General features: G+C 40.5%; 1 long non-coding RNA gene across 2 annotated transcripts; it reads left to right on the top strand.

Moving 5' to 3' along the window:
* The first annotated feature begins 18,315 nt into the window (after positions 1-18,315).
* On the top strand, positions 18,316-68,012 carry LOC110482853 (uncharacterized). 2 transcript variants are annotated; one of them, XR_013340317.1, is made up of 3 exons: positions 18,316-18,438; positions 35,658-35,747; positions 67,233-68,012. It is a non-coding gene; the product is annotated as an uncharacterized LOC110482853 (long non-coding RNA). The 2 variants fall into 2 exon arrangements; XR_013340318.1 differs by lacking the exon at positions 18,316-18,438 and adding an exon at positions 39,795-39,898 and having other exon boundaries at positions 35,723-35,747.
* Positions 68,013-72,089: the final 4,077 nt, after the last annotated feature.

Here is a 72,089-nt window from a genome sequence, read left to right as displayed (position 1 = left end):
TTATTTTTCTTTCTTTCTTTTTTCTTTCTTTCCTTCTTTCTTTCTTTCTTTCTTTCTTTCTTTCTTTCTTTCTTTCTTTCTTTCTTTCTTTCTTTCCTTTTCTTTATTTTCTTTCTTTCCTTCCTTCCTTCCTTCCTTCCTTCCTTCCTTCCTTCCTTCCTTCCTTCCTTCCTTCCTTCCTTCCTTCCTTCCTTCCTTCCTTCCTTCCTTCCTTCCTTCCTTCCTTCCTTCCTTCCTTCTTTCCTTCCTTCCTTCCTTCCTTCCTTCCTATGTTTTTTTAAAATTATTTTTTTACAAAAGGAGGATAAGTTTGTGCTTTATCCACCCTTGTAATTTTGTGGTTTTACAGATAATCCACCCCAGTAGTTATTCCCAGGTGCTGAGCTTCCAGATTCTAGCTGGCCAATGATGAACTACAGTCCAGTTTGGTAGTCATTACTAGGCAGTATGCAGGTAAATTTCATTTTTCCTTGCATGAATTTGTACTCCTGTGCCCCATTCTGGCAGCAGAACCAGCTAGGAAGCAGGCAGCTTCATGGGAGCTGTTTGCTGGGGACTGATGGAGAGTCCAGTGGGGGATGCTGTGTCTCTCTATGTGAGTCCCACAATTTCTCCCCAGGATGTGGTCAGTCTCCTCTAAGAACTGTCAGAAAAGGGCAATCTCACAGTGGTTTCACCCTGTAGAGTAGATTTCCTTACGTCAGACTGGTTCTTGGGCAAAGATTTCTCCATCCTCTGTGACATTTTAGTTGGTAGATCTGACTAAGATATTCCTCTCCTGTTTAAATCCCCAAACTGCCAGCAGTGACTGAGGCAAGCACTGGTCCCTCTAAAGCACCAGTTGGTTGTTCTGACTCCATCTATCAAGAGATCAACAACTACTAAGGTATAAAGCACAGCTTTACAAGATGAGCAGTTCTTGGACGTTAGTAGCAAAATTTCATATGTTAATACTAGCCCATATGACAACATATAGTATCTTTTATTTTCAGTATTTTATTTTTCTGTATTAGTTAAGCTTTTCTAGTAGGGTGCTAATTTGATTATTCCCATATTAAAATGGACATATACAGAGATTATTTTAATTTATATTAAATGAAGTTGTAATGCTAACTGCACAGTTTCTGGATGTTGTTAGTTATGCTGTAGAGCAACAACATAGGGAACTTCATAATAACTCACACAACATGTATGCATTAGAAAAGATCTCTTTTATCAATCAAGCTTATATCCCAGCCTCAGGAAACCCCACCTGCCCTGACTCAAAGTCACCTCTTAGTCTCACAGATATTCAGATAGCTTTGGTCTACGTTCAACAGTTGACTGTCTGAGGGAAATAGAATTTCCCTTCTATTTTAATGCACAGTAACAGATGCATTAAAAAACATAACCTAAGAGCTATTTGCCTTACACATGAAAAAAAAAAAAAAAAACACATCCCTGGTATTTCTGAATTATACAAAAATTATTAATTAATAATATTAACAACAGCAACCTTAAAATAGTGAACCATCATTGTACATGATGAATTGGTTAAGCCATCCATGTTTAATGTGTGCTATCAATGTGTGACACATAGTAAGAACAAGACACTGAACATGTCTAAAGACTGCTTCAGGCTGGTGGATGAACACTAAATAAATGTAGGCAGAGGTAAGGCAGAAAAGCAGCAAGGAAGAAAGAGGAGAGAGGCTTGATAGGGCCACAAGGAGTAACAGCAGAGTCTGTGACACTGCAAGTTCACAGCTCTGCAAAAAGGGCTGAAAGAGGAACATTCCCTGGATGCTTTCATTCTTTCAGCCATGTTCACATCCTTTGGCATTTTCTCCCTGGGATCATTTTTGCATTTGATTTGCCTTGACATGAGGACAGCTGTGTGTGCCAAGCCTCAGAGTAACTTTGTGATTACCTCACACTGGAAGTCAGGGAAAAGATTAGCATTATACAACAGTGTAAATAAAGCCAAATACAGCTATTAGTTTCCTGACAATATTAACCCACAAATTGAAACATTCTGGAAAAATTGCTAAGTCATTATAAGAGATAGATCTGACTATCTGGAAACTAATCAGCCTATGAAACAGTGACAGAGGGAAAGACTTTGCTTTGTTTCCTCCTCTGAAATGGGGAAACAGCATGTGGAAATAATGAGTCCAAAAGTGGTGAGAAAGGGAAATAATTTCAGAGCTAAAACCACACAACAGATTTAATATTGACATCTAATGAGGGTGGTAATTTGAAGTATGAAACTTTAAAAAATAAAATTAAATAGCCTTGTTGCAAAACCATAGAAGTGAGTGGCAAGATAAACTTCTGTGGCGCTTTTCATTATCTTGTTTTTTGCCTTTAAACTTGATGTAGACCAAAAAAAATAATGGAAAATGGAGGGTTTGTTGTTTTGCTAAGGAAGTTATCTGATGTTATCTTTTGGAATCCTAAGAAAATCAAAACTGATTTCATTTCACTATTGTTTGTTGCAAGGTTTATGAAACCATATAATGAATCTCTAGACAATAACTAATTATTACTGATTACTAAGAAATAAGTCAACAAAGATATTTTCCTGTTTACATTCTTATCAGACTGTATCAAGACCATCTGCATTTTCAAGTCCTTTATCCCAAGGGATAAATGATTTGTGTTGTTCATTGAGCATACACATGCAAACTTGTAATTTGGATTTGCTGCACGTTACCAAACAAGAGCTACAGAACTTAAACAGGAAAACGAGCATTAATATAAAGAAAGGAAAGCTTAAACATACAATCACAGCAGATAGAAAAGTAAATATTCCAGTGAAAAAATTCTGCAAAACTCTTGTTCTGATTGTACAGCATCAATGTTCATACTCAGAAACTGCTCGAGGTGTATCACTTCTATTTGCTGCTGATCTTTTTGCAGGTGTCCACCCCAAGAGTGAGTGTGTGTGTGTTTGTGCACACATGTGCCTGCGTGCATTCATATGAGACAAGTGCTTTGCCCAATTCTGGCCACAGTGAAGAATTCAGGTCTAGATTTGGGAAGGGAATTAACAGGGATATAAACTGGACTTTGGCAGTTTCAGAATGTGCCCATACCTGAAGACTCAAAACCATCGAATGGCTGCTTTACGTGCCCCCATTGCCATCAGCAAGCAGACTGCTCTCACTTCCACTTCTCTCGGTCTCCAGTCCTGCAGAACATGCTCTTTGCTAGACCTTTTGACACAACTGAAGTTTGTCCTTCTCAGCAGGCTAGGATTCTCAAACTCCAAGCTCAGTTCCTCTCTGCTACTGATTTCATATCCCACGCCTTTGCCTTTGCTCTCATATATTGCTGGAGTGATGGTGGTAGTGACGGGAGTATTTTCTGGTGGAGCTCTGGGGCTTGAGGTTTTTTTTTCCTTTTTCCTGGTTTTCCTGGCTTCAGAAATGGATGACTCAGGAAAAGGCAAGGCATGCTGGAGGACAGATATGTGGGAAGACATGTTTCCTAGCAAATGCAGTCAGAGCTACTGGGAGAAAAACCTTGCCCCAACTTACACCAAGCTGCACCTTCCCTGAGCATGCAGGAATCTCCCTGCTTCCCCTTAACCTTTGGAAATTACCTCCTCATCCTGCAAGTCAGAAGAGTGCCCAGTCATTGCTCTCCAAAAGGTACAGAAAAATAGTTTTCAAGTACTACACTATTCCCCTTGCAAGAGTCAGAAGTGTAAGAGGCCACTGAAGGTTACTAAGTTTTCCTGTAATTTCTTTTTGCTCTGTGTATGGTTTTACTGTGATCTTTTGTTTTATGGCTACATTTTAAATTTTTCAAAGTCCTAGCATAATAGGATCTGCCATCTTTTGGCACTACCCAGTACAAAATAGTAGTCAATAAACCACTCTGACTGGACTGGAGACTGTCTGCACACATGCTTTTATATGACAGTCCTCTGTGCCCATAGGGATGCAATCATGGCTCTCTAGGAGCCAGCAGAAATGACTTGTTTGTATCTGCTGATCTTTGATTTGATGGCAGTGTTTGTCTGTTTAATGAAATCACACTGTCTGTGAAGCTTAGCTATGAAATGACTGTGTCTTTTCACCTTCATAGTGCCCTTAATACAAGAATTATTCTTGAGTTGTGCCTTTCGTGAGCTACATTATGTTAAAAACACAGTTGATTCAAAATGGAGTGAAATACCCTTTTTAGCTGGTGGATCAATATGGCTCAGTTGAGTAAAAATCCTTGGAGGGCTAGTGGGAGATTATGTGTCCTGAAGAAGTAACAGGCTTCCTTGTGGCAGTGAGAGCTAGTGTGCTGATCACTGCAGAGGCTTGATTAATGGAGTGATTAAAGCAGCAGAGTTAGTGCTCTGGCAGCTGGGGCATAGGAAATGGGCATGGAAACTACTGGGAGAGGGAAAATACACAGCTCCAGAATCACAGGGCTGACTTGCCCTAGCAAACACTTTGATGTTGGAGGTGGGGAAGGATGAAACACATCAGGCAAAAAGAAAAAAATACCTCCCGCCCCCTTCCTCCTTCCCCCTTCCCCCTTCCCAGCCTTATGCTTACAAGGGAAAGCCCCTGCCTTTGGCCCACTTAGCAGAAGGCAATAAAGCTTCCTATTATGAGGCTTTCTCTGATGTATCATAACTGGTCTCAGGCTCCAGAAATCTGATCCCTCAGAACAAAACTTACAGTAGATGTTAATAGAGTCTCTAGCCCAGCAATACTATGAACAAGGCCCTGCATGAGCCCAGGAAAACTTAAAATTCGGTCATAAGCTTTATTCTTCATCTTTCCTGGCCTGTTTCTTTTTCCTAGGCTACTCTACTTTTAAACAGAGGTGAGCCAAACTCAGACTACTTGCGCTCAAGTAATCAATTCCCCCAAAGCTACAGGCTGAGAGCCAACTTCTTTTTCTGGGTCCTTTGCAATGGCAACAAATCTATGTGTGGTTGTTTGAATTGGTCCCATTAAAGATAAGGATCATCTGCAGAGCTGGAACCTGCATCTGGAGTCAAAATTTCCAAGGCTCAAAGGGTTTAGATCAGATGTCTGGGAATGGAGTCCTCGTTGTTCACTTTAGACATCTGATCTAAAAACACTTCAAACTTGTGACTCTTTTCAGATTATCTTCAGCTGTGAGAGGCCTGGGGACTCACATTCTTGGCTTACTAGCATGACTTTGTGCCTCACATCACCACAGTTGATTAGAAATACCTTCTTTATTAACTTTCAGCTCCTGCTTCATGCATGAAGCTTAATAGCCGAGAATATCCTTAGAGAAGGTACCAGTATTTAATAGATAAAGACAAGGATGGGGCACGAAAAGGGGAATAAAATCCCCCCTCAGTCCGCTAGAGGGAATCTCCCCTCCGAGTAGCGCTGACAGCCTCGGCCCAGCCCCAGGCGCAGCGTACAGGGCTCCCCTGGGTCACACTGCCTTTCCCTCCTCCTGCTACCCTCAGTGAGCTCCTGCTTCTAATTTAATAACCACAACAAAAACATCAAAATTCTATAATGGCTTTCCTAGAGAAAGATAGGAAAATTAGCACCCAAGAACAAACAGTATGCATCTGAAATAGCTAGACCTTTAAACAATAGATAAATGGCCACTAGACAATGGCATTTAAATATATAACCCGGATTAACAAATTTAAGTCCCCTAATTTTGTATCCTTGGTATATTACTTATGGTATTTTTGGGTTACAAACATTGATATTAAGTGGATAGTTCATGTGCGTTATGTGGGAAGCATTTACATTATATATAATGCATAAAGAAATCTACACAGCCTTCAGCACGCCAGCTGTTTCTATTTATGACACTGAGTTATTCATGAAATCCAGGAAGACATTTTGTAGTAAAATATGCTACCTGCTTGCTTCTAAATGTCTGGAGCTGTCTGTCCGTCTTGCTAAATAATTAAGGGAGCGATGTGAAATTAAGTATCATGTTTCAATTCACCTTTTCCCTTCATCAATTCTTTCTTGTAAGAGGAGCCAGGAACTAGAGAAAAATATGACTCACAGGGCCTGTTTAGGTGTTGCTGTCATAGGTACAAAAGGTAAAGAGAATGATAATATGCCTTTCCTGTCTGTAACAGTGTTCACTGTAGCAAACGTTTCTGCTTGTTACAGTAGAGTAAATGGGGTGTTTAATTTGGGATTGAGTGTAGTCTGGAGTCAAGGTGCAGCAGTTTTATTACAGAATACAATTTTATTGGAGACTGAAGATTTAAATTCCACCATACATACATACAATATATATACATGGAAGTTCTGCTTTGCAGATACAGGCTAGTACACACACACAGAGAGTTCTTGTATGTTAAACACACTCTCCGATTTTTGATTTGAAGGAACCAAGGGATTATGCCATATTTCTGCATTTTCTAGTGCACTGTGAAACCTCATTAGAATGCAGGCTCCTCCAGCCATCAAGGAAAGAAAACACACACAACACATGCATTCAAAAGGAGCAAGTGCTATTTTTCATTTCAGATTTTTGACAGTATCCGCAATGTCTCCAGTTCATGACCCTCAGAAAGAAGCTTTTTGGTTTGGAAAATATTTTCTTTGTTCAGCAATTTTTTCCCAGCAAACACATCATACCCCGCTCCCTTCCCCCAGAAAGGTGCTTGGATCATGTAATCGTTTCTCCTTTATTTAGTTTAAATCTTAAAACAGAAGACTTTCAATAGAACGATTTTCTGGCAAGGCCACCATATGATGTGTATATTTGGAAATCAAATTATTTAGAATTATGACCATGTCATCAAAATAAGCCATTTTGAAATGCACTGCTAGCTCTCCAAACAGATTGTATGGGGAAAATTGGATAACACTTGGCTTGAGCGCTTAGAAGTCAGTAAAACCAAAGCACTGGGGAGCGTTTCATTTCGTTTTCCTCCGCAGAGGAGCCGCTCCGGCCGCGGGAGCCGCCGCCAGGTGGAGCCCGCAGCCCAGGGACATCTGCCCGGCCCTGCTCCCGAGCACCCCGGCTGAACAGCAGCGAGCCCGGGTCCTGCCGCAGACAGCGGATTGAACACCGCAGATCAAAAAACGCACAGCGTTCACCTACCCCGCTACAATAAACCTGGCTTTAAGAGCCTTGTTATTCCTAGATTTAATAGCTTAGTCATTTCTTTTTTCTTTTTACAACCCTTGCAAACCAAAGAGAGAAAAATAATATCGTTGTGCAGACTATAAATACTGTTGCCGTGAATCTATTTTATCCGGGGAGAAAGTACACAACGATTCTCAGCTTGCGAGCGTATTTGTGTCTCATCTGTGGTCACTGGCACTCTGCGGAGCTGCTTTCTCTAACGTGCCACGGCAGCCGCGTACCTTGGGGAAAGGAAATGGTTTCTTCCCAGGCAAAGGAGGATCTTCATCCTGCTATAGGCAATCACACGCAATTTCCATTTCGTTAACATTTCCACAACCCTCTTTTTTGGAGCTCTCTGATAGCTAGCTAGTGGTAGCCAAGGTCACTGCCGGCCTTGGCTGCTGTTTTGCCAGCAACATATTTATGCTGCAGTGTCAAATAAACTGTTGGTATCCAACTTTTTTTTTAGGAAAAAAATTAGGCTGAACACAACTCTTATGAAAGACCGATACTGACAGTCAAGTATTAATGCTTTTATTCGCATGTGCACATAGCTTTAGAATGAGCTTATGCCTAGATCTTGCCAATGACCTCAACCTTGATCTGGAGGGACCATTTATTCACGAGTAAAACATTCATTCTCCTTACAAACTGGTCCTGAGACTGCTGCCTGTGTGACATTTGGTCCTCTATTTTTAAACACAAGGCACAAAATTACTGTGATTTTGTCCTCTTACCTTTTGGGGTTGTATGTCATGCACACAAGCACTGTGGCTACTCCTGAGAAACTTTAAATTAGAGATTAGCATTCAATGGCTTTGTAGATCTCACAGAGGAATTACGAGCAATCCTGAGGCGACCGAGGGCTGTGAAAGCACAGGGAATCTGGCACAAAGGCAAGCACTAGTGACAGAAGATGGCCTTTTTTTAGCCAGGGTGAGGGCATTTTTCGTGACCGCACGACGAGCGTGCACAATAAGTGTAATGCAGGTCCCTGTTCATCAAAATCATAGAACCACCATTTTGCAGCCCACATGCAAGAGCGAGAAAATGGTGGTTCAGAGTGACTAACACACCCACCTCAGCACCGGAGTTCCTCTGCTCGCTCAACAGCCCTGCTCTTTTTTTAATTATTATGAAATGGCAATAGATTTTAGATTAGGAGTGAGACAGGAAATGAGAGGAAAATCCTATCTGCATCTGGAAAACACACAGTATAAAAATTAACCTTGAAGCTCAAAGAAAACAATGTATGTATACATGTGAAAGCAGTCTCCACATGAATTTTCTAATAACTGTAAGATGTATCTTCATTTTAAATCATGTACCTTTAAGAAGATTTAACATAATAGGCACTGTTGTATTGCTGCCGAAGCTAATGAAGTATTTTTAAAAATAAAATCGTATAGCAGAAGTAATTACATTCAACTCTGAGCAGGAATTAGCTCGGCACTGCAAATGATGAACCTTGCTTTATAAGAAGGAGACTTTTTAATATGATGATTTGGCAATTTGGAGGGATGGTTACTTTCATTTTAACAGGCCTCTGCTTAGTGTATGTCTCCCTGGGGATGTAATGAAGGTTAACAACTTACACGTGGGGAGAAGGGATTTTGGTGATTAGGAAAATTGCAGGATCCAGTTTATGTGAGCATGTATGTGACAGGGAGAGAGATTCCTCCTCATTTCAAACACTGCTGCACAAAAGGCATGTAAATGTGAAACTTTTCCATCCATATGTAATATAGATAGTAGTTCACCAGGGGCTGAAATGAATGGCAAATTTTGGCCCCTGGGCTCTTCACTGGTGTCAGATGAGGTCAAAACAGAGAGGGCTAGTCCACTTCCAGCAGTGCATCAGCATGGTCTATCTTACCAAATGTCTTGCTTTCACAAAAAAATGTAGATCATGTGTTGGGCTCAAGTCATGACTGGCAACTCAGAAAAGCAGGATTTAACCTCTTTCTTTTCTGTACTCCAGGAACATTTTTTCACTGAACTTCCTATGTACTTCATGCAAACTGAATTCAGATCTCAGAAGAAATTCCAGCTGAATTTTTCACTGCAATGTTTTATTTTATAAGATTTGTTATTAAATTACTTTAAAATTGATTTGGTATTAAACAGCAAATCAGAACTCTGCTTTCAACCAAAACCATCTGTCCACTTACATTTCTGTGCATTCTTGACCCAGTGTGACAATTACCAGGGGAAAAACATCCCTTTACAATATTGAATGCAGTCCTGCGCCTGGACATTCAACAATATTCATTGGCCTGTATAATTTAAACAAGAGCAGTTTGTTAGCCTAATAAATACAAGATTTGGGCTGAGAAATAAAGGTTCTGTCAATAATCCTTTAGCCAGATAATAGAAAGGAGATTATGTGATTATTCTGTCAAAAAATTAGGTTTCATGCTTTTAATTGGCATCATATCCTGTCATGAGTCTGTAGGGTTTAAATCACAGCCCACCAAGTTAGAGCGAGAAGGAAACCTAATAGTAAATCCTTTCATCCCAGAGCCTGTAGAGTTTTTATGTGAAGTCCTAATTTCTGTTAAAATACTTCCAAAGAAAGACAACAGGAAACAGTAAACATGGCAACACCACAAATATATTTCTGACTATTTCTGTCAGTGTTCAAAGAATAAGTTGTATGGGCTGGAAAGGAAACTGCTGTATCATTAAAACCCAAGCAGACTCAAACAGCCACCCTTTTGTAAAATGGCCCCCCTCCCCACCATCTCTCATAAATCTTGCTTCAAACTCGGCTAAAGTCATGGATTGACTTTGCTTCTTGCAGTAATGGCTTGAAACTGTTGTGCATCACAGCTCTGCGTTCAAAGGGAATCAGGAGTGTTTAGAAACAACTTCTGGTGCAGGATGCAATTATAACTGACAGCCAGATGTCTGCCCTGTCTGGTACAGCAAGCCTAGAAGAGATTGCAAATGGTCCCAAGACCTTTGGATCTAAACAGTGCATCCGAGTGAGTGATACACAGATAAACAACAATACCACAAATCACTGACACCAGCCAAGGGGTTGCTGTTACTGATAAAGATTTTAGATGTCAGGAAGAGGCTGACCCTTCCACCCTCTCCTCTCTTATTTTTAACTGTGCCAAAACCAAAGTATGTTAGTGGAAAAAGACTCAGCCCATGGAGGGTGTTTGTAAATCCACTGCCAGAAGTTCACCTCGTGAGGAAAGTCCCCTAAGCAATTATTTCATTTACAGAGGTTAACTGGACTGTAGTGAAAGATATTTGATATTTTGATTAAATTATATCTGTAGAGCATTTGTAGGAAGTTCTGTAATACAGAGTGACCATCCCAGGTGTATTGCCAATTAAATACATTTTTAAATGGACTAACACTAAAAATGGACCTTCTTCTCTCTCCAGAGTCTGAATTTATTATTATATACAAGAGATTACGATACACAATAATCAATACAATTTATTATTATATACAATATTATATACATTGACATTTTATGTCAATGTATGTTTCTTATAGTACTTGCAGGAATTTTTAGATTGCTCTCTCTCTCCACACAGCATCCTACTTTGTGTATCTTTTGTGAAGCATGTGCACAGACCTACTGACTTAGTAAGTACATGGGGAGTACACAGGGAATGGTGCAAAGCTTCAGCTCTTATCTTCCTATCTTTTGCTAAAATTCACTGTGAGACCAACCAACTCAGAGGCTTTAGAAGTACAAGGCTTTAATTGATTTTTCCATGGGCAGTAGACCAGGTCCTACCTGGTTCTGGTGATATTTTTAAAAGAATTTGCTATTAAACTGACTACAGTCACCATACCATAATGTTAGCCTACAGGGAAATGGCTGAAGAGTGTTTGGATGGTAACAATTTGAAGCAGTGAAGACATGTGAATAATGTGAAGAAAAAATTTAGACACTTTAAAAATAAGTATTATGTTTGATATGTCTTTATGATCACCTTCTTCCTGTGATATTGTAAATATCTTTAAAATATCTGATATCTGATAATAAGTTTATCTGGTTTGAATTATCTCCTGTTTTGTAGCAGGATTTTGTAAAATTTATGAAGGAAAAAAAAAAAAAAAGGAAAAAAAATAAAGAACAGAAGCTGTCCGGGAGACATCTCTTTCTTATATCCCAGTGAGAAAATTCACTGCATCACTTTATCACAGGTCTTCAGTGTGTCACAAAGACAGGTCTGTGCAATATTATTAGAATGAAAGATAAGGGACTCCATAATACAAAGATGTCATCAGTGATGGGAAAATTCCAATTTTGAAAGAGGACACCATTCCAAATATCAATCTTGAAGGATTTAGTATCTTGAAACATTTTTCAGGTTGGTTCAATGTCATTGTGATAAAAAGGATGTCACTTAAATCACAGCAACCTGATGTGCAAAGTTGTCCTGCTGGATGAACTGCTGAAACTTTTACTCACAGAAGGCTCATCTCAACTAGCCTCAAACCTGACCAGACCCCTGCACATTCCTTGAGCCAGACTGACTTCATGGCTTGCATGGTGCAGGATGACCAAAAGCCATCTTTGTAGCTGCCGTTCCTGCCCCGGCGGCGTGTGCCTGCCGCCCATTCCCGGAGCGGGCACTGCTTGTTTGGACACCCCGGCTGGCACGGGCAGGGTGCTGCTCCGGGCTGGCACTGGGGCACCCTCAGGCACTGCTGCAGCACCCACAGGCGTGCCCCAACCCACCTTCAAGCCAAGAGAAAAGGCCCCAGGTTTATGCTACATACCAAGAAACTGCTGCTTTACTAGAAGTGTAAAAGCATTTTGAACAACATCTTTTTTTAAGCGTGAATAAAAGTCCTAGAATTCCCCACGGAAAATAAAGAGCTGCCAAGAGTATGGATGCGAGAGGGAGGACTGTCAGGTCCAAATCTTCTGTGAAAAGCCAGATCACACACAGGGAGGGACCTGGGGCCTAGTGGTGGCCCTGTTTTGGCCAGCATTGAAGTCTGGGGAATAATTAATGAGAACGTAATATATAAAAATATATAATTCAATAAAGCCTCTGGAGTCTTCTTTAAATCAAACTAGCACATGAACAAGCATGAATTTTAAGCATTCCAGTTTTTTCAAGTTTGTCATTTTAATAAGGTTTGAATGGTCACACAATCCAAATCCATTTTGACATGTTGAATTTTATTTTGTTTGCAATAATTTTTAAAGTTAATGATTGCTGTGTAATACTATGTATGGGACTCTTCTTGGAGACAACCTTTATTTACATGAGAAACCTTTGAAGAGCTACTGTCAGCATAACAGTCAGCATAACATTCATTGTTTCAGCACTTCTAAATGGTATTTTAAGATCCTGGTAATTCTCCTTGATAAGGGAGATATAAATATCTCCTCACCTTTGCCTCAGAGTGCATCAGGAAAGAAATGCACACAGATCAAAATAGGGGAAAAAAAGTCTGCAAGTTGTATCAGCCCTCCCTCTTCCCTGGCAGACTTCCCAGCAGTATGGCTGGGACTATGCAAGGAGAGAGGAAGAAGTTCTGAGAGACCAGGGTGGGCTGCAGTCTCCATAATGCTCTCTTAAAGGCAGAATTTGGGTCAAAAAATAATGCTTGAAATGGCCTGGTCCCCAGCCACCAGGGTAAAACAGACCTTCCTCTCCATCCCAGAGTAAAAGGGAGAGGAAGGCCAGTGGACCAGGCTTCCCCATGCACTGGCTGCTGTGCTGTTCAGGCACTGCTCCTGAACACCCGAAATCCCTGGCACCTGCACATGCTGGGCCACCTGTGACACCTCAATTAACCCCTCTGCCATAGCTGCCCCTGGCACCCACTTGCCCATGAGTGTATCCTTCCCTGCCACACCATGTTTTACTCAGGAAGGAGAGGGCAGATTGCTGTTGGAGATTCCATGCTGCCTTACCTGCTGTGCTTAAGGGCTAACCTGGTAACCTGAGGGGAATGAATTTATCTTCCTCGTTTGCCTCTCAGATCTGTAAAACCTTGAAGATATTATTTAAACTCACCAGGATATTTTAGGCAGGTAAAGATGAAAAGCAGAATTCAGGCAGATTATGTGAGAACCAAGCAGCAGGGAGTTCCCTAGGAACCTAAATGCCTTCAAGCCAAATGCTTCAGTTTCTCCCCTGCAAAAAGGTTGTAACAAAAATAGTGTCCTCAGCAAATTGCAGGGTGTTGTCCAGTGAGAGTAACTAGAGCAGCACTTGGGCAGCCAGAGACTTGCTAGTGGCTCTGGGAGCACCCTTGCCATGTTTGTTACTTGTGCCAGTGCTCCTCGTGCAGAAGGCACAAGACAGGCATGTTAAATAGCATGAGTCCCTAATCCCTAGCAGGCCAGCAGGATGACTATAGAAGTTTGGTAGGACTTTCCAGTATATGGTAGGAAGTTCTCCAGCTAGGTTTGCTGTTTATAATTCCTCCAACTAAGAACTGCATCTCGGATTCCTTGTAGATATTCTGAGTTGTGTGTTTTAAGGTAGTCATGTTAGACTCCATTTCTCTAGTGCTATGGTTGCCATTAGTAAAATTGTCTCCATAAGTTACCAAGAAAGAGACAGTAAAAGAAATGTTAACAATTTCTTGAGAACTAGTAATGAGATATAGAAAGACAGAAAGATAGAGATAGAAAGATAGATAGATAGATAGATAGATAGATAGATAGATAGATGAGAGAGAGAGAGAGAGATAGAGAGATATATCTATAGTTACATATATGACTATATAACTATGATATATAGTTGCATGAAGTGAAAATAAAGGAGAAGAAAAATGGGACTAAGCCAAAATAATCTATAGAAAACATTAAATGATTGCATGACTACCACTCAGCTTAAGAACTTCAATGACATTGCACTGTAAATGATAACCATGTTCAAGCAAATCTGAAGCTCTCTTTTGAGAACTGTAACTGCTATTCTTTATCTGGTCTCAGCCACAAAAACCATAGTCTGGAGCTACTGCTTACTCTTCAGGAAGGGTTTCTGAGCTTTCAAAATTACCACACTCATAAGAGGAAACTGAGGGAGACAGTTTGTACTTCAGATGAGAGTTCAGAAAGTAAATCCAAGGATGTGGGTAATATTGAGTTAGATAGGAGTTTCATTGATTGAATAATCTATAGCTGCAGAAAGTAGAGCTATTTTTCTACTGAGTTTCACTTATCTGACTTTCTTCTGAGGCAAGCTTTTATGGGGTACATCTATCAGATTGGACACAGAGGCACAATGCTCATCGGCGTATGTCCATTAAACTATAATGAAACTACAATGTAGGTAGCACTTCAACTGTCTTATTTTTATATGCTTTAAGTTTATATCATTATCTTCAGGTACTTTCATTCTTTAGTACATCTGCAGCATACTAAACTTTGTAGCAGATAACTACATCAAAAAAAAGGGATAGAGTTTTGATAGGAATATGTGTTTTTCTCAATTGATGATCTAGGCTGGAGTCCCAGCCTCAGTCACAAGCCACAAACTCCCCAAACTTCAGGAATTTTATTAAAAATTCATAAGACAGGTTAATTAAACTCTGCTGTTATTTTCTCTCTTCCCTTGAGCTCCCTGGAGTGGGCTCACTGGAAAGATCCCATCACTTAGGCATTAGGCACTCATTTGGGACACGGCAGATGTGGAATCCAGTCTGTGCTCTAATTTACAGAGAAAGGATTGTCTTATGGTCTCCTAAATAGCAGGGGACTATGTTAATATCTAATCTATAATCTTCCTTCTCAAGTAATAGTAACCGAGGCCCAGGGAATGTTTTCATCATTTTGACGGACTCATAATTTTTGTTACATTTCCCCCCAATCTGGGAAATGGCAGCTTTCAACAAGCAAATGATTTGCCAACCAAAAAATAAAAATAACAAACAGCCCTGAAAAAGTACCTATTGCTTGTTTTGCCAGCAGTTTTGCAAAAGGAAAATTAAAGACCTGATTTAAGTCCCTTAATAGATTTCAGTAGGGAGTGTACTTGACTTTCTGGCTTCATCATCAACCCAAAATTTGTTTTCAGAAAATTGAATGGGCTTTAGTTGCACAAATACCACTCTCATGCATATGAGTTCTATGGCTAAAACAAAAAATGGCTTTTACAGAACACCTTCTCTTCTTTAGTTACAGACTTTTTGGCTGAGTTTCATGCTGTTGGCATGTTGCATGTAAATAAGTTGTTCATCTACTGTTGCTCATCCATCAGCCTACAGCATACTGTACTCCAGCTTTGTGCTTAGTAAAAACGAAGCTCACAGGTAACTGCCTATTAATAATTAATTAATCATGGCTGCACTTTCAGTCTCATTGTGAACAATGGCACAAGTTCCACTGGCTTGACTAGGGGTAGGTTTTGGCCTGTTAAAATGATTCATATGAATCTTCTCACGCTCACCAGGCCATCAGCAGATTTGGCAATGCCCTGTGTGCCAAGTGTGCTGCATTTCACTGGTGCATCTGCTTGATGGGCTAGACAATGACTGAGTCGGAAGCAGGGGTTATCTGTAGAAACAGTCACAGATTTCCGTATCCACAGATTCCTCCCTGGACCCACGTTCTCCACATACTATCTTCTGGCCATCCTTAGTGGAGGGGAATGTCTCAACCCACATAACTGCTCTGACAATGCCCATTGGGGTCTGAGGGACCTCTCCAGGGGGTGGCATTGGTGCATCCTGGGGACAGGGCCTTTCTTAGTCACACTGCTTCCTTAAATTATTCCACCAAGGTTGTTCTCTTTCAGCCAGGACTTTCTTGCCGGCCTTGCACAGCTCATGTAGGCACCAGTCCAGGTCCAGTTACTGAATCCTGCCTCTGTTCCTGTTTCCATGATGTTGAGAACTGCTTCCTCAGGCCTTTTCTGATGTTCCAGAAAAAAAAATGAAGCCCCCTAGGAAAGGGTTAAATGCTTCATTGATTAAATAATGTGTGGCATGTTTACATATTTATATTCAAAGCATTTCAAAATTTGCTCTTTCTCTCAAAAGAACAATAGCAACAACTGCTCTTCCAAATGTAAAATTTCCAGTCCATCACTTCTGTTACCACATCATTCCATCCTGCAGATTTCCAGTTTGATTGCTGTTAAAGGTTGAAGAAGTTTAAATTGACCTTGACCTGCAAACATGTGATTTACAGTAGATGATATTGTTCTGGAAAAACAAAACTTCTGTCCTGAAGCTAAACTGCATTTAATGATTAATAGTACTTCTCCTGGGCCAAGTTCTGGCATGTTTACTAACACTGTACATTATTTTAACTCCTCCTGAAGCTCCATTGATTTTGGAGGCACTCTTCCAAAGTGAGGCAGATTCACAATATGAATAAATATACGAATATATGGTTTTCTAATATATTATCCTGATTTTGAAGATAAATTCTTTGATCACTTCTAACCTTGTCTTCAGATTGTTTGTAAAGTCCTTACAAATTATTCAAGCATATTTTAAAAATGCACAGATATTGCCTGTTTTCTTAAAAAGAAATCCCTACTGGCAATATCATGAGATATTGGAATAGAATATGTATGTTTGTCCTGGAAGAAAAAAAGTTATCTTTCTGCTTTCTAAATTATGAAATATGTTCTTGTTGGAGACTTTAATGGAGTAGGGTTAAACTCACAGGGAATTATACAAGTAATTGTAAAACTGTGAAAGAATATCCTTCTAGTGTCCCTGTGAAGCTTGAAAGTTTGGAACAATGTGTGTTAAAGAGACAAAACTGGCATTGCAGTGTTGCTGGTACTATTGGTACCTTTTATCTTTTTTGGCATGTCTTTAGGAAACAGCAGAGAAAGAAAAATATTAAATTGAACACAGCAAATTTAATTATAAAACAAAGCCACCCACCTTGCTGTCAGGGTCAGGAAGTATAATCGCCTCCTTCTGACGCAAGAATGAGTTTAGCAACATATGTTAAATGAACAATTATTTAAAATAGAAGGAAATTGCCTTAAAAACAACTGCAGTATCTCAGACTGTAGCACTGCAGCAGTGCAGAAAAACAGTCCATTGTGGAAGGCACATGCACAAACAAGAGCACTCCTACAACCCTGTGCCGCGACAAAAGCTTTGCTTTTGGCAAAAGCAAAAACCAATAATTTCACAGAATGCTCTTAAATATCTCACTTGTATTTGATCTCAGCAGCTTGTTCTGCTTTTGATTTTTTTAATGTTTGTTTATTTTGGTCTTTCTTTTTTCAGTGTAATTATTTGTTGGCTGCATGACTAAATCCTAACGCCCAAAGCCACTGTTTGCTGCACAATGGCACGATGACATTGGGTGTTTTCCAGTAAATTGTGTTTCGCTGAGTGTCGCAAGCAGCGGAAACACCGAGCAAGCGCATCAGCAATAGATGCACACCTAAGAAGAATAAAAAGAAAAGATCTTTTTTCACCAGAATAAATCCATTTCTCTTGAAAGCACCGGGAGTCACCTGACCGAGCCCGGAGCCTCCAGGATAACACAGCGCCAGCCTGCAATGGGAAAGAAATTAAGCAGGGCTGCCTCCGCCTCGCACACGCCTTTTAGCCTGTCGACGCGTTGCCTGTCCGTATCCCTCACAGCGCATCTGTAGAGCCATTAAATTGGATAATCCCTCTGGCCTTTGATACATTTCTGGACATGATTATTTCATTACTCGCAGTATATCAGTAGGATCATAATAAAAAGGACTTCTGACAACCTGCCAAGAGTTTTGTGGCCTTGTAAACACAAAAGTGCTCTAATAAAATTTTATTAAGTGTTAAAAAGTCATAAAAAGTGAAATAACATAAACTACAAAATTTACTGTCCTCAGCAAATGCTGAAAATATCGTCCATAGTAAAATTAAATTAGCATGTAATAGCGCAGCAGCGTGGAGTGGGCTTGAAAGAGGATCCAGGAGGGGAAAAAAAAAGGCGAGGGGTGGGGGGCGGAAAAGAAAAAAAAGAAAGATCGCACTTGAACTGAGCGCGGGTCACGGGGGTTCGTTTACGGCGATCCCCGCGTGTCCCGCGGGCCGCGGGGACGGGAGCGGCGCGCCGCCAGGCGGCGCTGTGGGAGCGGGAATGCGCCGGGCCCGCGCCGCGACCCCCGCGGGCCGCCGGGAGCGCCCCCCGCCCCAGAAATGAGCCATTTACGGGGATTTTGGCGTCTTCTTGCAAATCAAAAAAAAAAAAAAAATGGTACGAGGGAAACAATACGGGTATATCTGGGCTGGAAGGCTCCTGGCGGGGCAGGCAGCGCTGAGCGGGCTCCCGACGGCTTCGGCCTCGCCGCCGCCCCGGCTCCCCCGCGCCCGGCGCAGGGCGTCCCGTGCCGGGGGCGGGCGAGGCTGCCGAGAGCGCTCGGCCTCTGCGCCCCCGGCAGCGCAGCAGCCAGGTGAGTTCAGCCTTTTCTTCGCATCCGTGCTGCCCAGGGAGAAGGCACGGTCGAGACGGGACCGGGCGAGCATCGCCGCACACAGCCGCGGCGGGGCGGAGGACACAGCGGGACGGGACGGGACGGGACGGGACGGGACGGGACGGGACGGGACGGGACGGGCTAGGCTGCCGCCGCTCGCCGTGCTCTCCCGTGCCGTGCCGGCCGTCCTTGCCCGTGGGAAGGGGCTACGCTTGTGTCCCGGCTGCCTCGGGCCGGCAGCGCCCGGTTGCTGGGGTGCGGGCATTGAGGGAGCAGGCGAATGGCGATGCCAGGCTCTCCGGGCATCGCCTCCCCCTCGGGGTGTCCGTCCCTTGATGCTCCGCCGGGATTTGTTGTGGCTGGCCGGGAAGGAAGCGACCACGCTGCCGTCACATGGAACCGCTTGCCAGAGCCGCCCGAAACTTAATGCGGGAGGGGGGAGAGAGAGGGAGGGGGGAAAGAGGGAGGGAGGGGAGGAATAGTAATAAAACAAGGAATGTGTGGTTAGAAGATAGTTTAAGTTTCGTTTTATTCAGGTGGGGAGGATAGCCGCTTCTCATGTGGCAAGGCTGATGTTCAAGGCCGCTGTACGAAAAATAGCGACTCGCTGCCTAAGCCCGGCTTGTCTTTGAGCCTGAGCTGCTGCTCGCTGAAGTGCAGCCGGAGCAGCCCCGGCGGGGAGCGGGCAGTGAGGGCTCCGTAAGGGAAAACTCAGCATACATGAGCAGGAGCAACGAGCCTCCTTCTCACTAAGGGGGGAAAAAATCCCCACGAAGTTAGTTTTAGCAGAAATTCCAAGAACTCTGCTCATTTCAGTCGCTTTAAATCTCTACACTGTGTCTTAAGGCAGAGTTACAAAGAAAAAAGAGAAACAGTATTGTTATTTATTTTGAGACGTCTGAAATAACGAGAAAGTTGTAGGTTTAGTATAGAGCAGTGCTTGCTATAGCTCGGCTGCCATGAATTAAGGCTAGTTTCTAAAAATAGCTATTTCTGTTTGCACATAATTGGCTCGGTGCATGTGCAAACCATACAGCCTTAAAATGTATATTTATCTCACTGATTCAAAACTTGTAATGTTTTGTATACCCCTTATGTTCCTCACCTCTGATTAAGACAATGAGGGTATTACTTGGTAATTTATTATACTTTTACTGACAAATTACAGAAATAAAATACATTTGGAAAAGGAGCGAAACACTTCATTTTCTTCCATCTCAGATTTTTATATAAATCTTCCATAATTTTACAGTAATGACTGCAGTTACTAATACTCATAGAAAGTTGTACCTTTTAAGCAGAAGAAAACAACCATGTCACACTGTCTACTGCATTTTTTAAAAATCTGAGCTTTACACCATCCATAGGAACACACACGTTTTCAATGAAAGCTAAATAATTGATTTTTTTCTATCTAATTAAATTTTAAGTCTTCTCTCCCCAAATATAATGTAAAGGCTGCAAAAATGCAAACAGAAAGTGTAGCAGCACTGTGATCAAAGCTTTGAACTTAGATGAATTAAAAAGTCAGCAAAGCACTACAGAATTCCACATACATGTGGCTAAGGTGTGTGCACGACTGCATAACTTTGAAGAGTTTTTATGTTAAATGAAGGGGTTTGGAGTTAGCTTGCTTTACCAAAAGACTTTCCAGGATCAATGCTAATATTTGTTGGATTTTAGAAACATTCCTGGGAATTCCCTCTTTAGGCTATGGTGAGCGGATCACTTTTCTTTTTAAATATGGTCTTAAAAACATAATTCTGTCATCTGGCTGATCAGCTGTTTGCTATTTTGTTCTGCTCCCTGCCTGAGCAGGTACTTGTACAGTATCACAACATGAAGAATCCCATTTGCTCCCCAGGGTTTACAGACAGGACTCGGGGTACGTGTTTATGAGTGCAGCATATGGGTTTCTGTGGTAAGAGAAGCATTTTTCCTAAATTTAGCATTCTAATTTGTGATGGGTGATTTTGAGTATGCAGCACTACTTCCATAACGGAATTTTTATATCAGCTTAATGTGACGTAAAATTTAAAAGCTAAAGATACGCCAGGCGACTGTAGGTTATGTTTAAATGGAGATAATAAAGGTTCAATGTGCAAAGGTCTGACGCTGCCTTAGACAGGGCTGGCGCTCCTGTTGCTCACATCCAGCTCCATCCCAGGTCGTTCAGGATCCGCCACTGCCTCGCAATTCCAGCTGTGACAAGCTCTGCCTAGGGAGGCTTGCAGCCTGCCTGTCAGAAGGGCCTCAGAGGGCGAGGGAGGAAAGCCCAGTTGCAGCAGAGTGCAGTACTTGCAGTAGGCAGGATGGAAATTATCTGGGCTCCGCGACTGGGGCTGCACATGTGGCACTTTTCTGGCAGGGTTTCTTTACATGCTTGCAGAATTTAAAGGCATGCACTGTCCAACAGAGGCCTACCTTGCAATACATTAACCAGATCTTTCTAGGTTGATTAATAGCTTCAGTCTTTTGTTGATGGATTTTTATTTTTACTGGGTTTTTTTTTTTTAGCTGCAATACAGCTGGACCCTATGCTGCAGAAAGAGATAATGGATGAAATCTTGGCTCTCCTGAAGTCAGTCACAAAACTCACTGACTTCATTGGAGCCACGTTTTTATCAGCTGCTTCATAATACTTTGTATCAGCCATATGGAGGAGATTTAAAATTGGCTTTAGAAGAAATAGAAATTAGCTCCTCTACAAATTATTTGCATGGGTTATCTGGGGGGCTTTTCTCCAGGTAATATAAATGGCAACACAAAGTAAAAACTGCCAAAAAGACAAATAGGTATATAACATTTTGATTTCCTGTAACTACAGCATAACTCAACTAAAATATTATGTTAAAATCAACAAGGTTGGATTATTCTATGTAAGACCACCAGGTCTGATGTAGATGAAGCAAGGGCATGGGAAGACATTCAAAGGCACAACAGGCTATTTACTGTTCATGACACGTTTTAGAAGATGTGAAACTGTGTGTCAATGACGCTGTAACACGAGAGGCAGTGAGTTAAGCAGGAGAGACAGTATTAATTCACAGCCCTCGCTTTTGTATATTTAGTGTTATTGAATTGTGCTTCCCCTTGATATTTTAAACAGATGCATCATAATGGACTTCTCAAAATCTGATTTAAACCATAACACCAGGAAGCACAATTTTGCTAAAAGGGGAGGGCGGGAAAAAGAAACTGCTGGACTCCCTGCCACTGCCACAGTTGTATTTTCACAGACAGTTTTTTCTGATCCATTAGCCTGCCAGACAAGGATGGCACCTATCCAGTGTAAATATTACATTTTCAACATTTGGATGGCATTTTGAGCAATATTTCTTATCCCCTGAGAGTGTACACTTTATAAATACAATATTATCTGCAATTCAGAGCTAGGTTGTGGTAGGATATGACTTTATAATGCAAAGGATATTTAAAGAACACTGTGTATGGACTCACTTACTGAAGAATAAAACTTCTTCCTCTCAGTTATTTTAATTTACAGTGAAAATTACTTAAGCACAGCATCAAACATGCTTTTTTTTTTTCTGGAATAGGGAGGATCCAGACATGATTTTGGAGGAATAACTCCATGTGTAGACAAGATTGGTTGCTACTGTTCAGCATAATCTACACTGTGCATATCTTGAAGTAGAAAGCCACACTAGCATTTTTGGGAGCTAATGTCCTCATTGGACTAAACTCTTCACTGTGTATATTCCAGTAATATCCCACTAACTGTGCCAGATGCTGACAGAACTCCTCGTTGGAAATAATTATGAAAGTTAATCCATCCATTGCAAGCAGTGAATCTTCTTAGAGCAAGAACTTGTTCTAACATTCCCTCTCTGGTTTAAACCCTCTTTCTTGTCAAAGGGAAAATAGGCCATATTTAGATGGAGCCCCAATACAATTTCTTTGTGTTTGTTTTTCTAAGTAAAAACAACATAGCTGGTTTGGATAGCCTTGTGTAGGGAAGGAGGAACCACACCCAGACACAGCAGTTCTATCACACACTTAGGCTGAACTATTTGCCCTGAAATTTGTGTTTGCAATGAAAAACCTGACCCATCTTTAACTACAGAAGTATTGCTTAGGACTATTTTAATATACACCAGATACAGTCCATTAAACTGGAATAAATATAATCCTGATAATACTAGTTTCACATTTTTCTGCTTGTAGGTACTTTTCCATACTCATTTTCTGCTGTTTTGAAAGAATGTCCTTATTTCCTGACTTGGAAGTACAGAGCAATGCATTTGTCTCCTGTTCAGTTTCCCGCCTTCCCTTCAGTTTGTGGCTCATGACCCTTTGTGTCTTTGGCCTTATATTTACACACTTTCAATGAAATATTATGAGCTGCTGAGTGATTCTTATTTTCCAGTTGCTGCCTGCAGATACCAAACATGGAGGTCTGGTAGTACAGTAGAGGGCAGGTCATGGAGCCAAGTAAAGAGGAAGCCCCACACCCATCTGGCTACAACAGCAAACTGAAAAAGATATTACTGATTTTCATAATGAAAAGCTGGGTATGGAAACTCATGACTTTCACGTAGAAGTGCTTTACCATGGTCCTGAAGGAGAGACACATCAGTGTGACTGGCTGACTCTGGGCTTGTAATCAGAGCTGGGGAATCTCTGCTGGCGTGGCCGTGGCTTTCCAAGAGCCCATGGAATGCCCTGTTGTGCCCCAGCACAGGCAGCCAGGGCACAGTTCTCTCTGGCAGAGAATCAGGTCTTACATTTCAGCCTTTGTTGCTGCAAAAATAACCTTGGAAATAAGAAGCCTGAGTAAACTAAGGAGCTGGCAGGAAGCTTGGGATAATAATTCCGAGAAGTGCGAATCGTGCCCATCAAATGTGATACCTTAGAGGCCTGATAACAATGCATTCAGAGCCAGGCAATATTAACTATTAGTGGCAAGTCCAATGGCAACACAAATAACTGGCTAGCCTGCTCATCCCACTGGGGAAGTTCCTCCACATGCAGAGGAAATGCAAACTTATTAGGGCTTGAGCATTGCCAGGAAAAAGGAATGTCCCAGTTCCGTATCAGGACATCTCATTCTTGTCACTCTGCTCCCTTGGTAGCATTGTGTATTTTGCTGAATCAGCACGAGGGAGGTGAGATGGGGAATAAGCAGAAGGATCTGGCTTATGGCCCATAATCAGTAGTTAGACACAAGGATCTTGATGGATCTCTTCAATTCAAGATATCCTCTGATTCTGTGAAAGCAATACAGGATGGAGTAGAATGCTATGGGAAGGACGGATACATTAAAATTTTGATTATTAGCAAGAACAACAAAATAAGTTATTGAGTGACAGATACCTGCTTTAGCCTTATACTAATATGAGTGATGCAAAGACCAGTAGTCCCATTTTTGTCTGGGGAGTTTTTTTAATACAAACCATACAGCCAGTTACACCAGGGCACCTGAGAGCGTAACACTGAAATGAAACCAAAGTCATGTTGTCATGGGCATTCCTGACAGTAAAGTCTCATCTTCTTGTGTCACTGTTCCTGTAGCAGACAAGCTGAATAACTCCTCCTGAAATGCTTTTGGTCCCTGGGACCAAAGGCTTAGGATGGATCCTGTCACACTGCCTGGAGCACCTCTACCACCCTGAAGTTCTGCCTTGGTCAGGGCTCTTCATAGCACCCAAAAGCACACATCCACCCCTTCCTCGTGGTTTACACATTCAGTCCATTAGCCAGTAAAGCATCTTGGTCAGCTCCAGGCTCCCATGGTTTAGCTGTCAGCAGGGTCAGCAGAATTTTGAAATAAAATTGGAAGGCACATATCTTCTGGTATAGATTGGTATATACTTACTTACACTTCTGGTATATACTTACACCAAAGCTTAAAGTGAGTAAACTGTCATCCATTCCTTGCTCACTGTTGTTTAGAATGTGCTGCATCTGAGAGCCAGAGCCATTGGAGTAAGGAAGAACAGCTGCAGTATCTCTAATGACATCCAGTGCTAGAAAGTTCTTTGAAGTTGCATAGCTGCTGTTTCTTCTCTATGATTTCCAAATGTGGGTTGTGGGGGAAGAATATCAATGGTAAAAGCACCCGTCATTCTAATTATTTGGACAATTGTTGTCTGTGTCACTTATTTTTATGATGATCTGAAGAGGGAAAGCAGAGAATTTTTTTGATGGTTATAAAACATGCATTATTTACATCTGAGATGAAAAAAAAAAAAAAAAAAAAAAACCAACTAAAAACCACCCTATACAGTATTTGTCAAAGGCCAACATACTTAGGCATTTCCAGAAGTGAGTTTTTACTTTATTGTGTATGATTGCTGATGGTGTGCCTGATTACTGGGTAGATGACTGGGCATTTCTAAAATGCCACCACCATTTTCCAGCATTATCCATTCGGTGACAGGGACACTCTCACTTTAAAATCCATCAGAAGTTTGCTGATTTTTCTTTATTCCCATTCCCATCAGATCACTGTTATTGCAATACAAAAGAGGGCCAGAAAGAGTATGGACTGAGCCTTAATGGGCTCGCTCCTCAGACCTTGCCAGTACACCGGGGGCTGCAAGTTGCCATGTCCCTCTTAGGAGGGCCAGTGCAGTCCTTAGTGCTCTGCTTGGCCAGTTTTGCCAGGCAGTGTAAGAAAATGCCAGTTTGGAAGAGTTGTGGGTTTCTCAGCTCTGGGGTGTGACGTGCGTGGGAGGAGGACTGAAGCCCAGGGCCGGGAGACCCCCTTTGGAGCTGGATGCTCTGACTCAATGCACACAGGCTCCTCCTGGAGTAATGCAAACAAGTGCTGACACACCCTACAACTCCTGCAGCCTGTGAACACCTCATGCTGCACTTGCTCTCTGATAATGTGTACCTGGACCTTATAACAATCATAACATTCACTCCAGAACAGTTGTGGTTTATTGGGTATTGTAGATCCTTACTTACTCTGCGGGAAATAGTAAGACTGTATGCCAAAGGCCAGATTCTGCTTTGTTGACTTAAATATACAGGTTCTTCAGGAGACTGCAGCAGGAAAGTTACTTTTCAGCATGAGCAGAGCCAGCAGAAACCCTGGTGCTGCTCTCAGTTCTGCAAGCCCAGTGAACACAGCGTGGCTACACATGGCTGGCCACTGGCTCCATCAAAGGGTGGGGTAGATACAAGCCTTGGCTTGTGTTGTAGCTGAAATAGTAAGATTGACATACTAGTTCAGTGTTTTTATTATTTTACTGTTTCAAGGCACTGAAAGGACTTCAAAGATTTTTTTTTTTTTCCTGGTAATACCCCACATTTTCCATCCTTTGTATGTGCAAGTACCAGTTTATAACAGTTGGTATCAGATAATAAATTGGGAATCAAGGGTATATCTGCAAGAGCCTATAGCAGCATGGTAGTTGAAAAAGAAATATAAATCTCAGCTGTTACTCTGCCAGTGACCCAGAGAAAAGCAAGAATATAGAAAGAAAACTGCTATCATTTAAATGCCCACATAAGAATACTAAAATACAAAGCTGCTTATGAGTATTTTGTAGCAAAATACTGTCCTGATAACAGATTTTGTTTCAATTTTGTGCTTATATGTTATTTTAATGTATCCAGATTATTTTATATACTGTTTATAGACTATATACTGTTTATATACTATATTCTGTTAATCTCTTTTGATTAGGTACCACAAAATTTAAGGTTTCTTAAATATAATTGGCTGGAAAAGGGAGCTGTTAGAACACCTTGACTGACATCTCTAGCATGTTGAAATAAATACACAAGCAAAGTTAATCACTACATGGTTTAAGAGAAGGAATTGCCCTAACTTTTATGTATGACTATGTTACCATGTTTAGATAAATTTTCTGATGTAGGTCATTAAAGAGGGACCAATTCATTTTTGTCTGTCCTAAAAAGGGCTCGGAAAAACATGGTTTCTCATCAAACATCCACTGAAAAGACAACTCACTGTAATACACTGAGATAAAAAATGGTTTCAGAAGGGGAACATGCTTCTTTATCTGGTGGGCCCATTATACTAGTTGTCTTTGACAGCCAATGAAGAGTCATGTAAATTTACATTAATTGATTTTATTGTTAATCTGCTTGAAATTTTTTAAGTCAAAAGGAGGGAAAAAACTGAAAAACATTCAATCAGCCACTTTATGTCATGTTTAGCTGTAAAAAAACCTGCTGCTCTTCCAATCACCAGCAAGCTGCAGAATGCTTTGCAATTTTTACACACAATTTTCTTTCATCTAAAGCCATAGACTGCCTATGTTTTACATTGCCACCTCTAACATTTATATTTTACCACTGTGGGCTGCAGTATTACATTACAATGGTGCTGAGCCCACCTACCTTTTACATCTCTTTTCATGAGGTATTGTCTCCCACAGTGTTGGAGACGGCCTGTAACATAAAAAAACACTTTCTCAGTACAGGAAGATTGCAACACAGGACATTTCAGTGCAAAACTACACCAAAAAGACCTTACAATTGGCACATGTTTCTGTACATTTCATTTGCAAAGATGGAAAAACTGTAGTGCAAAGGAAACCTCTACTAAGAGGAGAGTTTATTAATTTCCTTAACTTATTTTCTGGTGATTGGTATTCGAAATGCTGTGATAACTGACTAAGTTCTACGTGGTTACCACTTTAACCTTACTCCTCTCCACACACTGCTGTCAACAATGCATCCAAATAGTCAGCAGAGTATGTGAATTGTGTTCTGGAACTAAATATTACCTGTTTAGAAAAGATTTCAGATATCCAGTGCTAACCAGTGGGGGGCAAAGTAATTTATTTATCAGAATGTTACACAAACCATTTTTTTTTAAATTCTCCAAATGTAATAAAACAGTTTTTGTCTTTTGATTCAAGACTAAAAGACCAATCAAGACATTTCTAATTGTGCAACATTTTTGAATTCCTAGTACTGAGTTTATGGTGTGTAGCTAGAGTCAAATTTGCTTGTGCTAATTGTCGACAATTGAGGTGATGATTATTTCATCAACAGCAAGCTTGGTTCCTGAGGGTTTGATTTGGAGGGAGCCCAAGTCACTCCTGTCTGCTGATGAAGCTGTTCCACTGTGTTACCCTCCTGTCAAAATGGGTTAACACAGTGTAGCCCATGGCCACCATGCTACAAGAGTAGCATTTCTAAATGAAAGGTCCTGACAAAAGAGGGGGATGCAATCCTGTCACAGAAAGGAGCTTTTCTTCGCTCACTCCCAGTGCGTTACCCAGCTCGCCGAGGACAGACGTTCACTGCATGCACACATCTGGCCCAGCCTCTCTTCATGTACCATCATTCATCAAGTCCTGTCATGTTAGCCTTGCTGCCCACATTCCCCCAGCACGCCACAGAAAACTTTCCTCTCAGCACCTTACATTTCACTGCCTCGTAGGCATCCTTTGTTCACTTTAACAGCAAAATGGTGCCATTCAGGAGCTGGAGCAACATAATTGGTACTTACACAGCACAGTCCTCCAGCCACCAAGAGGTCTGTGAGTGCATGGTCGGGCTAGGATTGCTGCAGTGTCATTCACTGCTCCAAAAAAATGCACACTTAATATTTTCATGATGTATTTTGTCCCTGTGATTTCAAGAATGCTTTGTAGATATTCATTCTCTCTATGTATGTACTAGGTGAAGCTGGGAAGTATTAAGTCTCTGTGGAATATGAGAGATGAAAAACATAAAGTTATACTTGTCTCATTACTGCAATATAGATGCTGTGAACCCTGGTGGTCAAAAGCACTATTTCTGCTCTTTGAACATAATTTCAGATTTTTCCACTTCATAGCTCAGTCCTATCAGCAAAGTAGGCCAGTGTATTGCAACTTTATGACTTTTGAGACCAAACTCATGCAGACAGAGGTGTCCTGCTGCCTGTGAAATGGAAGGCTGCAAGGACAGTGCCTCCCAGCTATGACATCCATGGAAGAAGCATGGATAGGACCATTAGGCACTTCATGCAATTCACAGGTTAAGCCACTCCTCAAAGGGTGATATTTTAACTTTTATTTTTACAGCATTTCATTTGTTGAGTACCTGTCTGAGGCTTATGATCAGTGAGGGCAAGGGGAGAAGCTCCTTACCTGTGTGCTTTAATACACACTCCTGTCAGTTCGTGAGTACGAAGATAAGGGAAATGTGATGTACCCACAGTCTCCTGATCCCTTTTACCCCACTGTAGTTCTTGTGGTTCTGGGAGGGTTTTTCAGTTGTATTTCCACACACATTTATCAGTTTCTTCTTTTCCAACTACCTCTCAAAGCCTAGGTTTTGTCTCTTTGCCTTATCCAGCACCCTTGCCCCTACTCCTTTCTCTGCTGTTTGTCCTAGATGACTACATTAGACTATCATTCACCAAAAGAAAAGTATGTTATTTTTTTTTCTTAATTTTCTCCATCACATTCCATTTGTCTCCTCAGTCATCACAATTCTCTTATCTTGTCAGGCTCAAAATCTTGGCACCATCATTAGATATTTGCTTTCTGTTGCCAGTATCTATTCCACTACTCACTATAATAGATAACCTTCCCCTAGTACATCTATTTTCATCTCTTTCTGTACATCTTCTCGCTGTTCAAACTATGGAGTGACTCAGCTCTAGGCAGCCTTTTCTTGACATGGCTCTGTTTGTATTTGTTTAATGATATTCACCTCAAACAGTCATTTAAAATTTAGGCATGTAGACAGAGCAGTAGGTCTGTCAATGTGTGAATCACTTGGATCAGTTGTTGAGTTGAAAAATTAGCAATTTACTCAAAAATAATAAGCTGTTGAGGTTTACTAATGGAGAGCCAGACAATTGTGCTGTAGACGAACAGAGCATGGGTCTATGTGCAAACACCAAATTAACCTATGTATTTCAGAAGAAAAATGAATTGTTAAGGATCTGTGTTCTTTCCTCAATATTTGACATGCACCAATACTGTGTCATTGTGCCCTGAATGTCTTGCTGCTTGCCTGTGACACAGTCCACAAGGCACAAGAGTTATGAAATGTGGATCCTTCCGAGACATTTCGTGCTTGTCAGCTTGGCAACCGATTTGTGCTGGTGATGAGATTTGTCTGAGTTGCTGGGCATTGCAGGCCTGTTTCTGTTTACCTTGCCAGCCCATTTGCAGCCAGCTGTTCTCCAGCAGGAGACAATGTTAAAGCAAACACACACATGGAAATTGTCCGTAATAATTAAGATACCAAGGCAGCAAGTCCTTTAAATGTGTGCTTAACTTTGTTTAATCAGGTGACCAGTCTAAAGTTTCTCCTGAAATGTCTTCTACACCTCTCGTATTAAAATTTCCTCAAGGTGAGAAAAAACTAATTATGTTGGTCTTCCATGCATATGTCATCAAAAAATGCCCACATGGCTTCTGAGTGGGCCTTTTCCTGTAACTGTTTCAAAATTTCTTTCATATTTTTGATTCCTCCCCCTGTTTATTCTCTGACAGTACTTCTGCCCACCAAATTGTCAAGATGTTGGTAATTTCTTTTCTCACTCGTTATATTTTTTGCTATTTAAAAATAAAAGAAGACTCTTCATTCATGTTAAAAAAAACTGTTTATATATCCTGTCTCTGCACCCAAGATACCATGGCTTATGTGCTTTGTGGGAATAAATGTGCTCATTAAATGTCTTTGAACATGATCATCTTGATCATTATCATCAGTATTTAGGAGATGAGCTTCCCCATATTTTGTTGGTATTCATTAGAAGATCAAAAGTTGTTGATATTCAGAAATGGAAGTAGATATCTGTAGCAACTTATAGTCTTGGAGGAAACTTAGCAATTAGACAGATAAAGCCTGATGTAATAAAAGGTCTTGAGACTCATGACTTATAGACATAGCCAGTCATGGGCTCAAACATTTTTCTGAAGGACAACCCGTGTCAGATCATCTTTTGCTTCTCGTGTTTGCAGATTCCCAATTTGGGTCTGCCAGGTAAAGTACTTTGGTAAAACAGAGTTGCTCCTGTGGAAAAGTGGCTTTGGTGGGTTATAAGGCTGCAAAGACACAGAACAAGTCAGGTCTCCCCAGAAGGGTGTCACTTGTCAGGAACACCAAAGCAGAAGTTTGGTGCAGCTGAGCAAATCAGACCTGCCTGCAGTACAAGCAGGCTCACTGGAGCTTAGCTGGAGCTTTCAGCTAACACAGTCCTGAGTTCTGGGCAGTCTGCTTCTCTTTTAAACAGCTTCAAGAAAAACTATCAGTAGTTTTAGAGCTGAAAATTTCTAAGAAGAAATATAAGAGAAATTTAATGACCAGACTTTACTGAAAAGCTTTTCTGGTCATTACTTCTCTGACAGGAAATCCATCACAAACTTGAGGTAAAAAAAGCAAATACAAACCTCATACAGATTTCTCCACCATGGTTAGTTCTTAACCTGCTACATAATATATTCATAGAAAATAACTTCTCAGGATCTGAGTATCAAGAACCTCCTTATCTCCAAGCTTGCCTCAGAGAGCTGTATGCAAGCCAAATCCTCCGGCTTGGTCATTGGCTCCCATGCAAACAGAGAGGAGCTACACTGCTCCTTTCCCATCCTCACATGGTGGTCTGAGGAAATACCAGAGCTAACATCTCAGCACCACTCTGTGTTCCTCTGGAAAAATAATCCATAACACCAAAAAAAGGGAAAAAATACTCCACAATGGTTACTGCCAAATGCCATTAACCTGCTGTCAACAAAAATGTACACCATTGCATGACAACAGAGCAGTGTTTCTGTGTATGATGAAGTACAGTGGAGCCATCTGCTCGCAGTGTGTGGCCCGAGTCTTGGGCTGCAAGACTGTCTGAAGAATTTGTAGCACATTTCTGAATGTCCCATCTCTACCGCAGATGTCTCCATCTGCACAGTAGTGTGGTGCTGTACATCTCACATACCATAGCATTTGCAGTTTCTTAATCTCTTTAATGGGTAGTTCTAATCATGCCGTTTATCATTTACAGCAACCATTATTCCCCTTATGACTGGATGGCATGAGATATAATAATGGTGGTATTTCATCTCTGCAGCAGCTGTCAGGGCCCTCAGCCTTCTGAAACACTGCTATCAGAAATAAAAGACACGAGTGCTTCATCACTTCTTTTGAGGGACTGTGCCTGTGATGCCACCATGGCAAATGGGCAAGAGAGGGTTGCTGGTTTCTGAGAGTAAGATCCATTCATGCCCTTCTGCCCTCAGAAGAGACACACTGAGGATGGTGCTCAGTTCTGTAGGTCCACAATATCCTGTTGTGCCCTCTTCCTGTTGAAAGGGAATCTCAAAGAGGAATGTGGGGCAAATTCCCAAAAGAGAGCTGAACGAAAGCTAAAAAAGTGAATTTCAATGGTGTGGAGGATATTCTCCCTCAAAGCCACATAAAAACCATAAAAAATTGAATTCTAGATGTTAGGAACTCTTTGCCAGCACTTTTAGACACCATGGATACTTATTATCATGTCTACATTGTAGGGGTTTTGATAATCTATGATGTAGCATAGATATAGTCACAGAGACTTTACTTACCTGCATTTATCATTCTGGAAAGATCATGTCTATTAATCACAGATAAGAGCACAGCCTATTGTGTCCCTGACAATTAGAGCTCTCTGCCAGCAGAGCAGACACAAATGCTAAGATGAACAAAAACTAAGGTCTCTCTACAGGGTTCAGGTTGTTTGGGTTTTTTTCATAAAGTCTTGTACATGCTATATGTCAGCTCTTGAATTTCTGAGGTGTTCTGTAAGTGAAACTGCAGTAGGGAAGGGAGGGTAAATACCTAGCTGCTACAAAGCTATGCTGCAATTTTCCGTAGGGTTGGAGTGTTGCCTTGTCTTTGTGAGCTGCACTAGAGAGAGCTCACAAAACACAGGTTTGAATATACAGAAGCTGAGCACTGAGCACACGGAACTCGTTGCTTTTGGAGGTGATGGGAATGACTTGAAGGAGAGCAAGAACCTTTGTGGGGAAAAAAAGTTTGTAAAATGTTAGTAGAAAGGAGAAAGAGAAACTGTAGTAAAACAAAATCAAAATAAACAAATAAATGGATAAACAGATAGTTTAAACAGACCTGGTTCTGCAGGTCATGGTATGAACTGTTTGAGTGCATTGGCCACTTCCCAGGAAGGGGTCACCTGTTTTGAGTCTGTGACTCCTGCTAGGCTGGACCAAGTCTGCCTATTCTCTTTTATCCATGTTTTCAACTGCAGAACAAAGATAAGAAACTTTTCCTGACAAAGAAGCCATTGAAACGCTCCCCTGAAAATGTCCCAATTTGACCAATAAGCATGAACAAATTATCTAATCAGAAAATCCCCAATGATGGAAAACAATCTACCCATTTATGCCTGGGCAAGATCAAAACTTTCAGCATTTGGTTGTGCATTTTATAATTTCAATTTCATTTTGTCTAGATAATAATAGTACAAAATAGTATTTTTACTGGGTTTTTTTTGTCAGAACTTCATGTGGCTTTGCTAACTTCCCAAGTATTAAGCCAGTTTTTAAAAATAACTGATTTTTTTTTCTGAAGTTCAATTTATTTATTCCTTCCATTGTACTCTTGTACACTCTTGAGGGGGGATCTCTGATCTTCACCTGTCATGCATCTAGTACATAAGGCTGTAAAGCACTGATGCAGGAACTTGGAAAACTGCTCTTGGTCCAGGTCACAAGTATGGTTTTCAGGCAGCTGATGGTACTTGCTGGGAGCTGGCACCTGGGAACCCTGAGGCAGCTTTGGGATACTCAGGGCTGTCAGAGCCATACCCTTCAGTGTCCTTTCTGTGGAAAGATGAGGGAGAAGCTGGGATCAGAAAATCCAAGCACATCTGGGTCTTCCCTGCAGAAAGCTCTGAGATGGCTGGAGCAGGCACTCCCACTGCTGGGTGCATGCTCTAGACATACTCTGGGTTTCCTCTCTCAGATGTGGCCTAAGGGGCTGCTGTGGTACAAATGATAATTTATTATTGTAGCACATACATCTGTATGAATAACATGTTCATAATAATTAATATATGCTTTCAGGGTGGTTCAGCTGCCATAAAGAGCACTTTAATTTATTTCTTAATTTCCCCAAAGAAGTTATCTGCTATGTGAGAAATCAAAAGCAGTGTTCTTCAAGCTCTAGCAAGATACATACTCCTGCAAACAAGACAAAAATTGCTCCTGATTTTTTCCTTATAAAATTATTTGTAATTTATTTCTGTCAACATTCTGAACTCTGAGCAAGCTTGCTGCTGAAAGACCAGAGACAGAGAGCACATTTTAAGACTATTTGGTTTTACTGAGTTTTACAAGTTGGAAGAGAAATAACATTTATTCTTAGTTGCTATATATTTCCCCTTGGTTGCTATATATTTCGAATCAGCTGGGTTTTCTGCAGAAAGCAGAACTGTCCTTTTCTTGTCCTTTTATAGAAGGATTTATTTATATTTTAATTCAGGAAGGTTGCCATTTGGAGAGAGTGGAAGATCTTGAAGGAAGCTGCAGCATGTGTCATCGGGGCAGTTGTGTCTTTGTAATACTTGTTCAGGAACCAGAATTATGAGCCTTGGCTTGCTTGGCAAGAGAAAAACCATTGGCATTCTGGGTCCTGAAACAAGTTCTTCTGAAAAGCATTACCCTTGCACACACTGCTTTCCCAGCTGAAAATTCATCCTCTGCTCCTGCACCTGCCCTCACTGCAACACACCTTTGGAGTGAATGCACTGCAAGTGCAGTGGTGTGGGGCTGCTATGGCAGGAGGGACAGGCATCTTCCTACTTTGCTAAAGTGGTAGAAGCAGCATTGCCTACAACATGTAGGTATTTGTTTTCTTCTGTAAAGATGAATATTTTGCTCTGCATTTTTAATTTGCCCTTGCGCATCAGATTTTTATCTGACCAACAAAATCTTGTCATCCCATCAACCAGATCCTGACCGCTCCCAATATCCCATTAGGACTCTTAAGCTTCTGATGTTCATGAACATTATGGGTGTTATAAGATAATGGTAATTTTTTTCACTTTTATGTGGAATAAAATAGGTCATTTAAAACTATTTGCTTTGGGATCAAATTTCTCCCTTCTGACCATGCAGAAAACATAAAAGGCAAACTGACAAGCTGATGTCAGCTGAAGTTTAGAGGTCATTTACAATCTCTATTTGGGTTTGTTGTTTTTTTGGTTTTTTTTTTTTTAATTTAAATAAATTAACCTTAAATTCTTACATGCAACTGAACTGAACCCTAAATAATCTAGAGCCTTGGAAATGTTCTTGCAGAGAAAAGGACTTCTCTACAACTAAGAAATGCTTTCAGATGTCAAGAAAGACATCTCTGAAAAGGCATGTAAATGAAAATTTGTTGGAAGACATAAATGTGGTTCACAAGTGCTGTCTATGACCGGGAGTGTTTGGAATGTTGGAAACTAAGCCCAGGTCTCTGTCACTGAGATGAATTGATGTCACCTCAGCAGAGCTGAAACCTGTCTGCCTCTCATGCCTGTTAGGAGGGCTGTGCAAAGTGAGTTGTCAGTGTGGATGCAGTCTTTAGTCAATAAGGGATTCTCATGTTCAGGCCATCCTTCATTGTTTTACACAGGGATTTAGGAACCGATGTGGCTTAAGCTGAGTCACATTGTGGGGACACAAAAAGGGAAGTCAGATGTGGTTTTCAGCTAATCAAAAGGTTTTGAAACTCTTCTAGAGATAAAGTAGATTTGTGTCTGAAACAGTGTATTAACATTTTTATTAAAATGTCATTGTGTTCAGGGACATGTTCACTAGGACAGGCAGAATTGCAACTAAAAATGTCTGAAAATACAGCACTAAAACATCTAGGAACTGCATCAACAGGAAACTCACTTCACACAGGCCACCAAGGAGACATCAGATGCTAATGAACTTGAGCCTTTGCTGAGGTGATGTAGTAGCATAGGTCATTGAGTTGAATTAATAGATTTACTCAAAAACATTGATCATATGTGATTAGAGGACATAAGTATGGCTAAAAATACAAATTGAAGTCACACTTAAGGAATCAACAAATAATTTGCATCCTGAAATATGAAACCCTTAACACCCCACACACGTGCTTTTAAATCGTAGTGCTGGATAGAGACGTTCTAGTATTGACCTCATACAGTCAGCAGCCAAAACTAAAAGCATCACACTAACCCAGTGCCTTTGCTTGCACTTAGCCCAGAGTGACATCATTGTGCTAAATCACTTGTACAGGCAGAACTGAGATCTGAGACAGAGACATCTTCAAAAGAGGAATTTCAGAAGTCTGCTCTGCAGCCGGGATGCTGACAATGTTCAGAGTTGGTAAGTGTTGTAAAGACCATGTGCCATGGAAATCAAGGAAAGACAATCAGCCAGAAGTAACTGATTTGTGTCCATGTTGTAGTATCCCCTGCTGCATAACACAGGCACAGCCAGTGATATTTGCTACATTTTTGTTGAATAGATTTGCTTTTAGAAACCCTCTGGAGTGCCACTACATTCTGTCCTATCAGTGCTTCCTGTTACTGAAACCTTCTTATGTTCAGCCTTTTGTTGTTCTTTGTTCTTCTACACTTCTCCCAGATTTTGTTGGGAAAAATGTGGCATTTCTGTTCATATAGCTTGAGTTTCTCCCCGTTCTTGAAAAGAGAAGAAGGAGCAGAGTATTAGAAACCTCAGTCTTGTTTTGATGTCAGTAAGAGTTTCACATAAGTTATAATAGCAGTCCCAAGCATAGAAAGGATTATCTATGAAACTTTTTATAAACAATATTTTGTAACTGTTATGTAAGCTGAACTGATCTGCAATACCTAAACTGTTCATTCTTTTCATGGCAGAAGAAAGAAGATATTATAAATATGTAAAATAAGGCACTAGTATATTAACATAAATAACAAATTTTAAAGCTTTGTAAAAAACAGAAAACTGCTAATGGAATAATGCACATTTGTTGATTCTTGGAGCAGACATTGGCCATACATCATGCACCAAAGCAAGTGCTAAGAGTATCAGCACATAACAGCATTATTTAAACTTCTTTTATGGGAGAAATTAAATAGTCATTAAAGCAGCCCATACTGACTCACCATCTCCATTTTCTATTTTTTATTTGCACACAAGAGACTATCACAGGATTTGGAGTTTTCATTAGTACTTATATCCTTAAAGCAATTACCTTCATGGCAGTTGACCAAATTATCAATAGTTGACTAAATTATCAATAATGAAAGCTGCCCTTCCAAAAGGACCAGCCCAAAGATCAGAAACTTAAGATTCAGTAATTCCATTGGGTCATCCTGCTTCAGTTAAGCTTGCCAGACAACCTTAGGAAAGGGTTATCATATGGTCAGTCATTCCATTTCTTGGATGCTTTCACCAACAGATACTACAATGGGCCAAAGATGGTGTTGACTCCTGACCCACAAGAACTGACTTAAACCCACTAACCATTGCATGTAGAACACAAAATACAGTGAGAAGATAAATTATAATTACTGTTGGTCTGGCATAGATTTGAATGAAGGAGTAAAAGACATAGACAAAGTACATGAAGATCAAAGCTCCTGGAGAGGTGGTTATTTTTAAAAGTATGGATTTGTATGTAAAGATCTTGATTCAAGTATTTTCCCCTGCATGTTTCTGCAGCTCATGAAGTTGCTCACATTCTTAAAGCTAAGCTGAAATGGAAGCCAAATGTTACCACCCACATAAGCATTCTCCATTCAGCATTAGGGACACCAGGAACAAAAAGTAACCAATCTTCTGAGTAGGAAACTATTAAATCCCATACGTCCAACCAGGGCATGGGGAAAGCCAAGTGCCATACCTATGCTCTGGTATATGCTGTAGCTTTGTAAATTTGGCCCTTCCTTTTATTTAGGAATCAAAATACTTTAGAGCCAAGTTAAAGAGATGAATTGCAGATTGAAAGTCATTGGGTTGTTGATGCTCTTTATGCCAGATAAAACAAATAATAGAGCTCCATGGAATGGAAACCTCCATAGTCTGCCATACACTGAAATTGTTTATGGTTCACTTGGCACAATTTTTTCCCCTTGGACAATAAATGGACTTTTAAGCTGAAAGTTAATTTTTACTTTAAGAAAGCTCTGGCTGTAAAAAATGGACAAATTAACAGCAATGAGCACTTTCACACAGGAGAAAATGATTCATTAACTGTTCTTTCGCCATTGTAGAAGAGCCCATTTTTGCCTGGTCCTCAGAGAGTCCAAGGATGCTTGCAACACAAGCAACATTTAGAAAAACTTCATTGCACAGAGAAAATTCCAGACTTAAATTTTCTTCTTGAGAGAGTTCAGTACTTACTTTGTTCTGTGTGTGTGTGTGTGTGTGTGTGTGCATGCGAGTGCATGTGTATGTTTATACACAGAATTAGGTTCTAGCAAAGGGAAAGTGCATTTATGCAAAAAGCAATTCATCAACCACTTCTGTGCCCAGAAATTCACTGAGGTAATTTAGATACTTTAATGGCAAGGTAGTTTAGGTAAGGTATGCAATAAATGTTTCCCCTAACCCCTTCAAACAGCTAGAGTAATGGAAAATGTGTGCTCTAAATGAATCTTTTCAGTAAAGTAATTCTTGTTTTAATTATTTATCAGTTAGAAAATATGAAATATAATGACATCGCAAACTTCTCTGGAATCTCTTTTCATGTAGAGGGAGCACTCTTACATTAGCTGGAGTTTTATGCAAGTCTAACTAAAAGGCTAACATAATGCAGTGTGCAGCACTAATCTGTTTCTCGTAATAGTAAATGTGCAGCAAGCACCTACCACAATGAGGAGACCCTTTGGATCTATTTGCAACATTTTCACCATGGCCTTGACCTTAGTGATGTCAGGCATATATTATATCTCCACTATAATTTACTATTGACATCATGGATTAAATTTGTTGTTTCAGCTAATGTAACAGAGCAAGCAAGGTAGACTGTGAAACAAAGCCAGCTGCTGAAATACGAGGGTTGTCAAGTATAAATTTACAAAAGATATTCAGACAGAGCACAGAAGACAAAAATAAATGGACAGAGAAGCTGGTTTTGACAGACTGCAAAGGGCTAGAGACTTAAACTTGAGCATTGTAAATCCAAATGTCACAAAACACTGCTACAGAATGTGAGACATGTCTATTTCTCAGGAATATAAATGGTGATATGAGACAAAACTTTCAAGATGCTGTGCATTTTTGCAAAGTCTATCACTATCTCCTGATAAGAAACTTAGTGATCTTTTCCGCTTAGCTTTAAAAGAAGGAAATTCATCATTTAAATTCAGTGACCAACATAACAACTGTATTTGGGACAAGTAGTTTATAAAAATAGCAAAAAAAATCTTGCTATAGTTTTTTGGATTTCTACAAAAATATATTAAACTGACTGATATGTTTGTTCTCTTGGTGAAATTTAGCCAATCATACATGATTAAATTTTTTGGGGGGGCATTCATATGGATAGATGGTAGTTTTCAGCTGTTGTGTTCTGTGCAAGAACAGCACTATATAAGAATAAAATATTTTTTTTATTTTTGAGGTGTTAGGCCAGTCACATACCTCAAGGTGTGTTCTTTTGCCAAGGCTTCTCTGTGATTCCCAGAATGATGTACTGCCTGTCCACCTGAGAAAGGGCTCAGTAGAGAGAGACACCCACGGCACAAGATGGGCAGCAGGGCTCCTGCAGGCCTGCAGCTGAGCCTGGGGAGCACCCTGCAGTGACCTCAGCTTCCAAATTCTCATGTCATGAAGCCAGTAACTGAGGCTGAAAAATGAGGCACAGCATGTTGGCCAAAGGCTCCACCTTGGAGACTTTCAGCTCCGTGTTTGACTCAGCAACAAGCATGCTCTTTCTTATTTCTTTGCAGTTGAGGGAATAAATCTAACCTGAGGAAATTAAACTCTGACTCCATGACCTAAATAGTTGTCAGCACAGATTTAAGAGGAACATATAATTGTCACAGTACCATCAATGAAGCAACTGTGGGTTATACCAAAATATAAACAGGGAGCACTGTTTTGGGATAAACACAGAGATGGGAATCATACCTTTCTGTGTGACATCTGGAATACCTCCAAAACAGCTGCATTTTGTGGAATCCCTTCCTCCAGTGCAAATCCATTCATGGCCTGAGTGATGGGGTGGCTGTCTCTAGCAATTGAAGAGCAGAGGAGGTAAAATAATGGCTAGCAAGAGCAGGGTTTATTTTGAGGGAGTTCATTGTTTCTTGTTGGGTTTTTTCACTACTCAAAAGGCCTAATCTTAAATAAAAATTGGGATGGGTTAAAGCAAGGTTTTGACACATGACTAAAAGCAGTGTTAAGACAAATGGTCTATAGCTGTCTCCTATTGTGTCAAAGATGCTGTGGAAGATGATCAATGTAGGCCAAGCCCAGAGAGATTCCACGCTCCACTCATGGCAAACACCTCTCTGGAGCAGCTCGGATACCTTGTGCTGCAATAGGTAAGAGCAACAGCATGCCACATGAGCTTAACATTAATTTTGATTCATTTTGCAGGTCAAGCATGAAATACCTCTTGTAGTGCTCTCTGGTGCTAAATGATTTACACCAGTTTAGAATTTTCCAATCTTAGCATCAATTATTTGTGACAATTTCAGATAGCTATCTAATTTTGGCAATGCAGTATTCATACCTAGGACTCCATTCCCTATATATTGATTACCTCTAAGCTTTGCTTTTTTTAGGGAAATCTTTTACATTGCTACACCTGGTTAGCAGATGTGGCCTGGCTATTATATGTAATGCAATTAATCTGGAAGGCTGGCGTCACAGGACTTTCCGTGATGCTGTGGCAGCATTATTGTGATTCATTAGTGTCACTTCCTCAGCAAGTTGTAATTGGCAGTGCATATTGTTTCTGTAAAAAATCAGTCACTGTGGTGGTAGGAAAAAGAATGGCATATTTTCTTTTCTGAGGAAAACAAAGGTTATCCTTGTTTACACATCTAGTGTGAATGTAAAATGAACAAGCTCCATCCTTAATTTGCCTCTTCTACCTCACTGCAAAGCCTAGGTGTTAGAGGATGGCGCTGAGATGCATTCACCAGACAAAAAGTGTTTCCCATTATTAATGGCTGGAGGAGCCCTCTGTGTAATCAAAGGGCACAGCTGCAGTGATATACGGCCAGTGACAAACGGAGAGATCTTTCCTTCTCACTGCTACAAGCTTGCCAGCTTGCAGCCAGCAACTTCCAGCGCTGTATATCTGCAAGATAAATAGCACGAGATATGAATATACGCAGTGCTTACAGTCTTGAAAAGTATTGTTATATCCCCCACATACAATCATTCTAAATATGACTTGAGTGCATTTTTCACAATTTCAGAGCTATTCTTGCTGTTTGGAAATAGATACAGCTTCTGAGCAGAGATTTAAAACCCTCTAACAGTGCTGCTTTCGGAGGTCTGGTTTGGAAGCGGATGTTGTACAGCTGATGGTGTCAGCAAAGCAGCTTTCTGAGATTCATAGCTCTCTTTCGCAGTGACAGGCAGCACTGAACTTTGCAGTGAAAGGAATCAGCTAAAGAATGTACAATAAATCCTTTTTAATTTTCTGATGCACCTATGACAAAGCAATCTAAGGAAAGAACTCATTCTCTTCAATATGTGCGTATTTCAGGAAAAGCCATGTAAGCCATTTCTTTTGTAGCTGTTTCTAGTCACATTTCAGTCATTTTGTTTATACAAAAAAAAAAAGATATTCTTTGTAGCACCATTTCCTTAAGCTAAGGATGTATCTGAACTGAAACAAAACTTTAAAAGGTAAACAGGGAGCAATTGCCAGTGAAAAGCAAACAAAGGCTCTTGGTAAATAAAAAATTATGTGCCCTTTAGCCTGGTTTGCTGTTGGTATAAGTGGGTCCAGATTTCCACAAACATGAAACCAAAGCTGCAAAGCTGTCAGTGGGCAAGGCCAGCCCTTGCATGGAGCCAGTGTCAGGAGGGTGTCCCCATGCACATGCAGGCACACAGGCACACGCACACACGGAGGAAGTTGGTGCCGCTCTGTGACCTTTCCATGAACTTTCTAGGAGATGCAAAGATCAGCCAAGAAGCCAAAGGTCAGCATTCATGCTGGTCACAAGCAAAAATCCATTTTAACCAGTCACTGGAAGAGTGTTTCTGCCCCTTGAGTTATCTCAGCAAGATACTAATAATTACATTTTGTATAGGGTAAAATTGACTCAGTCAGTGTTTAGTGTCTCAGCATGTCTCAGTGTTGCTGCGCTCATTTGACAACTTGTTAGATGCTATGTTCACTTTTCCCTTGTAATATATCTGTGCTGGGGAAACATAGAGTTAAATAATATGAAGGAAGTGGCACAATGTGAGAAAAATCTGGCAATTCAGAGTGAACAGTGCCACTGCTGGTGTTCGTGAGACACAAAAGTATGACCTGAAGAAAGGAAATTATATGTTGATTGCCTATGAAGAAAAACATTGAGTTAAAAGCAAGGCAACAGTAAAGGAAGTCTGCAATTTCAGTCGTAATTGACTTGTCCAGCCTCTCACACAGTACTTGGTATCAGATTATACCACAGTAGTATCTTTGTTTAAATCAGAGTTTAAAAAAAAAATAATCAGAATGAAATACACAAGTAATATAATCCTACTTTCAGCAGGTCAGAAGTGAAAACAAATGTGGTGATTTTGCTTCTGCTGTAGCCTGAGGTGGACATTTGCCCATGTGACAGCATACAAGATACATTTTAGCACAAAACTCCCATTGACTGCAACGGGACTCTGATCGAACCCAGACACAGCAAGTGCTGTGCACAGAAGAAGCACAAACCTCTGCCATATGACTGTCTTTACTGCAGCAGGCTGGGAGGATTTTGTTCTAAGAAATGAGTTATTAAGAACATTATTTTGTTTCCCCTGGCCGTTGCTTTTCTTGCTGGCACAGTCTAATAAATTAATAGTAAAGCTCCATTTAGGAAAAATGATGAGTGAAGCTCAAGAGATGAGGATACAGAGATGTGAAAGTTTGGTTATGGACTGAAAAAAGAATACCTTAAGTTTTTAACAGTGTACTTTAATAATAGCAAGTGGTTAATGAATACATCTTTATCTAACATTTTATGAAATCTTTCAATATATTCTTCAACTCAGAAAGTTTTCCAAGTAAAACAAAGTAAAGGGAAAAGAGCATAAAATATGTTTTCCCATATTGGCTTGTTGGTGACTTCAATTATTTCTCATGCTTATTCTTTTATAGAGTTGTCTGGATTATTTTGACCACTTCCTCACATATTTTAACTCCTAAAACAAATTATTTCACCAATAATTGCTCACTCTGGGGCTAGTTTTACTGTGCTTTCTTTTGTAAAAACAAAACAACTAAAAATCCAAAGCAAAACATTTGGGTTTGTTGTCCAGTTTTTGCACTAGAATATGAGTGAAAATGTCTCTGCACAACTGAAAACTGCCGCATTTCCTGCCCTGTCCCTGAGAACTGAAGTGCTTTTCAGAGCAGGGTCAGGAGCTGTCAGGAGCACTGAGGGTGCTTTGTGCCTGCCCGAGCAGTGGAAAGGCAGCTCCTCACAGCTGAGAGCTCCCACCTGGACCAGAGCTGGGCTGAAGCTTCCAGCTCCTTCATGAAGGAGTCTAGGGACTGTGGGCTCACTGGTAATCCTAGATGAGGCTTGTGCTGGGATAGTAAAGTAAGGGATAAATTAAACAAGTTCATGGCAGGCAGTATTTAATATAATAATACAGGAAGGACTTAGAGCCAGGGCTACTCTTCTGTCTCCATTACAGAGGAGAATCATGAAAAATCCAATATTTTAATCTTTCTGAAAATATTTAACTCCCTTTAAAGTCCTTCTGATGATTGCATTTACTTCATGCTTGTGCCAGCACTTCTGTGTATGGGAGTGCTTGTAGATCCTGAAGGGACTGCAGAGCATCTTCTTGTTCCATCAGCCAGTAGAGAAATATTACCAGGCAGCAAATAAATGGTGCTGGCCAACTTCTACTCGGGTATGAAGGCATCTTGCCAGGGAACACTCTGATCCACATACACTGACTTCTTTTAAAAGCTGGACGAGTCTGAGAGGACTATAAAAGAAGCTAAAGTCATGCTAATGTTTTAAAATGGTCAACAAGATGACTAATAGACATTCAACCTATTAAGATGAAAAGAGGTATCATCCCAGTCTTGGAAGCTTAACATTGGAGACAATCAGTACATAATTAAATGATGGCAGCAGAACATTCATCTTGGCACATTTTCAGGGAAGTTAAGGTTTGTCAGACAAGCATGGTCTTTTTTGTTTGATGAAATAGCAAGTTCTGGTGATAAAAACCCCAACAAAGCTACACAGTCACATTGAATGGACTAAACCAAACAAAGAGATTATATTGAGTAACTAAGAACTGGAAGTCACCATGCTCTGTTGAGGCCTCAAGGGCTTCATTCCTCTCCTGTTGTACAGCTGGTGGTAACAGCAAGGCACGGGGAGGAGCACACCACCCATACAGGGACAGTAACCAGTCAGCCAAAAACAGAGCCAAGGCTGCTCTGGGGTCACACAAGGAAGCCAGGTCAGCCCAGGTGGGGCTTGGCACAGACACGCCTAAAACGTAACTTCAGCAAGGACCAAGGGCAGAAGCCTGACCTTAAATGCAGCTTGGAAGCCACAGGACAAAAGCCTCACAATAAGGCTTTCTGCTTTCATAGCAGCTCAATCCAGGGTTCCACAACTGCATGGCATTAGAGGGTGCAGCAGTGAAAGTCATGGTGGGGCTGAGAAGAAGAACCTGCAGAGCAGCTCAGGGCCTCAGCTGGGATTTGGGAATCACCGTAGCAAAACAAAGGAACACAGACTTTTCATATAATATACAGAGGAGGATGTGAAGGCAAGAAGATACACAGCCTTAATTGGGTTTCAGAAGGGGCTACCATACCTGAAAATAGCATTAGTGAAAATGCTTATGGGAATATTGGGTTGGTTCTTGAAGTACACTATGAAACAAAAAAAAAACAGGTTTAAAAAACCCCAACATTCAAAGAAAAAAAGAGTCACGAAAACATGCTTTAATCTGTTGAGGTTATCCAAGAAGGAGTTAAAAAGTGACTTAATCAAAGTCTGCAGGTATCTACATAAGGAAGAGATTTCTGATAACAAATAGCTATTTAGTCTAACAGAAAAAGGCACAATAAGATCCAATGGTTGGAAGCTGTCGTACTTTCTCTAGCATGGGCCATTAATCATTGGAACAACCTACCACAGGATGTGGTAGATCATTTGAAGTCTTTAAATCAGGACTGCATCTTTTCAAAAGAAATCCTTCTCTCAAACAGAAAATCTGCATCTGATGCAGAAACTGAATTGTGCAAAGACTGAGGTGAAAGTCTTTAAAATATATTAAATTAAAGAAAAACAGCTCAGTGGAAAAATTGATTGGCAAAAGAAGCAGAAAAAGGAAAAAGAAGCAGAGAAGTGAAAGAAAAAAGGTATTCTTTCTAAAATGTATGTCTTCTGTCCTTTAAACACAGTGTGAAAAAGACATGCTTTTTCCTTGAAGTTCATCTGGTGGCATTCTGGCTGCACATGGTGATGGGGTCACCAGTGGTTATTTATGAAGCATGGATTCTTGGGCATGGTTAAAAAATACCAGTTGGCCTTCTTTTAGTTAAATCCCATTCCTTTGAGGTGAATTTAATCATGCCTGAAACATATCTGTAAAACAGAAGCACTTTGAGTTTCCTACAGAGAAAAAAGGAAGATACCAGCCTGTGGGAGAGAATACAACTCTTATGTCAAAAAGAGGAAACAGATAGGGTGCAATTCCAGGGCTAAACTTACGAGTCCAGAATACCAAAGTTTATAATCAGAGCTCCCACAAGGAGAGACAGGAGTGTATGAGGATATTTGCTACTTCCTATAGTAAATAACACTCACTAAACATTTACATAATTCTAGTGTTCTGCTTTGATAGGAACTTCTTTGTGCCGGAAACTGCAAACAGAAAAGGGAGGGAGCAGACAATCCATGCATGGGAAGAGAGTTGCAGCCCAAAGCCTCCAGCAGCACAGAAAACTTGAGCTGGTCTTTCAGAGTTGCTGCCATGACAGAAAAAGGACTCTGGTTTCGTGCCTGCTTTGACCATGCATGAAAAGTTTTTCTCTGAAATTTTCTTTATGATTTTAGCCTCTGATATGCAAACAGCTGTTGGGTAGAAGTGTATGTTCCAAGTTCACTGGGCTTTTCATGATCAGAGAATAATAGTAAAGAGCTGGATGCAGAGATTATGCTGGCTTTGCTCCACCTGCCCTTTGGGATCCAGTAGTTACGTCCCTAACCCTTCTGTGACCTAAGCACATGTAATACACGCAGCATGGCTCGAGATGGCGCGGAAGGAAATGAAAATGCACAGGGCCATACCTGCTAATTTATTATCTGCATGCCGAGGCACACAGCGGCACCGCTGCGTGTGTGCACGTGCTCGGCGAGCTTGCATGCCACATGTGCACCCCATCCCCCCGCAGCAGGACAGATTCCAAATTAAAACTGGGACCTCTCTGGAGTAAGTGGTCCTGGAAAACCTGTTCCTGGAAAACCTGCTGCAATACAAATAAGAATCAGTTGCAACAATTCAGTACAGTTCCTACTGTCAAGTCTTTAAATTCATTAGCCATTTCACATACTTTGCCATTTACATTGTTGGATCACTTCTTTTCTTTCCATAAGCTTATAAAAACAAACAATTAGTTAAGACAATTTCTATGGCTTTTCTCCCCACACAAGTAATTTTTAGTCTTCCTTTTTCTAAAGCCTGCTGTTGGGCTGAGCAGCACTTTTAACCCCTGGGGTCTGTATTTCACCAGTGATGGTCGCCAGATGAGGCTGTTTCAGGCTGACACAAAGTACCATCTCCAGAGGCTGAACAGCTCTGAATTACCCCACAAGTGCTGCTGGCTAGAGGAGCCAGGGGGAAGGCAAGAGGTTCAGCTGCTGTTCAGCATGTCACAGCACCAATCTGTCAGTCAGCACAGCCCAGATCCCACACAGAAACCTCCATGGGCTTTGGATCAAGCCTTAAGAATTATAGTACTTTGGGACTGTGTGTGCATGTGTGTGGTTTCTGGGTGTATGTTTTAATTTTGTTTTGTTCTGGAAATACCAAGTATGTCCTTTGAGACCATTAGAAATGAAGTTTATATAGACATGGTAAAAGACCACTGTAGGCAAGGATAATAAAATATTAAATCATTATGAGAGACATAACAACTGGTTTAAAATAGGAAGTGCTGAGTTTTCCAAGTTCAGTAAGTATGATTATTTCTCTCTTTCATTTTCAGAGCACCTGTGATTATATAGAACTAACAATTTGAGAACTGAAACAAACTGGGTTTGTTTATGAGCAAGCAATATAAACTCATCTATCAGACTCATCAGTATGTGGGCCAAATCATAAATTACCATCTTACTGTTGGCTTTTAGGGAACAGTGACACTTCCTCCATGTGAAGATATGCCCCTTATTTTTGAATCAGGAAAGCTAAGAGCTTTGCTTCTGGCAAGGACAACTCTAAAAGGAATCATTCCTAATGCAATCTGCCCTTGAAATAAAGCTTCCTCTCATCTGTATTCCCTGTGTCATCTGATACGGGCTTCAAATATAAAATTTTCATTGTTTTTCTATGACATTGTCAGGATGGGAAGAAATATTAGCAACATGATTCCTAACAGAATCTGCATGAAGTCATCACACATTTGACTTCCTGCTAGACATAAATCCATTATCCTACAAACTGTGTTGCTCACATGACATTCCTACTAAGCAGCTGCAGTTGATAAGAGCTATTCTGCATAATTTGCTTTGAAGTATCTTTTAAGATAGGATTAACCAGATGATGTATTCTTTTTTCCCTCTTTCCCTCGGTCTCTCTTGGTGGTGGTGGTGATGTTCTCATCATCATCATGGTCCTGTTGCTACAGAGATGTTGGTGGACTGCAGATATCCACGTGGTATCTGTACACCTTGTGAGCAGTTTGTCTGTATCTTACACTAAATGTGTTTAAACCTAAATGTTTGGACTGCTAGAAAGAACACAGAAGAATCTGGAACTGCTAATATCAGAAAATAAAAAGCCACTGTCGTTAACCAGTATGACAGTGCTTGAAAATACATCTGATTTACCAAGAAATAAATATTCTGCCTTTCCATCAGCTTGCTTTTAAGTCCAAGTATGTATTGTTTTTCAAACACTTTGTCATTATCTGAAAAAAAGAGAATAGTTTATATGTTTATTGAGTGACTAAATCTCTAAGACACTGAATGGTTTTGTATTTTCTTCCAAGGGATAGTCTTGTTATGTGGAGAATCACATCTTTGCCCACTTGTTTTCTGCCTTGCTTGCCATATACAATGCAAAGGAAGTAACTGTGAAAATGTAAATGAATATTCTCATGTAAGTGGTGCTAATATGATAGCATCCCGTACATCTGAGTGGCTCAGAAAACTAATGGGCACGATTCTGAACTGTGGAAACATGAGCCATGGTGAAAAAGTTGGAATTCAGATTTATTGCTTCTTTCTTCTCATCTTCAATGCTTGAATAAAAAAAAAGAAACATTTAAAGAATGCAAGTTTAAGTATCTTAATCTCATCAGCTTCGGCTTGGCTTTTTGCTCTTCTATGTTCAAATGAAGCACCTCATCAAAATTACATTACAATTATAAATAAAATCAAGGTCCACTTTTTATTAACTTTTGCTTTTTATCCTCCCTCTGTTTAAATGCATCGGCTCTGAAGTTTCCTGGCTGCAGCCACTGGGTGTTTAGAGGCAATACTGCAGACTTTTATGTTTTATGGATTCTACAAGAACAATATAACATGATACTGACAATCATAAACAGATACTAAGTTGTTTCAGTTTGGAAACAATTGCAGCCATATAACCCTTGGTGGGCTCTTTTATATGAACTTTTATTTTTCTCCATACAATGGCTAACATGGGAACTGTCCCCCCTCCAATAGAGCAGCTTGTATTTGCTCAGGAAATGGTTAAGTTACAGCTGGTCACCCCTGTTACTTCATGGAAATGCTTTGATTTGTCTTCCATACTAAAACAGTTAGAGTCATTTGTTTTACTAACAACTCCCCTCAGAGCAGAACCTCAATACCATCTTAAAGCAAAATTAACTTCACACATGACTTTGTCAAGAAGCTTATTTCCATCTCAGGAGAGTTCAAATTTTATGAAATCTGGACACAGTGTAGTTAGGAGGACAGACTTTGGAAATGTTATTTCCTTCTTTGTGCTGCCCATACTGGCCATTCACCCAAGGATTTTTCAGGTTACATAAAGGCAATGCTTTCTTAAGTGTATAAAAATGCCTGTACTTGACCAGGCTACCCAGCTTGGCCATTGCCAAGAAGGCACTGGGCAAAATATTAATTGTATCTCCAACCTGCACTCTGACTTGTTCAAAGCAGAGGATGTGTCCACAGCAGCTACACTAAAATAACTTTATTTTTAAAACTTCTGATAATTTGTAAAATATTTGCCATATCTAAGAGTAGGGATTAATTCTGGACAGGCTAATCCCTTTCAAAATGGGGAAATGTAGCTTCAGCCTCCCAAATTGACTGACAAGGCAGCTTAAAGATACCAGCAGGAGTAGATGAACAGCAAACATGGGGTCTGTATGTACCTTAATCCACGCTTCTCTGAGGAGTTGTATGAATATGAAGTCTTTTACTGTTAAATTTAAGTCCTGTAAGGGAAAAAAAATTATTGTAGTTTAATAGTGCTAATTCTAGTTTGTCTAACACCTCCAGGCCAGTTGAGAAGACTTTCTGGACTTGAAACAGAGAAAAATGAAAGATTTCTCTTTGTTAGAATTTCAAAGCACTTCGCATTCACTACAACCCGCCTGCAAACAGTAAAGCTCAGAATACCAGCCTGTATCAAGTCATTAACCTTTTAGGACTCAATCAAAGCAGTGTTGTGTGACATTAATGAATGCTTTAATGTGGTATATAAAAGCTAACAAACATGGAAACTGGCAATGATTCATCAAATTTAATATTCCATCAAACATTTAATTTTGAAGACTGACACTTTTTTAAAATAACGAAATAGACTACAAGTTCAGAAGAGTGCCTTTAATGAGAGTCATTCCCCTCTTTTAGGACTTTTCCAAATTGCATTTAGATGCCCAACAAAAGCAAGAAAAGTGCATAAAAATCTGAAACAGTTATGCAACCTTCTAAATAACATTTGAACTTATTTTATGGAATCTGTTGAGAAGAGTGAAGGAAGTTGTCCTTATAAATACACTTGCAGTTTAGGTCACACATTGTCTGCAGTCATTGCTAGGAGGCAAAAGCCCTGTTGTAAAACAGCTGGGCTTCTTGGCTTGGGGCAAAGGCAAATTCCACAGCCAGAAACCTAATTAGACACTTTTGGAATTCACAGCACCCTTTCACGCTATGACCTTTTCCTTTCTCTGCCTTCCCCTTGCTTCTCCACAGCTCACCCCCATATGTCCTCCTCCCCCCTGTCCCCACATGAACATCTGATCCCCTCCTTAATAAATATGTTGCTCTTTATTGCATAAACATTGTCTTCTGGCCAAATTCAATCCTGCTGGTCGCAAGACCAACTTGGAAGTCAACAAGTTTATGTCATGGATAAATTTGCCCCTGTGATGCATTTAACTTGTAAGAGACTCTGCTTATCCAGTCTCCTAAAAAATTTTGAAAATATGGACTGCAGAGAAGTGATTTCAAAGAAACAGCTTTATCTGTCCTGGAAAATTTCAAAGTACCCAAGGAATTCTCATGTTGCCCTGGAAAGAAAAGCAAAATAACCTGACATTTTTTAAAACCCATCAACACATGGTCTAAATCTGCTCCACTGCCAGGGCACCCACCTGAATGCAGAAAGCCCAGGTTCAAATTCCTGGAGGGACTTGAACCTGGGTCTTCCACATATGACAGGTAGATATGCCAGCTCCTGGTCTCACACTGGCTACTTTTTGGACTGAAGTAGCAATTCTGTTCTGAACCTGGCTTTTTCCACGGAAAGATTTTGTATACTCACAAAGCATTTTTCATATTGACAGCTAGGTATTTTTTCAATGAACAGTGCCTCACCACAAATTTGCCAACCTCCTATACCCTCAGACAAACACATTCAAAACTTTTCTAAAAGACTAGTACACTTTAATTTAAATGTTGCTTGTGTCAAGAGGAAATAATATACAAAACCACATAGATATAACAATATAGGTGTCTTATAAAATAAATGTGCAACTGATAGAAATGGCAGGCTATTAAATGTCACTGAAGATGTATAATTTATAGTGAGACTATTATATATCATTTTCTTAAATTGTTTTTATAATATAAGCTGCAGTTCTTATCCAAACTCATTTCCAGCCAAAGAGCATGTTCCCTCACACAGATTTTTCACTTAACTAAAAACTGCAGGATTCATCCATTAAAAAAAAAAAAAAAAGTATGATAAATAGGATATTTTAACTGAATTGGGTAATAGAGAACTGCTGTGCCACTCCTGAGAAATGTCTATAATTCACTTATGCCTTCTGGTATTTGTATAGCATGTTGACTCATGAATCACAGAGTAGCTATCATAAAAAAAACAATGTCTCCTTGACAAAAATACATTTAACTCAGCTGAGATTTGCAGTTAAGATTCATGCCTACATTTTCAAAATCACAAATGCTATTATGTTACACTTGGGGAACTGTTTTTGTAGACCTGTGCACATTGGTGGTACATTTCCTGCTCCGAATCCCAGAAAGCACTAACGGATTGCTTCTTGTCACTTTTCTGCAGCAATATTCTCACTTTGCAGATGGTAAACCTGAGGCAGAGGAGCTTAGTAAGGAGATAAGGTGAGAAGGAAAGTTCAAAGCTCAAAGCAGAGGGCAGAAGTAAATGCTGCTTTGGGAAACTGGTGCCCCATGTTTCTCATGGCTGCCAGCTCCAATAATAGTACCTTGCTTCCTCTGCAACTACCCACCAGCAGTACCTTTTCTCTAGCTGCCCTTCTGCAGAAGCAAGTGGACTTTTAAATTTTTTTTTTTTTTTTTATGGAAATGTATCTTTTTCACCAGCCAAATGTATTCTGATATGGTGCTGGCCCACAAGGAAAGATACAGACAGGTTTAGGCAGATTTTTGTTAAATATTTAGAGCAGTTGGGATAGGAGCAGGTAAGAGGTGCCTACCAGAGGATGTCAGTATGATTTTGTCACATCTGAAATGGTGAGAAACAGTACTTGTCACAATCATTGGCATGGGAAAGGGAAGAAAATACCTACAGGGTGTGCAGAGGAAATGATCAGATTCAAGTTTCCCTCCAAGGAAAAAGATTTCATCTTCCAAGGCCTGTGAGGCAGAGAGAAAACATCAGTTGTTATTTGGAGGGTGTCAGAGGTCCCAGGTGAGAGGAGATCCTGCAGAATAAAGTCCCAATAGCAACAGAGAAAAAACCAAAAACCAGAGGGTTCTTTGTGACATCAAACCCACAGAATATTGCCTCTATCATGGCCACTGGGGATGCACAGTCCTGGGCTTCACTTCACAACCAAAGACAGGCACCTCAGGCTGACTTCCAGCTCACCCCAGCGTCGTCTCTTCAGCCTAAAGGGGTGAAACATCTCCCTCAGCCTGGGCCCTAAAAATATCTCTTATTTCTTCTTCCCCAACAATCGTGTATTCACTACATGCTACTGCTTTTTTGCTTGAGATTCATTATTTCAATCACTGAAAAATACCGTTCATTATAATTTGCAACTATTGTTTTAATAATAAACTAAACATCAAAGGAACACTAAGTGTGCATGATTGCTAAGTGGCCAGCATCCTCAAAGTCCCCTGGAAAAACTAATTAGTATGTTACTATATATCTGCATACCTGGGAGATAAATGTTGTTCTCATCCCCTTCCCTAAGGACAGAATGGAGATAGTTCAGTAAAACACTCTACTTCTTAATATGCAGGGTTTGTTGTAGGAGCAGCTCAATTCATATTTCCACCAGTTTGATGGTAAGGGAGCAGCAGTAGCAATATTAATCTGCAGTAACCTGTCAGTGAACTCTACAGCTAATATGATGTAGTTATGATTTTACCATCAATCAGAACTGAACAGGCCCTGGACAATCCTTACAGCACTGCCTCAAAAAATCTAATTGTGCTAAAGCTTCATCAGTTTCCAACATTTCTTTTTTATCTGTCACAGACTTTTGGCCTACTACACAACCTTTTATTATTGGTCTTATTGCATTAGCTTGTAGGACAAAAAAGAAAAGGCTAAATCTAAGAGTTCCCCTGCATTCCATCATTTGTTACCATGTAGGATCCTATTTGACAGTTCCATATTATTTTAGATTTAGATAAATATTCTTAGGACATATGGTATTGCATGAACTTTTGAACCACTGATGGCTAACATATAAAAAAAAGCTAGCAATATTTTTATCTCTACATTTGCATGTTCAAATGTAGAAGAAATAGATAACAAAAATGGGAGAATTAAGCTGTAACCAGGATTGGACTAGACAAAATGTAAAGCCAGACTTTGTTTTTTCTTTTAATTAATTGTATTCACAGAGCAGAAGAATAGTTGAAAAATGAATTATTAACAGCAAATATTAACTTCTACGGGAGTTAGAGTTCTACTAGTAATTAAGATAACTGTTCATTATTCTTTTCGGGCATTTTTAGTACAACCATTTATTATGTAGCTTTGTAGCTTAAATTAGATGTAGATGTGTGTGTGTGTGTAAATATCATAAAAGAAACACAGACAGGCATTCTCAGCCAGAAGCTTTCCTTCAAACAGTGGCCATAAGAGATTACAACTTGCAGTGAGAGACATTACAACCACACTATTTCTGGTGAGTTTACTATGCGAGAAGTTCTGGTGTAACTTTTGTGATTTTAAACATATAAACCCATCAAGGAAGATGAACTATTAACATTATCTGTTTAGTCATTTTAATCTTTTGCATCTTAAATGTAATCAGGCTTTTCAGAACTAAAATTGCTAATCAGCATGTTGGATAAATGTTTCCATTTTAAAATGTGCACATTTAGACATAACAGCTGGCTGTAAAGAATATATTTATATTTGTGATTTAATGTATCACAAACTTTATATTTGATTTCATTTAGCTTTACCAAGAAACTGAGAAAATTTTTGCTAGCATGATCTGTTCTGACAGCAGTTTTACAGCAGCAGAAAAGCCCAGAGTAATAAATTAGGTGTGCATACAATGCATTATGTAGTCTTTAAAGCAAGCATGTCTTTTTACCAAAGCAGGTTTTTTTACACAATTTCAAGTGATTTCATCCCTTTCTAACATGAGCTTTATTCATGCGAAGCAATACAGATTGTGCATAAACAGAACACAGCACTCTACTACAACGGCTGTTCATTAATTTTGCAAACTGTGTTCAAAACTGAAGGGAAATATTGTTTTTAGATGAATTCTAACTTCAAAGAAATACTTTTGATGATATGAACATCAAATGAATAGCTGAGTTTTAGCCTTCAATCAATCATAACGTAAAGTAATTGTAATCTAATAAAAATAGCCATACAAAATAAGGAAATGGCAGTTGCATCCTGTTAAAAACATGCAGGAATGCAACTTTGGAACTACTGAGAGAACCGAGGCTGTAGAAAGACAAAAACAGGATGTTAAATTCTTACGACAATTGGAAGCAACTGATTTTTTAAGCACCCGCCACCACCCGTGATAATTTGTTCAGCAGCCTCTAGGGGGTCCTGTGCGACTGCAGAACCCTGCAATTTCATGAGCATCTAAAAACGGGTTATCAGAGATACAGGCATTTACACTGATGTTGATAATGTCCAGCTGCATTGTCACTGCTGCAAATTCGACTGCTACACTAGTGCCAGTGTTCTCTAAAGTGAAAATCACAAAACAAGTTTCTTGAAAACTTCAGCCCACTTCAGAATGTGTACTTGTCATCAGGGCAATAATAAAAATATTCACTATAATTAATATAATTACATTAAACTGCACATAGTCATTCCTTAGGCAAGCGTATTTAAATGCCAACCACAAATTTATTCACTTTCCTTTACATTTTTAACAATTATTTAACTCCTTGTTTTAGAAGACTGTCAGTAAGGAACACTAGTTTTCCTTAATTATTTCATATTCCTGGTTTTGCAAGAGGCAGGAATTTTACCACCACATACTAATTCTCCTCTGTACTTTAAGAGTCAACTAGAAGATGTTATAGGATTACTACTATTAAAAAAAAAATCACTAGACCGTTAATAACAGAATGGAAAAAAACAGTTAAGTTAGTGTGGTACAATGTGTCATGCCTGGTCAACCACAAATATAGCAATAGAATTATAAGCTCAGTTGGTTAGAGAACAATAAAGCCACATAAAAGTTCAAAGATTAATAACAGTATAATTATCAAAAAACCTCAAGCCATTCTTTAATGAATATTATAACAAAAATAACAACATTTGGTGATTTTAAAATCTTATAGTCTGGATTTTTCAAACATGAGAATGTGTAGTCAGAAATCTTGATTTTCTCTAGAGAAGGTCATTGAAGAAAAGGCTGAATATTACCATAGCCTGCTAAATTATTCTGGTATGCTGTGATACCTGCAAAGCTGTTCAGACATTGAAACAAATGACTCCTCTTAGTCATAGCTGTCACAAGAGGGTGAGTCTTACCTCATACTTGTGGGGAAATTGATAGAATGAGCTATACAAATAGTTCCTATAATGAGGATTTTCTTAACCTTTATTATTCACATGGCCTCACTGTTACATAAAAGGCAAAGAAATGACAGTTCTAGCTGGCACAGCTTTAACTACAGATAATAAAAGACCTCTTGCTGGTCAGTAAGTTAACTTTACAGTCAAACTTGGGCAATCTGTAGAACTGGGCTGGACGAGTCCAGGAATCAATGTCTGGCTTTGCTGGCCTCACAGTTCATAGCTAGAGGAATGCTTGAATACATTTACTTCTGGGCATGGTCCTTCTCTGATGTACTGTCAGGCAGGGATGTATGCCCTCTTGCATCTGACACACTTTGATTGTCCTACATCTTTGGAAATCAACATTTAAAGGAGACTTATCCAAAATGGAATTTAATTTGCTTAAAGCCTGCAGTTTAAGCTGTCTGTGGGACTTAGGGTGAGGTTTGTCCTGGTCAAAAACCACAGCCACACACAACCCCCACCACAAGTATGCTGTGACTGGGTCAGAGGTTTGGTGGTTCCTGTGGCATGGGAAAGCTCCCAGGCAACCTCCTGAAAACACAGCCCCACCTTCCTGTGGATTTATTGCATGGAAATTGAAATAAGATTAGTAAAACCAAAGTGATGGGCTATAAAAAGGATTGCAAAATATACAGTGCAATTGGATATTGCCCAGCCCATGAGAGCATTTTACACTTCAGCCAGAACACCAGTTACAGTGAGGTCACTGTACCTGCACACAGCTTATTTTGCATTATACCAGCACTGCAATACAAGTTGGAGTGAATAACAGTTAGGAGCAAGCAGAGAAGTAGAATATTAAAAATTGCCAGGTTAGACTGTAGAACACTGGCACATAACAGGTGCAATTTTTTTCTCATTTTAAACATATTTTTTTAAGATTTATATGTGTTTCAAAACAGTTAAGCCCAACATTTTCTTAGACTACCTACTACTTGATCTACAATACACCAGCTGCTGCCTGTTTCATCTCCCAAAATAGAAGCTTAGCTAGTGAAAGCAAGAGAGCTGGACAGCATTTTCTCAGCTTCTGCTAACCAAGAGATGATGTAACAAGTCCAGGAGGTTCAGAACTCTCCAAAAGGATACACTGAGAATTCATTTCTTCCAAAATGTCATTGAGGGGGTGAGTAACATGCATGCATGGGACCGTGAGCTATCTCAGAGACAACCCAAGAAAGAGGCAGACAATGTGAATAACAAATGTCTGTTACTTTGTGTTCAGTCATAGGAGACCTCACTCAAAGCACAGTCAGGTTAATAACACTTTGAATGTTTACTCCAAATTAATCTGTCTCAGATTCTGTATAACCACAAACAAGTCAAGAAAGGCTTACTTGTGCTAAAAAATATGAGATATCAAAATTCACAAAATTGAAAATAAAACATGACAGGGAATCAAACGTGTCCTTACTAATTTCAAAATGCTAATATTTCCTTTTTGGATATTTAAGCTTGTATTGAGTTAGCCTGAGTTTCAAAGGAAAATGTGACCTCAAACAATTTTTGTTTTCCATTAAGAAAACGTTGACACAAGTCCTTCAAAAATTAAAAAAATTTTCCACTACTTTCTAAATCAAACAATTTTGAAACTATGACCCTTCCTTGAAATCATTTTGGTTGCAATGACTCACTAGTTTTATGAGAAAACATACCATTGTGAGTACACGTGACTCCCTATCCCCTTGTGAAATCCTAGAGAGAACAGATTCCCATCCTGTCACATTTGGGTCCATTGCTCAACATTTCTGTGAACTGGGTAGACACAGGAGTATTTTAATTCTTCCTTTGTATATTCAATAAATAAATAAATAAATAAAATTGTGTTGTGTGTGTAAAGCAATAAGGAGATTAATATCAATCTTAAAAGGAAAATTAATAGTTAAATAAAAGTCATAATCAGGGCATGAAAGCCCTTGAAACTAGCAGCTTGACTGGCTATTTTCTGATACATTGACCTTATGTACACAGTGAGGGCAGTGAACACAGGCCTGTTCTCCATTCCCATCAGGGCGCAGGGGAAGGGTTACAGCAGCCCATCATGCAGCCTCTCTGCTTTTATTCTAAGCCAAAAGGCAATAGTTTCCTCTGTAACTGAGCTGAAGGACACTTAAAAATAATTAATAGGACTTGGTGCAATTAGCATTATTTGTTGTGTTGTGTGCCTTCTAGTTTTTTATTGCCTGCTTCCAGAGCTTAAAGACTTTTCTTCAGAAAGGTTGAATACCAACTGTTCTGAAAGTAGTCCCAAGGCAAGACAGAATATAAATAGCTCTGCAAGCACAACAAGCTGAAGGCTCCACAGAGGCAAAAGTACATCAAGTAATTAAAAAATACTGAACTATATAAGTAGGGAATATCCCTTTACAGTTGCAGGACATATATATTAAAAACGCTACCAGGATCTGAGTTGTTTTTAACTGTCGTGCCAATGGGAGTAATGCATAAACAGGAAGGGCAAATGCACAAGGGTCCACATGCAAAATTCTCCCTGAGGCCAATCCACCTTCCCCACTTCCCCTCAAGGAAGGAACAAGCTTTTGTCACCCTTCTAAAAGCACGTAAGCCATGTGTCCTCTTCCTACAGCTGCAGATCCAGCAGCATGGTGTGCCTAACCATCCAGTCCCAGGTGGCTCTTGCCTCCTCCAGTCCCTCTCCAGAGGACCAAGAGCTGCCAGAATGATGGGCATGGGGTGGACATGTGGATAAAGTCCCCAACACAACGCCCTTATATATTTATTTATTTGCTTACTTACTAGACCATTACTTATACCACAACTGCTTTATTTCCAGAAGACCTGGTTTCTCCACACTCCCAGAGGTGGAGCAAACCCAGCCATATGTAGCATCCCCCTGCAACAGCAGCCAGGTCTGACAAGGAGCAGCTATCTGACAGCACAGGGGAAGGCTGTGCTTTAATTGCCTCTTTTTATGGGCCTTTCATACTGGGATTGACTTGACTTTATAGGAAGGCCTGACATGGAACCAATGCACAAGGCCTTTCCAAGTCTCAGGAGCCCCTGAAGGGGGGCTAAGAAGGGCCCTACCTGACACTGCAGCACCATCCATCATGTCAGCAACCTCCACAGCTCTGGGAGCATGATTTGTTAGTTAACACAGCCTTTGTTAGCTCACTCTCCAGTAGCATACACCAGTGGAGATCTACACCTTTCAGAAAATTGCCAACAGACAAGAAAGGATTTATCAAAAACTAGACCAGGTCCAAACTATGCACTAATTTGGATCAATAAAAAATGTGTCCAAAAATATTTGTTTATTTATTATCAAGATGATCTTTCTTGCCATAGAATCTGAGGCAGATTATCTTCACAATTAAAATGATACTGGTGCTCCTAAAATCTAGTTTTTATCTCGTTTTAAATATATGCAAGGGGTAGGAAACAGAAACCTTATGGATGTGGACTTTTGCCTGTCGTTGTTTACCTCTTTATTTATAAGAGCAAGCATACATGTACCACAAATATTCTGACAACTACTGGTGGTGCACTGCATGCTGTATCAGAGGAATAAAGAACAGAGCTGATGGAATGGGGAGAATAATTTACTGTGCAGTAGTTTCAGCTGCCAGTGACTGCAACAGGAACTCAGCAGATGTTTTCTTGATAAAGGTTGTTTCTTGTTGCAGAAGCAGCAGCAAAATCCATAGTGTTTTTCTACAGGACTCTGCACATCATAATTCTGCCATTTCAGTTAGTCTTAACAGCTGGGGGATAAAAAAATGTTCCACTGCATTATTTGAAATTTGTCACGTTGATTTAGTTTCATTACTGTTATTAAATTTTATTCTGGAATGGTTTACATATCAAGAATACATAATGGGTTTCTATGTGGCCTGGGATTTATTCCTTGAATGAGGAAAGGACTCTACTGTGACAAAGTCATAAAGCCTTATTGACTTGATCCTTTGCCATAAACATTGGACTCAGGGAGTTAGACTGCATAATAAATTGATACAATGGTTGTATTTTCATCAGGAGAATAACTACTTCCAAAACAGAACCTAACAGTAAGTCTAGATCTATGGAATTGTTTTAGAGATCTTCTATCACCAGGCACAAATAGGAAAATATTCTCCTAATTAGGCAATAAGGGTAGAGAGAAACAGCACGAATATGCATATTTAACATATTATTCAGATCCTGAAGGAAAATAAAATAAGACAAAAAATGTAACAAAAATTAAATGTGCACAGACATATGGAAGGATATAAATATGCAAAAGGGTGTTTCTAAACAAAGAAACACCTTTTAAAATACAAGTTGTATTGAAAGACAAGATGAGCAAATAAATGGAAATTACAGACGATACTCCAGTTTAATTCAAATTCAGTTTTTGGATCTCTTCTTTTCTAATGGGACCACTCACAGGTCCAAAAAACTTTTGAGTTGGCTCTAAATTTTGTGTTATAAGCCAACATTTAAATGTGAGTGACTGCCATTTTGTCACGTTCCTGGAAGGCAATTTGCACACAGGAGAAAGTTGCCATGTCATATAATGTAAATTACTCAAGATCACATGTCACCTCAGAGAGATATACTCTTGCTGATTTGTAAATTAAAGACAAGCCACAAAAGTTCCTAATTCCTTCACAACCTAACTACTCATGAGTTTCTGCTGAAAGACTGCCATCAAAAGGCAATAAATCTTCAGGAAAAAATATCACAATGCTAATTCTAAAGCACTCATGACTTTTTCCCAACTTTCTCTGGAATATTTCTTCCAAAAGAAAGCAGATGGCAAAATACTCAGTGGGTCAGCTTTTGTGTTCAGACACTCCCATGGGTTTCCCTAATTCGAGTTGTCTCTGCACAGACATAAACAACAGAAATCGCCACCCACCCTTCCTTAAAATCATCACATTTTTCCTTGCCTCACTATCAGAAGCATTACTTGAAACCAGCATGGCTGTTCAGTGCACTCTGGATGCATAAGCAGAAGGGGAAAAGCAAAATAACATTTCTCGCTGAATTGGATTCACAGATCCAGGACATGCCTGGGTCCAGCTCAAATCCACCCTTTTCCTGGTGAAGCCCTTCGACAGATGACCTAACTTTGCTGCTCCTCTACCAACCCAGCCACCCAACCAGGCAAAACCAGGTCTTCTCTGAAAGCCACATAGCACTGCTGAGCTGAAGTGTCTCAAGAAGCCAAATCACTCTGGAGTACCAGATTATTTATTTACTCATTTACTGGGGAGAAACAAACTCCTTAGAGGACAGATTTGCAGAAGAATTCAGCGCTGACCTCATTGTGTCATTATTGATGTCAGCAAAACGTGCTGAAACAAAATAAGCCCAGTGATGGACGAGACAGCAAACCTCACATGGTGTAAACCACTAAGAGGTTCAGAGCACCTTCACTCGCTGCACTGCTGCTAACAAACAAAGCCCAGCCAGGGACAAGGGCTTCTGGCAGCTCATGAGGGAGCGTGTCAGGCCACACAGCCCTCAGCGGTGTCCCCAGCCTCATGGGCGCCGCAGACGTGTGCTCCAGCGCGGGCAGCTCCATCCATCGTGTTTGTGCCGAGGTCCCGTGTGTTGCCAGGGGTTACTGCACACACAGCGAGGGACACGGGCCGCACAACGAGGGGAAAAGCCTTTCAGCCCAAAAAAGGAAAACATCAGCTACAGAAATGCAACGGCAGAGGCAAACCACCAGAGATAATCAAATGTTAATATAACTGCATTCCTTTCCAGTGTAATGAAAAAACATCAGAAAGCATAAAGAATATGCTGCAAGTAACAGAGGGGTTTTTCTAACAAAAAATTCAGATAACTCATATGCAAATGTATGAAGACTATAAGAGAAGAGCCACTGCAGACCTACAAAATCAGCCTGGCACACCTCCATAAGAGCTGTGCTGCTGGGCTGGGGCCAGTCAGGACCCCATTGCTGTGCCCCCAGCTGCTCCCAGTGCCCACAGCCACCACCAATCCTGACCCAGCAGAGAACAAGGCTGAAATATTGCTGCTGGCACCAACCAACCATGAGGTTCAAGCAATCCACAACTGAGGGAGGCATTAAACCTTTATAGCTGTGAACACACCAATGGCATCTCCTGAGCAGCTGTGCAGGCGAAAGGCAAGGAGCCCCCCACAACACCTATTCTGAATGAAGGACGCCAGCAAAACAGCCAACACTTGAATGTTGCCTGCTCCATCTTCAGACCACACACATTTGCTGTTAGTCACCTAAATACAGGCTGTTCTTCAGGTGCTCTCATTTCTCAAGCTTGCACACTGTGAGAAAATAATACTCTGTTAGTCCTAGGTTAAAAAAAAACTTTACATTTTTACAAGACCAAAAAGCTGTTAGCTTGAGAGTCCTGTTTTCTATAAAACTCACATTCATAACAAGTAATAAATATGGAAGTTTGCTGCAATATAACCCATAAGTCTGCCTAAAATGTAGATCTGAAGAGATCTCCATTAAAGGCAAAGTGCAGCATAGGCTTCATGCCAGACCATTCTTTTGTTTCTTTTCAATAAGAGAAAGAGTGCCAACTATGATAAAGTTTTATAAGGAAGTCACCTATTTTCTAACAACATGACTGAAATTAGCCATTCATTACATGTAGGCTCTTAACTACTATTAATTGACATCACTTTCCTTCTCATCTCTGAGCAAGCCAAGAATACTTTTTTAAATTGCATTTCTAACTCAACATTGATATTTACTGCATTCCATATAAAATTAGACATTCCTCTGTTTAAAAGGAATCAAATAAAAGCCAGAGACCTGACCTGCTAAGTGCAGTACTTTTCACACTTTTTACCAATTTATTTGCTAAGATTCACATTTAAGGCACAAGGTTGTAGCAGAGCATCAGATGACACACACAGAAAAAACATGCTGCTCTGAGTCCTTTCTGCCTAAGCACAGTGGATTCATAGCACATTGAAATCAACAGCAGACTTTGCATAGACAGTATTGAACTTGAGCTGCATCCAGCAGTATGGAAAAAAAGGACAACATGCTTTGGGCTGAAACAATAGTTCTGTCAATTAACCCAGCTACAGTGCACTGCTACCATATCTGGGAGGACTACAGGCAATCGTTGCAGCATATTCCAAAGAACTTCTGAAAGAGTGAGCCCTATCTGTGATCAAATTAGTCACTGTAAGAATATCCCTAATAACTTGAACTTAGATGTTGATAGAACAAGACAGCATCTCAAAAAAATTGCTCTATCCAGGAATATAACTCAGAATGTTAAGTATTAGAAACGTGAATTATTAGATCAGTCTCATGCATTTCTCCTGACAACAGGAGAATCTCCTGCAACATTATTTCCTAGTTCTTTTGTGTGCTTGTTATTTTTTTTAATATATCACATTAAATGGTAAAGAATGTTGGGTAAACAGAATAAGAGATTTTTTTATTTTTTACCCCACTATAGGTCTTGTTCATGCCACACGATCAGTTTGCCTCACTGACATCCCTTTGCTTTCCCACCTTTAATAGGAGAGATAGCAATACCTGTCTGCTCCTTAAGACATTTATGCTTATTACTTATCACTTACCAAAATCTTTCAAACTGAAAGAAGTGTCACAGAGGCAATATGAGACATAAATTTGTCTTTCGCGGTGTTTCTTACTTCCTTTTTGTGTTGAGAGCCAAGGCTCGTTTCTGATAGCTATCATATTCTACTCCTTCTCTCATCAATTATTTGAAGAAGTTAATGTCATCCAAGGCTATGTTTCTAATAATTTTTTTTTAGCTGTGTAATTTAAAGAGTGCAAAATCATTCCATTTCATCTTATTCTGGAGATCACTAACTGTAATTATACATGGAAATGATGAAACGAAGAAAAACTAGATATACTCTAATCCACTTTCGGGGTGTAGCATAAAAAATCCAGGTCAGTTATGCTAATTTCAAACACTGAGTTCACCAGTGCTTCAGAAAAATAAAACTTGTATCAAGTTATGGAGTAAATGTTGGTTCACAACAAGGATTTCATTTTCCTCACAGAAATAGTGGAGCTAAATAAATAGACAAATTATTCTCATATGACTATTTGATCAATCAAGAATTACTAGTAAAATATAAACACACCTTAAACCCAATCCCAAACCCAAAAGACACCCCTCCCCAAAACCTTCAACCCTCCCAAATTGAAAAAAACATATTACAAAATTTTATGTTATGCAAAGAGTTCAAGGAGATTGACTGTGGTTCTTTCAAAGGCTATAATAAATATTCTTTGAAGAAAAATAATGCTAGTGAGAACAGATCCATTCACACATGAGAAGAGTAAATTAAAGATTCAGAAATGCCTCTGACATTAAGTTTCTTTTCAAGTATTTCCTCAGTGGAAAAGAAATAGGAAGAAATGCTAGGAGCACTGAAGGAGAGTGGGATGAGGATCCTGTGAAAGAAACTGCAACAACTAATGAAGGACATACGGGAAACACACTGGGGAAATGTGAACAAATAAAAAAACCTAGACAACATGCATTCTACAGGACTTAAAAGAATTAGCTAAGCTCCTTTATATTCATTGTGCACAAGACATATAACTGAAAAATTAAAGCAGAGGAAAATATTAACATTACCACCTTAAACAACAGCAAGGGTACTCATAAATCCAGTTTCTGTTCCTAATGGTCACTCTGTCTTCAGTGAGCCTTGGGTGCAGGGCCTTGAGCAAGGACAGAGGACTATCCTAGTGCAGATGAGCTTTAATAGGGGCATGATGTTGTATCTCACAGGATCTTAGCTGAAAAGTAATTCACATTGGCTCTGCCATTTCCATATGGCTTTCAAGTTGCTGAGGTAATGAAATTACAGGAAATAAGCTGCAATGTAGCAAGGTGGTGGGAACTGTCTCCTGGCTGCCATGTGGATGACTATGAACAGCCTGTTGGACTTCTTTTATTAATGATCTGGAAAAGAGAATGCACAGCACTTTGATGAAACTCACAGGTATGAGTGTGAAAGACAGAAAGACAGTGTACAAAGAAAATAATAAAGAATTTCCCAGAGAAGATAGAACCATGGAAACAAAGTAACTAAAGGAAACTCAACTTGGAAAATAATGCAGCCTGGGAATACATCTGAGAAGGACTAACAGGAAGGTGAAATCTCAGATGTAATAATGATGAAAGAGATGTAGGGAGATAGCTCGGGCTAAATGACATGAATTGGTAACGTGCTGTGGTGTGAAAAGGCCAGCACAGTATGAAATAGGGTAAATACCGTCATATCACTGAGAAACGAACCAATACCACTTTCTGCATGCTGCTGGTACAGCTCCATCTGGAATATTATACCCATTTCTGGATATTGACAAATTTGAGAGCTCAGAGAAGAGCACCAAACATGATCCAAAGACTAAGAGGATTGATTTATGAGGAGACATTAGAAGAGTTAAAAATATAAATTGCTTGGCTAAGAAATGATTAATGGGGGACATGATAACAGCCTACTAATATTTGAAGAAGACCACCGGTGAAGGAAAGGCATTTTTCAGCAGTATTCTCAAGGAACGTCAGAGTTCAGAGAGCAACTGCGAAGTAAAAACATACACTGAGTATCAAGAAATGCTTACTGATCATGAATTATCATAATCTGAGGAATAATTTCCTCAGTAGGAGAGGAATGTGGCTTTTTCCTGTGGCTTTCAAACACAAACTTGAAGAATTCCTTAAGAAACCTATGAACCCACAACTGCAAAAGTTTGAACTCCAACCTCTCTGATCCATTCCAGCTCAGCCAAGCTGGGCACAGTCTACAATTTCCTCTTCCCCAAGATGATTTGGGCATATTTGTAAAGATGTTACATTCTGATTTGTGTTTCTTCCCATGCTGTTCACTACCCTGGCATTCATAAAAATAAAATAAACAATAGCTGCTCTTAGAGAAGTACTTTTGTTACTTGAGGGCCAGTTAAAGTCTCAGCACCTGTCTTACCACTGCATGCAAATAACAAACCAGCAGCTGGACACCTACAGAGCCTTTCAGTGACTGGGCTTTTGATGAGCTACATTCACAATAAATATTAGATTCAAGTGCTTCTTCCTCTCTTTTTAAGGTGAAAAAATAACAGTATAGCAAAGCCTGACTATTCTGGTTTGTCAGAAAGCTCATGGTTGGCCAATAACACTGGAAAAACAGTATGAACCTGGCAAGGCATGGAGCTGGCAAGGTAATTGGAATCCTTCTTCATCCAGCCACAGAGTTCTTCCCAGGGAGACACAACGCTGTAACACGTGTCATGCAGCAGCAACAGAAGTTTTAAATCTTGAAGCTGCCTTAGCTAGATATATCTCCCAAAGTTAGATTAATTGTGTATCTTTCATCTTCAGCCATCTCTGAAAAGCCTTATCTTTATCTCTGCTTTCAGAGGTCCATAAATTTCTCTGTGTTCAAAGGCTTCATCCCTTCCCCCAGTCCCTCTCTAGTTCAGATATCCACAAACTCCAGCACGACTGGCAAATCTCTCGGTATTTAATCCTCTTAAATTATCTTCCCCTTCATACCTCCTTCCATGTCTTTCACCTATTTCCCTCCAATGCTTCACTGCTAAGTTCATCCTTGCTGAATCCTTCTGCTGGAAACCTCCTTTCTATGAAAAACATCCTCATTAGGAAGGAAACCAACATTGCTACTTTCTTTCCTGCTAATATTTCCCTAGTCCTGGAAACTTAAATTATTTAAAGAATAACCAAGAATAAAGAATTGACCAAGTCAATTTTAAAACCATGAAGTTCGATTGAAGTTTTTCACTTTTTCCATGGACATCTTTTCCCCCTCTCCAGAGGCAAAATTCTCCATAAACTGTTGCCAATGGTTTTGCTTAAAGCGTTCACTGAAGAACCTAGTGTGAAATATATTCAACTTTGACACTTGTTTTCTGCTAAGTAAAGGAATTTAAATCTCTGAAAAAAATTGATTTCATTTATAAGCAGCCAGCCATGTTTTCAATGTAATTTTTGTTCATGTGTTTCTTCATCAGATATGACTGATTCAGGTAGATCAGTCCCTGTACACTAGGTTACCATAATTATGCACTATACCCATTTCAAAATTAGTTCCAGCTAGTTAGCTTCACTGCACGACAATTCACACTGACAATTGAGAATTTAACCTAGTTTGATGATGGATGCATATAAACAACAAAATCCATAATTTACACACTGTAGAAAATAAACGCTCTGGCTGGCCAGGGACATGAAGCATATGAAGGGTTTTCATTTTAGATGTTTGAAAATTTTAAACTCAAGCAGCTTTTAATCAACATACCATTGAAAACAAATTTCAGCAGTTGCATTTCTTATTCAGCAGCAGTACAATGTAACTGAAAATAGAAGCTCTAAAAGCTTGATGGTCTATTACTCAACATGTGCTTATAATAAATTATATGTAAATAGCAGTTATGGTGTACTAAGAAAAGCCAGAAAAGACAACCAGTTTCAATAAGCTGAAGGGGCTGAGAAAAGGGCCATTTCTGTCCTACTGTTCTGAAATAATTCCTATAATGCAAACACTTGCATGTATCACTGGTTTCTATTATTATCAAGTTGCAGTAGCATCAAATCCCATAGTACTAAAATAGTTTTTAAAAAGCTAGCATCAGTTACCAGAACTAGACACTGTTATCCCTCACTCTCAGCATTGGCAGCAAGGCTGGAGCAGGCTCTGGGCTGAGGAGGAACTGCAGGAAGTGTGCAGAGGGTGATGAGCACTCAGGGGTTCAGGGTGAGATGCCCTGAGCCTGCAATCCCGGTAATTCCAACAGAGGTGGGGGCTTATTCCCCATGAAACCAAGAGGTGTTAATTGGGCTTAAACAGCCATGGTAACACCAGTAAAAGGGAATTAAGGAAAGTGTTCGGCCTGAAGCACTGGAGCAATGAGCATCTCCCCGCACATGCAAATTTACTGAAATAGAGTGAATTTTCCCTGCTAATACAAGGAAGACAGGCTGCCTTTATTTCTGAGTTTGGTTTCCTATACTCTTAACAGCTTTCCTTTTACTCTAGGTGAAGATGGCTAATTACAAACCACACAGACAGACAGTGAAGACTGCACACTCCACCGAGAGACCAAGATACAGGCTACAGTTTTTCAAAAGGAGGAAGAAGATAAAGCTTCTTCTTCTTCATAAGAAGAAAATGTTATAAAAATCAGTCATAGATTCAGCGTGTGGAGCAATGGCCTCCATTAATCCCTCTCCTGCATCCCTGTGCTGTAGCCGTGGAACCTCATCCATTACTGCCATGCTGTGGGTCCACGTTAGTCCCTCAGCTCAGGGTGCTGGTTGGAGGGAGCTGGATGCTGCAGAAAGCAAACATATCCTGGAGACCTGCCTATGAAACACAGGACCTAGCACAGGCTGAGAGAGAAAACTGGTTCCCTTTGGATTGTGCATACTTCTGAGGGGAATGAATTTGGTACAGAGGACTAATTGGATGAGACACTGGTAAGACTTCAACGTTGTGAGTAGAAACAAAAATCTCAGTGGAACAGTACAATAATTATTTAAACTTTTTAAATTATAATTTTTAATGAAGAAAAATAGAACCCTTCAGCCAAAGGAAATTTTACAGCAGTGATTGCTCTGACACGAGCAGCAGACAATAAGGGAGGTGCCAGCCCAGGAAAATGTTTGTGGAGCCATTGACACGCATGGGAAGATAAAAACTAAAAATCCAAGTGAACTCGCTGGCATAATAGTAGACAATATTGCAGCTGATGACAATAAAGCTCCCACTAATACTTCAGTAGGAAAAGGTGCCAATAAAGAGCTTATTGAAAAGCACACAGAATCAAAGCTTGATTTGTATTTAGAACAACTGAGTTCCAGAGCATGCATGGAGCTGTCTGTCACCTGAGGACACTTTTTCCAACAGAAAACAGAAACCCAGACTAGCTGCATTATTAGACACTGGGGACTTGTAAAAATGGAGGCTGAGAAAGCAAAGCAAACTCCTCAGTCAAACTCAGTGCTGTCAAATCCATCTCATCCTGGAATGAGTGAGAGCCGGTACTAAACTTCATGGGGATTCTGAATTTCCTGGAAATTGCAGATGTTTATTTTTTACAGTAATTGCTATATAAGTGATCCTTTAATTTTCTTCTATACACCCTCTTAATACTCTCTGCAGACTCATCAGCCTTCACTGGTTATTACCTGACCTGATCCATTAGGTCGACTTGTATTACAGCAAGTAATACAAGTCTTTATTTTATATTACACAAATAGGGTCAGGCAAATGCAAACATCAAATGTGCAGTGTTAGAAATATGCAACTGTAAACATATTGTTGTTGGGCAAAATATACAAATACCTAAACAGATGAAGGAAAATAGCCCTCATATCAAAGGTCTTAGGTTTTCAAAACCAGAGAATTCAAAAAGTGTCAGCAGGATTGTCACAGCCCACCACCTACTGCACTTCAGAGCAGCAGATTGTGATGGGGTGAAAGTTTTTAGCAGGGTCTGGTGTAATGGACAACAAAGGTACAAAGGGTAATGGTTCGATTAGATATAAGGAAGTTTTTATGATGAGGTGGTAAAGCACCGAACAGGCTGGCCAGAGAGGTGGTGAACGTCCCATCCCTGAAAACATTCAGGGCGCACACGCTGGTGTAGTGGAAAGTGCAGGGGAGTTGGGTTCGAGAGGCCAAGTTCCCTCACAAGCCAAGCGCTCAGCGGCTCGGTGATGACGGCCCCTGTGCGGTGCCGGTGCGGGCCCGCAGCCGCCAGCGCGGGCAGCCCCGCGGCGCTCACGGGCGGCCGCAGCCGGCGCGGCCGGGCCCCGCGGCGGGGCTCGCCCGTTCGTCCCCGCGGCCGGGCCCCGCGGCGGGGCGCGCCCGTCACGCCGAGGCGCCGCTGGGTGTCGCTGTTGGCGGGCGGCGCGCGGGGCGCAGCGCGGTACAAAGCCGGGCGGCGCGGGGCGGCCGCCGCCATCTTGCGCGGCCCCGCCCGGCCCCGCCGCTCCCTCAGGCGGGCGCTGCCGGCGGGGCTCGCACCCTCCGGGACCGCCGGAGGGGCCCCGGCGCTGCCGCGTCGGGCGGGCCCTGCTCGGTTACCGCCAGGCCGGGCGGGGCAGCTCCCTCGCAGAGAGGGCCCGGCCTGCGTGTCCGTCGCTCCTCGCTGAGCCACAAAGGAACGCACCTCGCTGCCAGCGCTCGGGGGATGCTTGCGAGCAGCTGGGATAATTTGCTGGAAAATTTAATTTCGGGGCAAAGAGAAAATCAAATTAGGACAGAAAAGTGATAAGAATGCTGAACAAGGGTTTTGCAGCTGTAGAAAAGGCCGAGCACTCTGAGCTGCCTGACTTCAGGGAGGATGTGGGAGGTAGTGTAAGGCATAAATGGCCAGCACAGGTGTGATGGGTTTTATCCCTCTCTTAAACCTGGAGGCTTATGGGGAAGTCAGTGCTGTGGAAATGGACACTCATTCCTGGTCCCTTCTTAGAGACATGTCACATTGAGGGACATTTTTGATCATGGAACTTAGGCCTTCCTCCACTTTATCCCTGAATTTTATTCCTGGAGATTGATTTTGGCCACGGTGTCCCTGTACACATTTGATGGCATCATCTGGTTCCAAATGGGAGATGTTTCCCATCCCCAGGGCAATCCCAAGTGACAGGGTAGCACTCCCTCTTCGGGGACACTCCACTGAAAGGGGGACAAGGAGGGACAAGGAGCGCAGGCTGGGTCTGTCACGGCACCCTGTATCACGCTGGGTGATCCCTCTTCAGGAATATGCCAGGAGCCCTTCTGGCCAGGGCCACCATTCAGCAAAGACCCTCTTCAGACAGATCCCTCTGGCACCACCACTTGAAACCGCTCCTGTGTGCAGGACTAGTCTGAACACTTAATAAAAAAGTGGAGAAGAATGCGAATTAGAAGATGAGACACTTGTAATAGGAATGATTTGTCATGACAACTGTGTGCAGAGGTAAAAGATGCTCAATGCCTTAGGCAAGTAAAGGGCCCAGTACTACTCTGACACAAGCTGTTGATTTTGAAAGGCAGACTCAATGAAAAACAGCTCAAAATCAAGCTTTTAGGCTGTTACAGGAAAATTATTCAATCTGAATGAGAGTATGTGAAAGAGTAAGATACTTTTTCTGAAATTCTGTGATTTTGTGAAAATTGCCAAACGCCCACAGCAAATCCACATATTTCAGCTCAAGCAGCATTTTGAGACAGGTTCCCACCTCTGCTGTGTAGGATTTTTTTCCTCTAGGAATGCTACTGCTATTAAAGAGCAGAGATGAGAGCGATCCTTGGATTCAACACTTTCCTCCTTCCAGAACTAAGGTGGAGAAGAGCAAAATGCAGGCCCTCATTCATGCCCTGGTAGATCATTACACAACCACAGCTGTCACCAGCCAAGCCCTGCAGGACTGCTAGTCTGTGATGCCTTGGCATGTTGTAAAAGGAACTACTGGCAGTTTGTTACTACAACATAAACAAGAATGTGTTCCTTTTGTACCCATCTCCTTTCCTCCAGACTCTATGAACTTTCCTAAAGAGCTGATTATGGCACTTGCCTGAATTTACAGGGAGCAGTATCTTGTATGTTTCTAATAAAACACGGAATTTCAAGAGCTCTGCAAATCCCCTTTGGGCTGAGGGGACCTTTGAAACACTCCTCATCACAGCAAAGAGCTGTATAAATTCAGCTTTAAAAATGTTGCAGTTCAAATGATGAGCCTGCATACATCAGTGGTGGCAGCACTGATGCCAGAAGCTCTGGCAGAGCTTCTTGAGAAACAGCAGCAGGGACACTTTGGGAGCCAGTTGTGTTTTGTGTGGTTTTTCCACCTTGAACACACACCAAAGCACACACACTCAGTCCAGTCTACCCTGGCAACAGATTGCTGACAAGTGTGAAACAATAATTTCTAAGGCAGGCTTAAATTATTCTCATGGCTTTGCCCTGCAAAGCCTGCACTTCTCATCCAAAGTTGGGAATTTGCCAGTTCCAGATAGAATTTAGCTGGAATATCCACAACTCAAAAAATTCCACAGAAAGCAAGTACTGTTAAGCTGAAGTTGATGGCCCTCAGCCTGCTAACCTTGGGCATCTAGACTGAGTGTCTTTGCTGCTTAACATGAATCAGAGAGCACAGACAGCCAGAACAGGTCTTGGGAAAGACATCAAACGAACACCAGAAGGGATTAATGAATACAAGGTTTTTCTTTCTTTTTTATGTTTTGGTTAATCTCTCACATTTAAAAGCTCTACTAATTTCCTTGATTTTAGGAATGAGCAATCCCATGTTTTATAAACATTCTAAATCCTGCTATAGGAAAGGTGTTGGTCCCAAAACCTGCTGTGTGCAGTTTGTGTCACAGCCTGACATCAATTAAGACATAAAGAACAAAAGAGATCTTTCTGCTGCTGCAAAGGCGGACATATTGAAGCCAATCCCCATCCCCAAGAACATGTGTTTCTCTTCTAGACAGATGAGATTGGAGTTCATCAGGAAGTTGTTTTCTTTCTTACAAGTATTATTCCCAACCTTTTTTGTGAATTTAGCCATAGAATAAATAAAACATGAACAGCAGCATTGTGAGGTGTGTCCATCCCAAAGGAAAAATCCCCGCAGCTGTGGCAGGGATGCTCTCTGCTACCCACACAGCCAATAGGATGTACTGGTGATAGCAGTCTGCTTGGTGGAGAGTCTCTGTTAGAGCTCTTTTATGTGGGTGACCATCAGATGGTCACATCAGTCATTTTGGACTGCTGAGCTGAATTTGAACAGGGAAATTTCAGAGATTTCTGTGCTTGTCTACCAGCAGTTGTAGTAATTGTCCTAGGCACAGTTGTTCTAAATAAAATCACAGATGTTGAAGTCTCCTTCTGTTTTGCTGCTG

The sequence above is a fragment of the Lonchura striata genome, chromosome 8, assembly GCF_046129695.1.
Source record: "Lonchura striata isolate bLonStr1 chromosome 8, bLonStr1.mat, whole genome shotgun sequence".
NCBI classification, from domain to species: domain Eukaryota; kingdom Metazoa; phylum Chordata; class Aves; order Passeriformes; family Estrildidae; genus Lonchura; species Lonchura striata.
The sequence above is the reverse complement of the archived record's forward strand: the minus strand, read 5'-3'. Positions and strand labels throughout refer to the sequence as shown.